This window comes from Mercenaria mercenaria, chromosome 3 (genome assembly GCF_021730395.1).
Source record: "Mercenaria mercenaria strain notata chromosome 3, MADL_Memer_1, whole genome shotgun sequence".
In the NCBI taxonomy this organism is placed as follows: Eukaryota; Metazoa; Mollusca; class Bivalvia; order Venerida; family Veneridae; genus Mercenaria; species Mercenaria mercenaria.
Genome location: NC_069363.1, coordinates 66,069,365 through 66,141,453, shown reverse-complemented (window position 1 = coordinate 66,141,453; position 72,089 = coordinate 66,069,365). Strand labels below are relative to the sequence as shown.

Sequence of the window (72,089 nt, the reverse complement as noted above, 5' to 3'; positions counted from 1 at the left end):
AAAACAGTGTCTTAATATGTTAGAAGGCTACGATATCATGTCAAAGTTAGAGGTTAACTTGCCGAAATAGTGTCTTTTTATGTCAAAAAACTTTGTTAATATGTCAAAGTACAGTGTGGTAATGTCTATAGAGCGTGTTATTATGTTAAAGGTGGATAATCAGATTTTGGCCATGTAACGGATTTGTTTAGCATCTGATCATTTACACTCATTTATGTTCACTTAACACTTAATACAAATTAGATTTTCACTGGAGGTATTATTAAAATTTCATTTTCCTATCCTGGTTGCTCAACCAAGATAGAGTTATTTTATCATAAGTAAATATGTGTGAAACATACTTTGCCTAAGGAAATGTATAAATATTAGACATATTGTAATATATTTGTACAATATTTGCATTAAAAATTATGTATTTAGATGGAATTCATTAGAAACACAAGTTTGAAAAATTATTATTACCTCCCTTTGCCTATCTTGGTTGCGCAACCAAGATAGATTGGAAATAAATGAATTCAGAAGCTACACACAGCTTTAAAACTTGCATTTTGGTTCAGATTGTTCAATAGTTGATATGTCTATCAAATGCAAATGTAAAACTAGACATTTTATCGAAATAAAAAGAAATACCCAGCTTTTTATATACTTTCATATTAAAGGGGAGTAATTACAAAATTTTACAAAAATAATAAAATATACATTTCAAATAGGAATCTAACTCTATGTAATTGGTCTTTTTGTTCCTTAAATAATTATCTACCAGAATATACAAAAAGTAAAAAATGTCATTAAATGTTGATTAAATGTGACTGACCACCTTTAAGCAAGGCAATCGGTAACAAGATGGATGCTCCTGAAGCAAATATCGGAAAAGTGAGGCAATTCAAAAATAGGGTCATATAAAGTTAGGGTTCTTAGTTAGTGCGCTCCCCCTCAGTGTGTTCTATAAGAATTTAAAGTTTGAAGAAAGAATCTCTTATAGTTAAGGAGTGATGCGCTGGACAAAGTGTATAAAACAAAGGGAGGTTATTAAAAAACGAGGCCAGCTAAAGCTGGTTCTTAGTTACTGCACTTTTTCTCCCTGGCCTCTACAGATGTGTCAAGTATTGAGTCAATCACTTATATACTTTTCATGTAATACACCGAAAACGTTTTCATACATAAAGGGAGATAATTCAAAACAGGGTAAGCTAGAGTTGTTGTTCTTTGACAATGTATTCCCTCTCACTGATTTCTATTAATATATAAGGTATTAAGTTAATCCCTCATACAGTTTTCAAGTTATGCTCTGGACAATCTTTTTTATATAAAGGGAGATAATTCAAAAATGGGGTCAGCTTGAGTTATGGTTCTTTGACACTGCAAATTCTCTAACTGACCTCTATCTAGCTTAGGCTCAGGATATGCTTTTTTACATAAAGAGAGATAATTCAAAAAATGGGGTCAGCTAGATGTATATGTCCTAGTTACTGTACTTTCTTTCAATGACCTCTATATTTGTTTGTATCAGGTCATTCCTTCTTATAGGTTTCAAATTAGCTTCGTGACATGATAGGTCACTGTTTTGACAAGTTAACACCACCCTTTGACAAAATAACATAGCTAGTTAACATAATAAGACACCGTATGGACAAGTAAACATCAGACATAATAATATAACGTATTAACATAATAAAACACTGTTTTGACAAGTTAACACCACCCTTTGACAAGATAACAGCTTTTAAACGTAATAACACACTCTGCTAACAAGATCATACTTTGAAATGATTACATAGCTAGTTAACATACTAAGACTCGCTGTTTCGACAAGTTAACACCACGCAGTGACTGGATAACATGGCAAGTTAATATGATCAGACACTGTTTCGACAAATTAACATCACGCTCTAACATGATACCGTGAGGACAGGTGCGGCGTTCCATATATTTTCGTATGCAACCAGGTTAAAATGCTTTGTAGACGAAAATACAGAAATATTCCTCACTTTTGTAGTAGGATACTAGATCAAGGACACTGTCAAATGTTTTTCTAGAAGATATGTAAAATCTGCCATTATCCAAACGCCGTATTTTGTAGTGTTTAACGTCACCCTCGTTTAGTTTGACAGATAACAAAAAACCTGAAATATATACCAACAAAACAATAATTCTCAATAATACTTTGTCGCTTATTTGACCTCTAATGTTGCGGTCAATAGTTTTGACTATTGATCGGCAAGTCATTCAATATTAAAGTGTTTTATTATATGATATCAGAAATTAATTTTTTACAGTCATGTTTCTAATTTCCTAAACAGGTGTTGTATATAGACCAATCATACAGCAAAACTGTGATTATGGACCGGCAATTTGATTAAGCCACGAGTAATGTGATAAATCAATATTGGATGTTTTACCGAGGTTTTGTAGCAATATATTAACCTAACAACCTGTGCCGAGAGTCCATTCTAAAATCTTTTTGACTTAAAGTCAATATCGATAGCTATCACTTTAACTTTTGTTAAACTTAATTTCAAAAATAATGTACAAATAACTTACTGAAGTCCCCTCGGACAATAAATGTACCAACAGGGACATGAGGGCTGCCCAACAGTCTATCCGCTTCCGGTCTCCTTATATTGTAATACCAGCTGAAGAGCATACATAGTATGTACAATAAATGTTAAAGATTACATATAAAGGTTTCAATTTATTTTGGGTTTAACAAAGACTCCAGTGTTTATTACCGAGTTTTAGACAGGTCTCAGAATGCAATCATGCAAATGGTCAGTTTCACTGCTGACATTATTTGTTTGAAAAAGATGAAGGTCTCCGCGGACGAGTGGTTAAGATCGCTGGCTTCAACCCTAGAATCGCATTATACTTTCGGTGACTTACCAATAGTGATATAGCTGATGGTGTTTGATATTTGGGCTTTAAATGGTTTCAATAAATGATTTTGAGAAACGCCTACTTTTGAGAATACTAATTCTAAATTTTAACAAACCTTTACTTTAATACAAGTTTGGAAATTTGGAAACTACAGGCGTTTTTTAATATCATGCTCTAATAACCAACCAGCGTAATTGCCTTTCTCTGAAACAAGGTTTTTGTCATGCAAAAGTTTTTTGGTTTTTTTTAGTTTTTCTTTTGCAATATATTAAAACTCATTATCGTGCATATGGAAAATTAATGAAGGACTATTTTCTATTTTTTATAATGCATAATAAATAAGGGAACTTGCGTCGTAATTTTTCTGTGCTAAGAAACGTGACTATGGCTCATGGAGGTTATATTTGAATTAGTTTTATTTGGATACAACTTTCGAGCACCCGTGTACATCATAACTCCGTTAAAAGAAAAAACTCAATGATAAGGGTTGTTTCCAACTGATCTGATTTCCAATAATAAGGGTTAAGTGGATTTTTAATTTTTTACTTCGCAAAACGCCAACACAGGTGATAATGACGTAATATAAAACGTTCACGTGATGTGAGCCACGTCTCTCCCATTGGGATATAGCCGATGGTATTTGATATTAAGGCTGCTTATAGGCCTATAGGCTGTTTATAATAAAGGTGGCTGCTAAGACATGGTCAACTGTAGGCACATATATATATTTTAGTGTATATATTAATGTTACTATTTCAGTGTTTTAAACATTATAATGTGAGAAGGTCCGACTCGGAACTAGCTAGGCATATCTTACTCTTGCGTGTACGGCGAGTTATCATCCTCTGTGACGTAGTGCCTTGGAACGTATCCTTCTTCGCCCGTGACATGGTGCTTTGCAATACACCACTCAAAACATTGGCTGAAATTTCAAATATAGGCCTATATCTTTCAATATTGGACTGAAATAAAAATTATTCATAATATTGATCGAAAAAGAAAAATAGAATGCTAACTATAATGGCAAATATATATCAATCACTAAAATGACAAATATTTAGAATAATGACAAAATAATAATGTTTTTACGTAACAATCATGTTATGCTGAAATGACACATAAACGTCACTCAGATTACTTGCTGAAAATACAAATTTACTTTATTCCGATAATTTTCTGTAATAAAAATGGTGTCTAAAATGACAAGGATACACTACTCAGACTGTTTGCTGAAAGGAAAAATATGCACCATTCAGAATATTGTCTAAATGGCGAATACCAAGCATGCAACCACGAATGTACGTAAACTGTACACAGTAGTACGATGTGCATGAATTCTAAAAGAAATATACCCAATAATTTCTTTATTCATTTCAAACTTGTCTCCCTTTTCAAAGCTAATATCATCATCGTGCAAGGCTTCATATGAAAACAGAGCTACAACTTGAACAACATCTGTTTCTTCGTGAAACTTCTCTACCGACTTTGCATTTAGAAACTTCGCGAACTCCTGTGATTTCTGCTGATTTTGTTCTGTCTGAAAAAAAAATTGTACAAATAATAGTTGTATGAGTTACAATTTTTACATGACATTAAACATTTAAGCTCGATTAAATACATGGCTTTTGCACGATCACGGTTAACGTTGGAAAGTTTATATTTATTTCATCCAAGCAGTTTTTACTCTTACCTAATAAAACTATAAAACGACAAAGTGTATTGCTGGGATAGAATGTCAGCTTTAGTAATTTATTTTCTTAAGATGAAAGGTATTAAAACACGGACAAAAGTTCAACGAGAAAATCATACACAAAATCTCATCCATCCGTACAGCACTCCCATCAGAGAATCGGGTAGGTGTAAATGTAAATACAAGCACAACGCAATGACTGGCACCAACTTACCATCAGAGAAGCGAGTATGGGTAAATGTACATACAAGCACAACGCAATGATTGGCACAAACTTACCATCAGAGAAGCGAGTAGGGGTAAATGTACATACAAGCACAACGCAATGACTGGCACCAACTTACCATCAGAGAAGCGAGTAGGGGTAATTGTACATACAGGCACAACGCAATGACTGGCACCAACTTACCATCAGAGAAGCGAGTAGGGGTAATTGTACATACAGGCACAACGCAATGACTGGCACAAACTTACCATCAGAGAAGCGGGTAGGGGTAATTGTACATACAGGCACAACGCAATGACTGGCACAAACTTACCATCAGAGAAGCGGGTAGGGGTAAATGTACATACAAGCACAACGCAATGACTGGCACCAACGTACCATCAGAGAAGCGGGTAGGTGTAAATGTACATACAAGCACAACGCAATGACTGGCGCCAACTTACCATCAGAGAAGCGGGTAGGTGTAAATGTACATACAAGCACAACGCAATGACTGGCGCCAACTTACCATCAGAGAAGCGGGTAGGTGTAAATGTACATACAAGCACAACGCAATGACTGGCGCCAACTTACCATCAGAGAAGCGGGTAGGTGTAAATGTACATACAAGCACAACGCAATGACTGGCGCCAACTTACCATCAGAGAAGCGAGTAGGTGTAAATGTACATACAAGCACAACGCAATGACTGGCACCAACTTACCATCAGAGAAGCGGGTAGGTGTAAATGTACATACAAGCACAACGCAATGATTGGCGCCAACTTACCATCAGAGAAGCGGGTAGGTGTAAATGTACATACAAGCACAACGCAATGATTGGCGCCAACTTACACGAAGAAGGAACACAGCAGGTCATCGCACTGGAGCCGCCGGTGGAAATAAAACTACAGCTGGCGAATATTAAGGAAAGGATGTACATGGAAAAAATATATTTGATTTAGTTACCTTTACTGTTGTTTTCATTCTCGTCCTTGGCCCACGTGCCCCATCAGATGTTTTCGTTGGTACCTCTTTCCTATCAAAGAACTTAGATAATCGTTTCAGGAATTTTTCAAACTTCTTGTCTTTGTCTTAAAAATAAATTGAAAGTTTCATCATAGCAATGCAATTATTGCTACATTCACAGAGAGCATCACACTTTTATCGCCCTCCGTACGGTATCGCCCTCACACCCACCACAACATGCTCCGTCCAGTATCACTCTCACATCCCAACACAGCATGCTCCGTACGGTGTCGCCCTCACACCCACCACAACATGCTCCGTACAGTATCACTCTCACATCCAAACACAGCATGCTCTGTACGGTATCGCCCTAACACCCACCACAACATGCTCCGTACTGTATCGCTCTCACATCCCAACACAGCATGCTCCGTACAGTATCGCTCTCACACCCACCTCAGCATGCTCCGTACGGTATCGCCCTCACACCCACCACAACATGCTCCGTACAGTATCGCTCTCACATCCCAACACAGCATGCTCCGTACAGTATCGCTCTCACATCCCAACACAGCATGCTCCGTACAGTATCGCTCTCATATCCCAACACAACATGCTCCGTACAGTATCGCTCTCATATCCCAACACAGCATGCTCCGTACAGTATCGCTCTCACATCCCAACACAGCATGCTCCGTACAGTATCGCTCTCATATCCCAACACAACATGCTCCGTACAGTATCGCTCTCACATCCCAACACAGCATGCTCTGTACGGTATCGCCCTCACACCCACCACAACATGCTCTGTACAGTATCGCTCTCACATCCCAACACGGCATGCTCCGTAAAGTATCGCTCTCATATCCAAAAATACATGCTCCGTACAGTATCGCTTCAACACCCACCACAACATGCTCCGTACAGTATCGCTCTCACACCCACCACGACATAATCCGTACAGTATCGCTCCCACACCCAACACCACATGCTCCGTACAGTATCGCTCTCACACCCACCACAACATGCTCCGTACAGTATCGCTCTCACACCCACCACGACATAATCCGTACAGTATCGCTCCCATACCCATCACCACATGCTCCGTACAGTATCGCTCTCACACCCACCACAACATGCTCCGTACAGTATCGCTCTCACACCCACCACCAAATGCTTCGTACAATATCGCTCTCATACCCACCACAACATGCTCCGTACAGTATCGCTGTCACACTCAAAGGACATGCTCCGTACAGTATCGCTCTCATATCCCAAAAAACATGTTCCGTACAGTATCGCTTCAACACCCACCACAACATGCTCCGCACAGTATCGCTCTCACACCCACCACGACATAATCCGTACAGTATCGTTCCCACACCCAACACCACATGCTCCGTACAGTATCGCTCTCACACCCACCACAACATGCTCCGTACAGTATCGCTCACACACCCACCACAACATGCTCCGTACAGTATCGCTGTCACACCCACCACCACATGCTCCGTACAATATCGCTCTCACACCCACCACAACATGCTCCGTACAGTATCGCTGTCATACTCAAACGACATGCTCCGTACAGTATCGCTCTCACACCCACCACAACATGCTCCGTAAGTATCGCTGTCACACCCACCACGACATGCTCCGTACAGTATCGCTCTCACACCCACCACAACATGCTCCGTAAGTATCGCTCTCACACCCACCACGACATGCTCCGTACAGTATCGCTCTCACACCCACCACGACATGCTCCGTACAGTATCGCTCTCACACCCACCACAACATGCTCCGTAAGTATCGCTCTCACACACACCACAACATGCTCCGTACAGTATCGCTCTCACACCCACCACAACATGCTCCGTACAGTATCGCTCTCACACCCGCTTCAGCCAGCATGCTCCGTATGATATCTGGTAAAAAGCCAAGTGATATTAATTACGTCTAGTGTCATTATCAATCTGAAGAAGTCGCATCAGTTGTAAGAAACAAAAGTTTTCCAAAATATTTGCAAGTTAAAAGCATACGTTCTTTATCTGTTATCGCTTAGTTTATCCAAGTAGTACATAGTCCATGATATAACATGGCTGCTTTATAATGATAAAGGTTACCATCGTAATAAAAGGAAAGCCAGTTTCAATTCAAACTCAAAAAAGCATACTGTTATACTAGAAGCCAGCTGGATGGCTTCTTCACATGAAGAATTCAATGCTCTGAGTGAGGCTCAAACCCACATCAGCGATCTTAACCACTTGGCCACGGGGATCACTACCTTTCATATAAAAATAAGTTTGAAATTTTAGTTTGTTAAGGATTCGATGGATATTTGACGTTTTTAAATTTGAATACCACCAAATCTTTGAAAAAAAAGAGTTGTTTTACATGAAAATTAAACAATATAATTATAAAATAGGTATATTTCTCTAAAAACCATTGTCAACATTAAAAAAAACAACAAAAAAACCTATTACATTTCTTTGTTCTGATGCATTTGCAACAATGTCCAGTGTCCTTTTATGTGGTCCTTCTTCGGGAATTCAAGCATACATCAGTAAACTGACAATCGGTTTTTAGAATAATATACTTATTTTATATGCTGTTCAATTTTAAGGTAAAACAACTTTCTTTGTATGATGTGTTAATGTTCAAGTTTGTAAACTTAAAATATCCTTAAAATCATCTTGACGTACTTTCTTTGCTGAAATAGCATTGTTAGTCCATTCGATATTACAGCTGCTGATATTTCCAAGGGAAAAAAACAACGTTTTAGACTTTTTATATCTTAACACTACTAAAAAGTCATTTTAAAGCATCGACCATTGTTATAATGAACCAAAGTAATAATTGTGATAGCTCGATTTGGAATGTCTTGTAAAGTAATAAAAAACTCATAATCAATACGAATGCCCGAAATGTATGAATAAAATCAACTTAATAATTGGAGATTTTTTGGTTTTGGAAGTCACCCAGTAAATTCTGTTATTTTTTTTGTTTGGTTTAACGTCGCACCGACACAAATATAGGTCATATGGCAACTTTCCAGCTTTTATGGTGGAGGAAGGCCCCTAGTGCATTATTTCATCACGTGGATGAAGGGCAAGTGATGTGAAGTCAGCGACCTTAACCACTCGGCCACAGAGGCCCTCAAAATTCTGTTTATATCTGGTATTTAACAATGAACTTTTACAAAGGTTTATCACTTTTTGTATGATGACTTGACTGTGATATAATTAATCCGTTGGAAGCATAGAAGTTTGTTCGTGAAAGGTAATGAAATGTAGAAACACCTGTCACGATCCCTAGCATCGGCGGACATGCTGTAACAAACGGCGGACATGCTGTAACAAAAGTACAATTAAATGGTCTCCATGTACTTAAAAGACCAGAAAATAAAACTACACTATTTCGGGGAGACTTCTTACAGCCGCCACAAGACACTTGACGACTGTTGCTATGATAGTTAATGAAACCTCTAAGTAAACTATTGACAAATTAGAAATGTTACTGAGTATATGAAAGTCATCTAGTATTAACAGCGTTGTTTCTTTAAACTTGTTTCTGTAATAAGCTAGGGTGGAGTTTTCGAGGCCTTTCAGCAATATATTTTACATTCAATAGATGCTCACGGACAGACGGACAAAAGAACGTACAACAAACATATACTCACCTACTTCATCACTACCATTACAGATTGGATCTACTGTAGAAACCATGTCTGACATACTTTCATAATCCGTTGTTCTCTTTTCATCAATGATTCCTTCACATGCTTCGAAGTCCGATGCGATAGCTCCATGTTCATGACACCACGTGTTTGGTTTCGCATCGTCAGATCCTTGATTTGATATATTCATAGGCAGCTCATTAGATGTTTTATGATAGATGTCTTCTATTTTAGTGACTTCAACAATATTAGCGTCATTCTGTGTAATTTGATACAAATCGCCACCAGCGAATAAGACATTTTCATCTATGAAAACATCCCTTGCGTCTGTCAGAAATGTCAGTCTTTTCAGTTTTCCATTGCACTCCAATAACCAGTGCTTCCCTACTTTCTTTAGGACATACTTCTGGAAGTTCCTATCGTTTTGTTTATCTTGTGACGACATATTCTTTGAGTCGATTTACAGTCTAAAACAAAAGAAATGTACAAATATTCGGTCAGACATTTACCAGAAAGTATGCCCCAACCGTCATGCGACATGTATAATACATACATTATGAAACCGAAATGCATGACATGGATTTAGATCGTTGCTTCTTTCTATGTTCTAATGAGTTGTATTTATACCGTTCCGTTCATACATATTAAGCACAATCATACTGACGGTAGTGGTTTAGTGCCACTGAAGTATTAGGGTCTTACTCATACTGACTCGGTTACGAAGGAGAAATTATCTCAATAAACAATTTTAATCTGCCTTCTGTAAGTCCAAGCCCTTAAGCTTGATTCGACTTAGTAAAACTGATGAATCCAAAATCCGCACCAGAGATGCAAATTATCCTCATATCCTTTGAGGCTATAGACAAGTTGCTAATACGTTAAAATCAAATAAAAATTCCTGGTCCTAATAAAATGTCTTTAAGACTGCTAAAAGAGCTCAGAGTTAGCCCCAGAGTTAGCCCCAGTCATGTTAGTCCCAGTCATGTTAGCCCCAGTCATGACAAAAAATTTCCAGCTGTCTCTTGAAACTTGTAAAGTCACAAAATACTGGAAGAGGGCAGTCTTCAAGAAAAGTCCCAACTCCAAGGTCAGCCACTACAGCCTATATCATCAGCGTTTATTTCCTGTAAATGGATGGAGCATACCCTTGTCTTAGCCGGTACTAATTTTTGTTTTGACAAGGTTGAGAACAAACTGATTCACAACAGGAGTCTACCTATTAGACATTTTCAGCTTATTCGGACTTACTCAGTAAGTTTTTTTTTTCCTCAAAATATTTGAAGGGTATTTAAATGTGCATTCCAGTGGATCAAGTCATTTCTCAACAACCGGCCCCAAATTTTCAACTCAGATGAACTTTCTGTTCTCTCTGGAGTTTACCATGAGTCAGCCATTGGCCCCTGTCATTTATGACATCCCAGTAGTCTATCGAAAGTAAATCGCGAATTTTGCAGACGAAAGCATTTTCTGCTCTTGATTTCAAAACTCTAAAAACAAACATCCTGTCCCAGAAAGCTTGGAAAGAGACTGATCAATCGAGCTCAGTCCAGAGAAATGTGAGTTATTGAGGATAATTCGAACGAAGAAACCAGTGTAAGCTGCAAGGTACCTGGGCGCCTCTTGAAGTAAAGCTCTCGGTTGCTCAAACAACAGAAGCTGCAAGGTACCTGGACGCCTCTTGAAGTAAAGCTCCACATAGATAACAGAACATCAACAAGAGCTGTCAGTGGACAACGCGCTCGACTATTCTCAGTGCTTGATAGTATAATATAAGCTATGAGTAAAACTTTAACATTACAATAAGCATATTCTAAGTCGAAAAGGGGCCATAATTCAGTCAAAATGCTTGATAGAGTTGCCCCTCCTCCTTTTTATAGACTGGGGTCATGATGGTAAACAAGTATGCAAAATATGAAAGCAATATCTCAATGGACTTTGAAAATATTTAGGGTGGTAAGCAAACTTTAACATTTATTCTAAGTCGAAAAGGGGCCATGATTCTGTCAAAATGTTTGATAGAGTTGCCTCCTCCTTTTTACAGACTGGGGTCATGATGGTAAACAAGTATGCAAAATATGAAAGCAATATCTCAATGGACTTTGAAAATCTTGGGGTGGAACGCAAACTTTAACATTTATTCTAAGTCGAAAAGGGGCCATAATTCAGTCATAATGCTTGATAGAGTTGCCTCCTCTTTTTTACAGACTGGGGTCATGATGGTAAACAAGTATGCAAAATATGAAAGAAATATCTCAATGGACTTTGAAAATGTTTGGGGTGGTACGCAAACTTTAACATTTATTCTAAGTCGAAAAGGGGCCATAATTCAGTCAAAATGATTGATAGAGATGCCTCCTACTTTTTACAGACTGGGGTCATGATGGTAAACAAGTATGCAAAATATGAAAGCAATATCTCAATGGACTTTGAAAATATTTAGGGTGGTACGCAAACTTTAACAATTGTGTGACGCTCACGCTAACGCTAACGCCGACGCCGGGGCGAGTGGGATAGCTCCCCTATTCTTCGAATAGTCGAGCTGAAAACAAATAACTCACTTAGATTCATTAAAAGAAATGTCAAAACAAACAACAGGAAAATAAAGAAGCAACATACAACAAAATGGTATCATTTTACTACATGTTTTCTTCTGAAAGACGGTTAATGTAATGTTAATCGTGTTAACATTTTGTTTTCGTTACCATGGCAACCACAGATGCTGACTTAATTAAAATTAGGATGTTTGTAAAAATGCTTTTAGTAATTTTTCATTTCCATAAGATGAGAAAATGAACTAAACTCACTGCAGTTAATACTGCAATTCTATTTCCATCAGAAATAATGGAGAGGGAAAGCATCCGGTACCTTTTCATGGTAACAAATATCCGGATTTGTACAGAAATCAGACATAATGATATTGGGATAAATACTTATTACCAAAATATTATCAAGTACCAGTTGTGAACTATCTACATGTTTTAATGCTATTATCCACATTATTTAATTTCTTGAAAATTAAAAATATGCACATTTTGTTTCCATTAGATTCCCAGAACGTCTTTTTCATATTCTGTAACAACGAGTATTTTCCTTTCATAGACAAAGACTTTTAGTTCCCAAAGTGGCCGCAGGAAATTACAACAGTTAGTTAAAAATTACGCAAAATCAATGTTTTTCATATACAAGGACCACCTCATAATTCTAAGCGTAGGTTTGACAATCACAACTGTTCAATTATATTACCGACTGATCAATTTCTCTTTTAAAATGACGTATTTTAACACAATAATCCCATTTTTACTCTTTTTTTCTATTTGTTCAGTAGAGAATAATCGGTTAGTGCCGTAGATGAGAAAGGTTATCTGGCGAGGTGGAGGAGGTTATCGGGTGAGCCGAAGGCGAACCTGATAACGTCCGGAGCCGAGCCAGATAAACTTTCTCCATCTTAGGCACTAACCTATTATTCTATTTATCTTGTCATTACTTCATTTTCCTATATTTGTTACGTATATGATCACACAAGCAGCGTTATTTAAATGCTATAGGAGAACTTAATTAAGTGGCAATCCCTTTAACACCGCCGCAATTATCTTATTGTTGTAATTAATCAGTAACATCCAAATCATTCGCATTATCATCATTATCATTTATCAACATTGTTATTATTTTAAATATTCATTTGATATTATGATCAACATTCAGTCCTTCATTATTGCCATTTTCATCATCATCATCATCATCATCATCAAAAACAACAATCGTCAGTCACACTGTTGCTATTGATAATGATGATCATTATCATCACCACAATTTCTTGTCTTTGTTATGAGACCAAAGTAAAATCGATAATAAATCTGATACTGACTACTGAGGCATAAAATATTCGTAAAATTGAATATAAAGATGATAATGTCATATAATAAAAACTCTCGTTGAATAATGGATAATATATTCACAGTCTGGAGCGTTTTGCCTGTGATCGAATATCAGATCATGTTTAATGTCTCACTAATTAATAAACATATATTATCGTTAATGATGGAAACTTATAAAAAGTTATATGTGTCAGGTTTCAGTGGTCTATATAAATTAATATATATCTATAACAGCCTACATGATTATGATGCTCCATCGGTCCGATGTTTATTTATTTATGCCATGATCAGTTCGTCTCATTTCTTGTTAATCTACACTAATTTAACAAAATCATCGTAATAACATTGATATAACTGATGGATATTTGAAATACACATATAAAAGATAAATACACACCTTGTGTAGTGTAATCCTCAAGTACGGCTATGTTAAGGGGACGCATATTGCTACATTCACAGTTCATACAGAAATGCGGAAGGGGTGCATATTCAAGAAATCGATGGTGGGAAAATAAAAAACATATTCCTAAACTGATATAATACTGATGGACACCTGTAATATTCAGTATTTTGTGGGTAAGGATGTGGTACTATGAATGTAATAGGAAAACAGAGGTCTTTGTGAAAGTACATTCAGCACAAAATATTAAGCTTTTGTATAAGGAAAAAACAGGTTTTTTACAATAACAGTGTTCCAAATAATGTTGAAGGGATGAGATTTTCTTTCTAACACACCAGGTTTGCTTAAACATGTAAAAATTTAACGCCATGTCATTTCAGCTCGGGATGGACGCCATATTTCTCATTGATAAAAATGTAAACAAAAAATATCAGAGTGGGATTAGCATTGCAAGGGCATAACATGACATTCTACACAATGAATACCTTAGAACAGATATCTAAGATGCTACATAGGTCAGGCGGGTTAAATGCATAATGGCGATCACTTGAAATTCATCTTGAAAAGGTGGTTAATTTTAGTTTATTTACATGGTTTTTAATTTTCCCACGACTTCTCGGCGGTTCACTTCAAATGTATTACTGCGCCGGACGAAAGGTAACTCTTATAAACAACGGGAGACAACTTAGGTGTCAGCACGTGTACGATTTTTAAAAAAACATGCCGATGATTATAATTTCTTATCAAATAATGAATCCTATTCAGATATTCGTCTTTAATATTAGAAAATTATTAATTTCTGTGGACATTTGTCAAAAAATATTACTTACATTGGACTACTTTGCGCATCAAACTGGTTTCCGCTTCAGTTGTGAGGCACTTCCGTTATACTTTTTGACAACAATAACAAAACATAAAATGAATCAATAAAGTCACTTATAAACCGACTGCTACTTAAATCAGTGTAAGTAAAGTTGTTGTTACAACATTATACATGTTCGTTACGGTATGAGATAAAGTTTATCTTGAACTGCATAATCCATTAATTACGTTTAGATGATATTGCATTTACAACTTATTTGACCCCATTTTTTTACGTGAATGACAGCATTCTCGTGCAACTCGTGCAAACAGAATTATGAAAAGTATGGTGGAGAATTCAAGGACAAATTATAAATGACATTAAAGTGAGGATAACTGTATATTCGTCCAGTTTTGATCATTGACATGCCTGCTGTGTATTAGTAACTTTTGTGAACAAGATTAGAATGTTACTTTTGCACATATACACATTGATTGGACCTCTCAACCAAATTTCGTACCTTATTTTAGGGATTTTTAAGACAATACATTTTCAAAAGTTTGTTGAATGTGTTTTGATATTTAAGTGCATTGTAGTTCATGAATACCAAGTTAAAAATTAATAATGGCAACATTTCTAGGCCCTTATTGTAAGCCACTAGACTTCTGTAACGATAAATGTTTAATGTATTAAGGGGAATATACTCTTTTAGTTTTGGAATGTGGCATTCCTTGACCACCGTATCTTTTCTTATGCACTACTTTGTAAACAAACTAAATAATGTGTTTTAGCTTACATATGCGAAATGAAAAGCAAGACAGTGACCATATTTCACATTCTTTCTTTAAATTAGAATCTGTAGGACATTGATAAATGTTTGGACAAGGTGAAGCACTATTATTTTCGCACCAAAAAGTCTTAATTGTTGACTTTGAATGTACACAAGAAGTCTTATGTAATTCAACAATAACTTTCTTGTTTCAGTTTTCTCATTTTTATTTTAGTGAGCAATCCTTTGTGTACTTATAACAGTTGAAACAGTATCCATTTCATGTACCAAAACCTTGTACTTTTTTGGAGGTAAATTTTATCATACCCCACCCACTTTTTTCTAATTTCAAAGTATGCGTCCCCTTAAACACACTCAAATTTACAAATTATTGCTAACTGCCTTTTAGAGTGAATGTCACTGGTTGATTGAGTTTGAGGTAAACAGGACAAAATAAAATAATAAACAACTGGATAGTATATCAAGAAACATTATAATACTGGAGACACTCCCATGAAAATTGAACAGCATGATATAAAACATGTATATTACTCTACAAAACAATTGTCCATTTAGTGCAGGAATGAATGTCATATTTTTTTTACACACTTGTAAAACCCGAAACCGAAGTACAGATGTGTACGATAAGTGTTTCTTTTTATAGTATAAAAATCTATTTTATTCTTACGAATCTAGATTTACAAATTATTTCAAATCTCTGTACTAGAAGTGAAAACATTGGGAACAGCACAAAAGTTATCCGAATAAATTTGTTTTACACACTTGTAAAAAAATTCTGTTAGCCAATCAAATTGAAGGAAACGGTCCAAAAAAGAACAATAATATGTAAATTGATTTCCGGAAAAGGACTGTATAAATGGGATCACACTTTCGGACAGTCCAACGCCTTTAAAATTAACCATTTTTAAAGAATTTTTACATATCTTCGTTTTGATGCATTTACAATAATGCCACATTGCTGAAATTTCACATAACTAGGTGGAACGTACTTTTCAGCAATTGTGTATTTTCATTTCTTTACAAATGGCATTCATTTTTAAAGGGGGTAGGAACTTTTTGAGAATATTTTAAGTATCCAGTCGTAAGGAAAAGTAATGGATAGGAAGATTGTTGGTATTATCAAATACTTCTGTGTTTTGATGATATACTCCTAAACCTAAAAAATCTGAAATATTATTATACTGTACACCAGTATATTTTTGAAATAATTACTATAGTCTACTTATACATTTGAAGAATTGGCGTGAGTTGATATACTTTATCTATCATTAGAACATTCCCAGTTAATTATACGTACAATGCAAAATCAGTATTTAGCTATTTCTAAATGCATGGGTCTTGTTACAGATTCTCGATTTTACAATTGTTTAATTTGTTTAAATGTCAGTCAACGTAATGTAAGTTAAGGGTATATTAATCGGAACTAATTTTAGAAACAAACCATCATTGAAGCGAAAATTAAAGAAACTAGTTAAACATCATGTATGTGTAGCTGTGCTTGTATTATGTTTTTTACAGAGTTTGAGCAATGTTATGCTTATTTAGCCAAGACTGCATTGGTAAGAATATTTGTAAGCTGTTTTGAATGTAGCTAGTGTACCCACTGCCAGCCGCATCATGAAGGATAATCCCTTAATATCATCATCAATTAAATCAATTTTGTCCAGCATCCTGATTCAATAGTTCATTCTAGCCCGAAACTGACGCATCTCCATTTTGAAATAACTTTAGTGGATTTCAAAGAGAGAAACTTTCTTTTCTGATTTCTTTCATTTTAAATCAACTTGTTTTTGGCGACTCTAATGCATTGCAATTGTAAGTTTTCAAAGCAGTGTCAGTTTGTGTAGGTGGAAATATATTTACAAGAGAGATAAACGCGTTTTTCCAAATCAGTTTTCAAGATCTGTGTTTAATTCATAAAAAAACGAAGACAAACATCAAACAAGGAATGCCACGTACCAAAATCGCAAATACTTGTTTAGTGGGCTAGTTGGGAAAGTCACACGTGTATAGATACATTTGTACAAAATGTAAATCAAAACGTTCAGCTAAGCTCAGGTTGTAATGTTATCCCGTCTTGCCAAAATATTATTGACTTGACTTGAATTCATCCTATTTGTTCACTTAATCAACATGGCTGTAATTATATGGATAGGGATTACTGGTAAAAAGATTAATTCTAACACGATCCGATTCATTTTCCTATTAAGCAAAAAAGGCAGAAAACAGTGAATTATTATACAACAAATCACTGTTCTGACGTCACAATTATTACGTCATGGCGTCAAACGGCATAGCGGCGCGCTGGAAAAGAAACCGATTGAAAACGGGCAAATATTTAATGAATGTCATCAGGGATGTACTTAAGAATTCTTAGTAACGTGTTAGAATCGAAATAATATATCTCATTTAGTGATTTGCTCTTGAATAAATCATCATTTGTAGTTCAGATGCGTATTATTATATCACTCGGGCTGCGCCCTCGTGATATAATTCCTTCGCATCTGAACTCCAAACAATGATTTATTCAACGACAAATCACTGGATGAGATATATTATTTCTTAAACAATTTCAAAAATCTACAAAACACGTTGATACTAGTGACAGAAAGTGTTTTTGGTGATTCGCAGGGAAAGGCAGGGCAATGGACGTAAATACATTATAAGTAGCAATTCATCGAGTAACATATTTAGTTAAATGAGTTACATGTTGGTTTCAGAATACTAAATTTTAAGACAAAATGGTATGGTCCGAATGGCCCACGTTTATCAATTACCTAATTAAGTGAATGTTTATTTTTACAGTAAGCAATGATAGTGAAATTAACAGAAAATGCTATTTTCGTCAAATGTAATATTACGATGATTTCGAATATTTTCCATAGGACTGTGTCAAAATCGTTTTATGGCTGTTATGCTGGTGAAAAGTCGGCCTGTAAACTATTGAATATTGCATCTCTTATTTAGCCAACACAACGCATATCTTACGAGTAGTAAATGTTACAATGGGCGTTACTATAATTAGACAACAGAAAACAACACATAATGCACGAGTTTATTTAGTTAGACATACGTAATACACTTAAACAAGAAAAAAAGTTCATTTATTGCATTGACTGCACCTGTTCTATCTTCAGGTAATTAAATATCACAGTAATTTATTGCATCTACTTTACATATATTGGCACAAAGGAACAATCACAAATAATATATATTAAAAGAGGACATGTATATGTGGCACATGATCACATTGGGACAACGAATAAAACAGTTTTGTTTACAAAGAAAGTTATGTTGTGTAAATTTTAGACAAGGGATTTAACAAAACGGAATCAATAAACACATGTCTCTACACAAACATGATGTTCTAAACATAATTAAGCTGGTAGTTAAATAGGCAACAGGAGAATAAGAAAGAAATGAAATAAATAACAAGAGAACCCGGCGATATAAATATACCTACAAAGTCTCTAAACAATAGTTGTTTCAAACTTCAGCGTCTTCGCTCAGAATGCACGCAATGTATCTTCCTATGAAGTTATTATTCGAAAAAGAAATTCCTGAGTTAGCAAGCCTCAATGACACAGTAACGTTAGAAGGAGATGCAGTGCCAGACATAAGTAAGCTTTTAGCTCTAAGTGTAAGTAATCAGCGAATGAAAATGTAGAATAAATAAGATGAGCATGTGTCAGGTGAAAATTACACCAAATATAGCTGTTAAATATAATTCACATCATTTCTAAAACAACTATTGTTTCAATTAAACAGGTCAATTTTTACTCTGCATATATGCGACGGTATTATGCAAAATCAAACGTTATTTCCAATTAATCAACGACAACTGTTTGTGCCAACGTCCCATGTTTTAGCAAAGCGAGAGCTGTTGCCGACCACCTTATTGAAAGAGGTCATTTTGTCATTTGAGGGCTCGTTGTCATAGATACCAAGAAGTCCACCAGTTCTGCCATGATACCAACCACTGAGCTCGATTTTCATGTGATCAACTGTAAGATCGTATTCTACATTGAAGTGATTACCTCCCTTGATGGTAACAATGCCATTATCACTCTGAGTAACTGTGACGTAACCTTCAGTGAAAGGCAAAGTTGCCAGTTCACCGCCGACAAGGACCTGTAAGCACAGTTAAACCATATAACCATGTTAGAATAAAAACAATACAAAAACACGAAGAAACTCATGTTTAAATAGAAAAAAAATGTCAACGGAACCATCTTTATTTTCTAAATGTATAACTTTCGATCTCAAAGATTATTCCGTTATAAAACAAGCAATGCTTTTGTATCACAAAATGTTTGCAGTGATCGAGAAAAGAAAAAAAAACTATCAGATGATAAAGTACATAAATCTACGCATTAAGAAAGTACCATGATACCAAACTCCACTGTTTGGAAATGTGTACAAAGTTTATTCACGTCCAGTTTTAAGAACTAAACGTATTACATGCGTAATGAATATGTGCTCACCTCTCCTTGCATATTGATAGAGATGGGTTTTCCAGATGATAGAACTGTTAGAGTGGTGTAACCATCATTTGATAGAATAAGGCTGAAATTGCCGTCAGTGTAGTCACGAGTGAGAATGTAGGTACAATCGTTATTCAAGTCATACACGTAGCCGTCAAATGTGGTGATCTTATGACCAAGTGTAACAGATGCAACACCTACAAATAAAAGGCCAAGTATATATTGTAGGAGTTACAAAATGTGTTTTAGTTCTGCAATTACAAGTTATGCTTTATGTTTGGTTGAATTCTATGCTTCCAAAGGATCATAACAGCAGTGTTAAAGTGCCTTGTGGTGACTGTAAAACGTTCGCGCGTTCAGTACTATCATATTTTCTAGTCTTTTGGAACCATAGAGTCCGTTCAGTTTTATTAAAAAAATAAAGCTTAAGTCAAGTAAGATAGTGGGCATGAAGGGTATTGTCCAATGAACAGTCTCAGTCAAACAGAGTCTGCTGTTGGTATGTTTGGTTGTGTTATATGCTTCTAAAAGGTTTTAAGAAAGTGTGTACATCTTTGTTACCTCAGTTTGAAGTAAGCATAGACTACATTAAAAATCTATATATAACTGTATTATAACTAGAAGGAAAATGACACTCGTCGTGAGCCAAGTATTTCCGCCCAGCCATACGTTAGTTCAAATAATATCCTCTGCACGGTTATGCCTTTGGCATATAACAAAAGTATTCAAACCTTGCTTCTTTGAAGTTAATGTTTGATGTAAGAAACAACACGAGTATTTTTTTTTACCTGTAAATGGCGGGACCCATTCTGCGGTGATGTCAGGTATGGTCACCTCTGGAACATAGTCTATCAATCTCTCCAAAACTCTTATTTTCTCAATGTGTTTGAGGAAGTTAATCACAGGCATCTTGTCCAGGGACTGTAGCGGGATCAGAGAGTATAGTTCAACCTGAATCTCACCGTGAGCTGGGTCATACACAGTGAATGGAGATTTGATATGACCCATGATTATATCTTCAATGTTTCTCAACTGCTTTTCTGCCTCTTTCTCAACGGCCAGTATTTCATCCCCAATAAAGGATTCCATGGCATCAAGCAATCCGATTGTTGTCAAACCTCTTATCTGTAACAATGGATCAAGTGCATAAGTTTAAAAAAGTGTCTTCATGGACAGACTTAATCATACCGAATCTGCGATTATTTTTGCTTGTTAGCGGTCTATGCTTCCAAAGCTTCTTAACCTTTAGCCTGCTAGTGGCAAGTGATGCTGCCTTTAGCCTGCTAGTGGCAAGTGATGCTGCCTTTAGCCTGCTAGTGGCAAGTGATGCTGCCTTTAGCCTGCTAGTGGCAAGTGATGCTGCCTTTAGCCTGCTGGTGGCAAGTGATGCTGCCTTTAGCCTGCTAGTGGCAAGTGATGCTGCCTTTGCATCCAGTGCAGACCAAGATCCATCCGTACAGGCTGATCATGGTCTGCACTGTGCAATATTCAGTCAGTAATATTTCACAGAACACCCCTTCGAATGATAAATTGTATTGTCCAAATTGAATGATAAACAGTCCATTTTAGAATTTAGCAGGCTAACAGGTTAAAGATTTTATTGTGTAATATTTTGTGTATATAAATATGTGTCGAAGTTATTGTACGTGAATAAATTAAGAGCTAAATTTCAACCTGGTCATTTCGTTAAGCTCTATCACCTATATGCGTATGTAAAAAGATATGTTATGCATTTTTCGGTATTTGCGTTTCTATAATTGATATTTTTTGTTTTGTTTCAAATATGTTTAAAAACGATTTTGAGAACTGACACGGTCATTTAAAATGCAGTATTAAATACAGTACCTGTGACGACACAGCGGCTGGCATCTTGTCTGCAGTGTAATTAAGAGCGTCTGTCATGACGTTTCTTACATAGCCGGGAATATGTTTCGCTGGCAGTTTCATCTGGTCTATAAATAAAAATTTGGTTTACTCCTTAAAATAGCTTGTAGCGGATGCCTGTCAATTTTTGTGCTTTTCAGTTTAGTTAAAACATGATTCATTTCAATAATGCTTAATATATATACATGATTAAGAAGATGAAAAAAATCATAAAGCTTATAAAGGTCTTCTCCTATAATGCAGTACTGTAGTAAATACGTTATGGCAGTTCTTATAATCTTTTCTGAAATAACACATTTGTGCTTTTGAAATAACTTACACCCACAAATAGAATACCATACATTTAACTTTGCACCACTTTACATTCTTAAGGCAGAAACAATGACATTGTTATAACAGATCGAATAAAACATTCCTTGTAGTTGTTTTTATGGTTTTATTGTCAACCCGAAAGACTCATAGATCATATGGCGACATTCCCGCTTTAAATATTCGAGGCAAACCAAGGTGTTTCTCAATCATTATTTCATGCATGGGTGGGCTTCTGAGCAGAACCACCGACATTGCACAGACCAGCTGTAAAATGTCCTTAAATTAAAAACAAGTAACTCAAAAAGAGGCATCGAACCCATCTCGATGAGGGACAAATGATTCAAAACCGTTACCATTCAGCCATGGATGCCTTCGCATAAAATAGTTTATTCATACTCAACTATAATACATGTGCAAAGCTGACTTACCGGAAACCATATTGAAGTTGTCGGAGATCATCTGTTTGAGGGATTCAAGTCGTTCAGTGTCCCATGTTTCCGTCTGCAAATATTGAAAAGAATGTCTCATGACGAATCCGTTCCCAAAACATAAAAACGTTAACAGTTTTAAGAGTGAAATTTTCATAGGTCGCCCAACACGACAAATAATGAAAATGTTGCAGGTTCGGTTTGATTGAAGCTGTTCATGAACGGCAATGGAAATGCATGCTACTGTTCATGCTCTCTAGCCCACGGTTGAGCAGAACTCAACATTTGCACATGTTATAAGTGCCAAAAGCATATTGGAGACATCCGCGAATGAGAGTTTTAAATCACACGCATACTACTTTTCCTACGCTCTATAAAAATATTATAAAAAGACTTACTGCGAGTTCTGTACCTAATGTTCCAACCGGATACTGGGAAATGATATCCTTGCTATTTCTAAAATAAAAAACAAAATGACGTTGTGGTCTGATAACAGTTTGGATATAATAAAAGGCATATGCAAGAACTATGCTTAGTTATATGTTCATTACTCGTGACTAAAAAGTGCCTACACCGCCCGCATAGCTAAATAGGGACCTAGAAGGGATCCACAACTCGCGGGGCCGTGAGTTCGAACCCCGTGCGAGGCGCATGTTCTTCGTGCCGATTTGATAAAAGAAACTGTGTCTGAACCTCCATCTCTGATTCATATTGGGAGGCTGACAGTTATTTGCGGTTCTGGTACAGAATCCAGGAACACTAGTAAGGTTAACTGCCCGCCGTTGCATAACTGATATACTGTTAAAAACGGCGTTAATTCAAAACAAACAAACAAGCAAAACAAAATGAGTGTATGATTAAAAAGAGGCTTTTATACAAAGGAATGTAAACCTGTCAGCTTTAGCCTTTTATACATAAGTTTCAGGAAAACACACCTTGAAAATCCTAAACCATATTGAAATTTGATTCGAGCGACTTTAATGGACAAGAATCATGTGCATTTTCAATTTCATCAGAATAACATATATTGACTCTACCTTGACTTCGACAAAATTTCATTTATTTGTTGCAGAACTGGCTGTGACATAGCAATGGTGGTCTGAAGTCCAAGATCCAGAAATGGTACAACAGCAGCTTCAAACGACGCGATGTTTTCTACCCCAATCTCCTTCTCAACCATATCCCACATCATGCGGAACTTCTCTGTCACTTCTTCAGCAATTTCTGGCTCGATTCTAGAAGCAGTTAGACGGAGACGTCTGTTGTAATCCTGCTTCTTTCTTTCCATGAACGCCTGAAAGTACAATATGTGTATAACCAGGTGGCATGAATGTTAAACTCGAATCTGTATTTGTATTTTATCCTCTCAAATAGATTATCGGGATAAGAAAATAGTTCAATAATGTCACAGATATTACATACTGAACAGCAAAGTGGCATTTTCTGAGACACAGGATGAAAAAGCAAAAATGATCATTTTAAAAACAAAATGTTAGAAAAAATAAAAAGATAAACTGTTAAAAAAAACCTCAAGATCTTTAACCGTCTCAGGTCTCCAGTGAAGTCTACTGTGAAGAAGGTGCGAGCTGTTAAGTCGTGCTGTTATCAGAACATCTGTCACTCTGTCCCTATTTACAATATGATACATTTCTGCTGCTATGGCAGAACTGTTTACATACTTTGCACTCAGATGGAACTCTCTTCTTGGATTGTCTGCAAAACAGAAGGAATCTGTTTGTATACCCTTCAATAAGAACTGGAAATTTGAAAAATTATAAACTCTTACACAGCACGGCATGTCATATAAAAATCCAAATGTGCGTTTACTGATATACTGATAAAGTGAGGTAAAAATTGTTACTGAAGACGATGATAAGTAATTGCTTGATTTATGTTTTAATACTTCAATTTCAATCTAAATTGTTCCTACTTGAGAGCTGGATAATGCATACATATTTAGCAATCAGAAAAAGAAACAGTAGAATTAATGCACATTCTAAAACGTTAGCTTATCACTAGTGTTTCATTTATTTGTTGGTAATTTTGACATCCAGTTTCGTTTACGGATATAAATGTATTGTATAAAGATTAACTCCAAAAGCCAAACAAATATTACATATGGCAAAATGGATAGCTAATAACTGCATCCTTTGAACTTTATCAAGGCAAAGTCACATGGTATAATATAACTCTAGTTAATTAATACATGAGTGACAAAGTCGCATATAATATCAGATCGAGATATATCTCTGGTTTCAGCAGTGGTTACATACCTAAATCGTAATGTGTGACAAAGTCAATGGATCGTGCAGTAGAATCAAAAGTGAACGTTGTGCTCAATGGTTGCCTCTGATCATAGATGTTCAAAAGTGACAAACGGAACTTGTCATCAGTCTGAGCGCTCCCAGATATACTAACTGATTTTATAGGACTTTGAAGCTGTAATAAGAAATCAAGCTCATAGACATCATTTCAAAGTTTCTCAGTTTAGGACTTAGCAACAGCAACAATTATTAGGTTAAGAATTTGCTCGCCTGTTCTTTAATCATATCAACACATTTCAACAGCTTTTTCTGGTAATGTTAGTGCTACTTGAAGAAACTTCCTGTTTGCTGGAGCTCTTAAGCACCATGTCTACGGCGGATACTTTTTATATCCTATCTTTTCCAAATTATGAAGTAGATGCATAATTTTATGATTAAGAATATCAAAATGTATAAGCAAGGTTGAAATTCATTTACCTCGAAACTTATTGTCTTCATCAGTTTGTCAATTCTAGCACCAATCTGGAACTTTTTGGTCTGTCTCTTCACTGTAAGGTACTCTAAACCAACCCCTGCTGAGTATCCTCTTTTGGACTTACCGGCGTGTGTGTTCACTGTTACACCTAACGTAGTATAGGGATGGCTTACTCCAAAACTGAAACTAAAATAACAATAGATGTAAAAGCATATTTCATGACCAAATTCATCATAAAAACTGTTAATACAGTAAATTCAGTTCCAATCTTTTATTTAGAGTTTCTGCGAATATTTTAATTTTTGTTACAAGGTATACAGCATGTATAGAAATGAAACACGATTTAACTACCTGTAGTTTTGACTTCCGCCTGTAGAGATATCTTCAAGTTTTGATGTAAACACGAGATTTTTTCTAGAATCACCAGAGTAAGATAGAACAGTTTTACCATCAAAGATCACTCGGCCTTGATGTACAGAGATTTCAGATCCAACTTTTATATTCTGAAACATTTATTAGAATCATTAAAACTGTTTCTAAACACATTAGATTTATAAGTGGAGGAAATCATTTTTTATAATAACAAACTAGTTTTGTTATGTCATGCATTTCACAGAACAGCTACATTAATGAAGTACATGTAAAGGAAATACATTAATTTTATGGAACTATGAAAGACAGTTGCTGTTCATTAAATATTTTTTTTTGCCTAAATGAAATCAATACATACGTTCTATATATGTCAATTTTGTTATGGAGTGTACGAACAAAGACAGAACGTAAGTTTCATACCTTTCCGAGACTTGGCATCATAATTGTTATGTACGCATTGACAACATCGCTAGCTGACACTGTGCGGGAACTAAACCCAACCTTCCTGGTTTCATCAACGTCAGCGTCCCACATGAATGAACCCTCAGTGATCTGTCCTCTATGGGAACCAGCAAATACAAGACTGCGAGTAGGTAAAATCAGTTTTAAGGTACCATCATAGTCGCCAGTAGTGATTTCATATCCTACTTTGTCCTCTGGTCTCAAACCCCAAGCCAGATCAGCTTTACTGTGTTTACCATTCAACAATGAAGTAAAAGAAAGAATTTTCCCGGGCTGTGCAAACTTAAAGCTAGCAGTTTTCTTCTTGGATCTTACATCATATGCAGCTTCTGTCCTAAGATTACTATTAATGTCTTCTGTATTCCAGTTTGCCTCGAGATCAAAATCGACATAAGGCAAAGTAAATTCACCATCCAATTCAAACTTCATAGATTTTGGAGCACGCGATGTTACAAGAATGTGTTTATGGTCCGAGAACAGACTGTGGTCTACGTCAACATCAATCATACTTTTACTATTGTGGGTTATTTTCAAGCTTTCAAGGTAACCTTTTGCAAGATACTTTTGAGATATCACAACTGATGCTTCTCTTATTGGTGTAAAGGGTGTCATAATTGATATTTCTCCATCAATAGGACCGGCTGTCCCTAATTTTCCCTCAATGATGATTTGGTTGGTTGGATTCCATTTTACCTGCATTCTGTTACTAAACTGATTCTTCTTATTTGACAGGAAATTTCCATTTAAGCCAATTGTTTCATACCCTTTCAATGGTGTTTTTAGGTCCAAGTTCATACTGAGTGGATCCATTGATGCAGCCAGTGTTCCTGTGACCTCTTGTCCCATAATCAAAGAATCCAAGTCGCACTGGAAGCTGTCTGAGTCACCGGAATGCTGGTATGATACCTTGTTTACTTTCATGTTTTTAAATGGGGTCCTAAGTTCAATATTTGTTACCATACGTCTCCAGCCATACTGCATCACGTCAACCTTCCCGCTTATTTTTTTCAATGGTGCAAACTGAACCTCACCTGTTGTTAGAATTCCACTAGAACTTCCACTGTGCGTGAAAGAAGCTTTAATGTCTTTAAATGCTTTGAAGGGTGTTACAAGTTCAATCGATCCTTCTATGACTGGATCAAGCTGAAACGACGTATCTGCACGGTACATGTTGTCTTGAAACTGAAAGAAGGCTTCAGTTTTGAATTTTTCAATATTACCATCATGCTTCAGTTCTATTTTTTGTTCATAAGTTTCCCCACTCATTGTTGCGAAAATTACATTAGAGAATGTAAGGAACTGAATTCCTGTCTTCAGAGATGTCTTTGACATATACTTCAAATCTGTACCCAATACCAATTCGTAAGCACTTGAGAAGTCGGCTATTGTGCCACTATGATTTGCACTAACTACAACTTCGTCAGTGTACGGAGACATAAACCGTGCTTTAGTCTGCTGAGTCATACCGATCCACATATGGTCTACATCTAATTCAATGTCCTCTCCAGTGGCATACGTAAATCTTCCACCAGTCCTGAAGTTTGATAGCTCTCCATCATGGTAAATGCTCAATGCGAGGTTTTCAATTTGTTCATATGGTGTAGTCAAAGTGAATTCGGCTTTTGTAGAATCCGTTCCTGAAATGGTTGCTGAAGCTCCAATCACTTTCTCTGCTATTTTAAGCTCAACAGATGACTTAATACTTGGGAATGAACCTTCATGTTCTATTTTCAATTTTGTTTTTTCCAAACCCTCGAAAGGTGTTGTCACTGAAATAATACCATCTAACCCATTTCTCCATCTCAAGTCCATATCATACTCAACGATGCGAGTTGCATTAAACCTAAACTTTGCATTAGTTTTGCTTCTGTATGTACGTTGGGTGTGGGTAAATGTCCCTCTGATCTTTTCCATCCTCGGTATTTCAAGACTAACTTCAGCATCCATGTCCTTTTGTGCATCAAAACGGGTAAATACTGACCAAGTGTCTTCATTCCGTTTAAATGATGCCTCTATTTTATAGCCTTTTGTATCAGGTTCAATGTGAATGTTTAGAGAATTTTCTAAGTTTTGTGTTTTGACAGAAGTGGTTCCATGAACATATACGGGTTCTTTCTTTATCGTTAAATCTACATTTCCACTTACAAGATTCTGAGATGCATGAATCAACTCCCAATTAATCTTCAGGACCTGATTGGCATTTGTAAAGTACAATTTTGCGGATAGAGGATGAGGTTCCTTAGATTCTAGTGCAAAGTTGATATGATAATTGGTTTTAGTGTCAATGTCTAATTCCAACTCAAATAAATTGCGGAATTCTCTTGTCATTTTAGACTCCAATTTGAATGCACTGTCTCCTGGAATAAAAGTGAATTCTCCACTCAGTTCTTTGCAATTAATTACTGGCAATTCCATTGTGAATGTTGCAGCAGTTTTATCATCAGTGTTAAATGAAACTCTGATGTGACCTTTCTTTTCACCGTCGACAATGAAATCCGAGCTGCCAACGAAGTTTGACCGATTTCCTTCAAAGTCTATGCTTGCCTGTATCTGTGGGAAATATTGAGACATGACTGAGAAACTTCCAAACAGTTTTGGATCATGTGAAAATGTAATCTCCATTTTGTTGCTATTACTATCAGTAAAGACTTCTGAGGAAAATCTAAATCCTGAAGGAGATGCTGAAACATCAACGATTTTGTGTTTTATTCCATTTACAAACAGTTCTATATTTCCTTGATTTATGCCTTTCCTCTTATCATTTAACGAAGCAAAGAATCCATATATCATCTGATTATCTCTATTAAATTCAATGTTAGAAATGTATTTTCCTGAATTAATGACATTATTGATTTTAAAATCAATGGGTAATAAATATGGCGACGAAACGTCGAAACTACCATCTAAATCTGACAAGTCCTCTGTATTCATTCGAAAGTTGAAAGCACTCTCCTCGCCTTCAATGACACATTTTCCAGTACATTTAAAGTTCCTCAGACTACCGCTGTGCTCAAAGGATGCACTTATAGTCCTGTAACCGTCACATGGGGAGGTAATTTTACCGTCAAAAAGAAATTTGTCTTTCAATGAATAACTGAACGCGGCAGTGTACTGATCCAAATTCTTTGACAGTGAGGCACTCATAACTCCCTCTTTCAAAGAACCCTCAACCGAAAACTTCGGCTGATCTATCGAAAGTTTACCACTTACGTTGTCCCTTAGATTCAGAGCTACTAGTGCTTTGTTTTTCTTTCCGGCAATGGTCGTGTCGTACTGTGTTGTGAATTTTTCAAGTGCACCACTGTGATGTAAATTCAAACTGATATCATCCATATAAGCTGACTTGATGTCAAGTGAAGAGGCTACTTCTTGACCAGTATGTTTAAAACTGATATGTCCAGTGTTTTCATTGTTGTCGATATTAATGTTTATATCTGATGAGAAGTCAGCCTGTTTACCTTGCAGGTTGAAACTCCCTACAATGTCTTTACACAGCGAAGACTTAAGGCTAAATGATGAGCCAACAGAAGTGTTTGTTATTTCAAATGCAAAATCAGTATCCATTTGATCTGATCCAAATACGAAGTCAGCGTTTAAATTGAAATTCTTAGGTTCTCCCTCCGATCTAAAATTAGCTGATACATCCGTATAATACGGTGATGTCGTCCTAAAAGTGGCTGAAACAACTCGCTCCGAAAGTAGCATTGTTATTACGTTTGTTGTCTTGTCTTCACCTAGCATAAATTGGCTGTGAGATTTGAAGTTAGTTAGTTCTAAAGTTTGCTCAAAAGATATCTTCAGAGGCTCGAGCTCGGATGAATAAGATGGTTTAAGATTTAACTGACCCTGAATGTTTTTGTTGTTTGAAGTAAAAGACAAATCGCCTTCCCATTTCTCAGCGCTTCTTGTAATTTCAGCATGGCATTTAAAGTCTGTCAGCATGCCTGAGTGCATAAATGCAGCTGTAGATACACCATGAGCTGGGCATTTGTACTGTATATTGATGTCAATGTCATTTTCTACATTAACACTAACGTCGACCTCCCTCTTGTCAAATCCAATGCTATATTCGCCATGACTTTTGAAATTGTTCAGAGTTCCGTCATGCTCAAAACCAATGGACAAGTCTGGTGTTAAATGCGACTTAATGGTCATCAACCCTTCGTGTCTTGACAGACCACTGTAGAAAATATCGATTTCTGACTTTTTGCTACCGATGTTATATTCAGCGTGGCCTCTAAAATTGTTAAATTTACCCTCATGTTCAAAACTAACAGAGCTATCTGGAGTTAGATGTGATTTTATTGACAACTGACCTACGTATTTACCAACTTGGCTATATGTCGCATCCACTTCAGATTTCTTTTCATTGAAAGTGTAGTCAAAATGGAAAGCCTTGCTATCTTCACTCAAATGTTTCATAGACAATGATGTTTCAAAGTTAGTAAAATTTTCCAACGGTGTATTTAATGCTAGTTCAACAGCAAATGGTCTTCTTGCTAATGAAAATGTAAGATCAAAGTCAGCCATGCCTTCAATAGAAAGACGTCCTTTCGAATTTACCGCCCCTTGTTCTCTTTTCGTGTTACTTAAACTTACTGAAACGTCGTGTATGAAAGGGCTTCTAACATTTATATCTAAAGAAGCATCTTGACTTGATTTGTAACTGTAAGACATATCGGCTGCACTGATATCCGAGCCAATTGTAAATTCAGCATGCGATCTAGAATCATGAAGACGTCCACTGATCTGGAAACTGGCAGCGATTGGCTTAATAAGCGGTGACTCTAGAGAAAAGCTTCCTTCTGTAGTCTTACTGTTACTGAAAATAATATCTGTCCTATGTCTGTTTTGGCCAAAATTAAGTTCTCCGTAGGACTTCAGTTGTGAAAGGTCACCATTATGATTTATTTCTGCAGAAATGTCATCCATGCCTGTAACACTTAGACTGATTTTCTGTTGTAGCAGTTTGGTATCAATCTTGGAAGACAAATCTATATCAGCCTTGTTAGTACCATATGCTCCCTCCGACCTGATCACAAAACTTTTAATTTCCCCATCAAATCTGGTCATAAATGCAATATCCTCAAAAAATGGTGTTTTCAATTTCATTTCACCAATTACATTGTCAAGTTTATTCAGACTTGCTTGCATGTTTACAATTTTTCTTCCACCATGAATGATATCAACATTGGTTTCAATATAATGATCTCGCTGGAAAATATTAAAAGATGATTTTATGTTTTTTATTAAAGGGGACTTTATTACAAAGTTCCCTTCCGTATTAGTGATCATGTCGAAATTAACATCCGCTTGTGACTTTCCTAAACTTGTAGTTGAAAATTCTCCATGCGTGCTAAATTTCAAAGGAATACCGTCGTATCTAAAGACTGCTTCATACTCTTCAGTGTCGGAGATAACTTGAGTCCTCAGAGAGCCACTAAGTGACAGTTTAACTTTATCATTTGCTGAAAAGCTCAAATCTGATACAAACGAATTCATCCTGTTATGCTGAACTTCAGCATGTGTATTGAAATCCATAACATCACCTGCGTGAGTAAACAGGATCGTGATATCTCTTCTTCGAGGTAAGGAAATTGTCATTGCACCTTTTGTTTTTGCAACACTGGTAAATCCGACATCTATACCATAGTTGTCCATCTGTGAGTCTTCTAGTGTTAATTTACATGTAAAATCATGCGGATTACCAGCATGCTGCACTGAAACTGTTCCAAATGGCGAAGCTGCTTTAGCCGAAAGTGTTAAAGCTGTATCAATTAGATTATGAGTTAATTCAAGCTGAATAATTTTATCTGGCATATATTCAACCTTTAGATTTATATCTGAAGATGGTGAACTGAAAATACCTTTAACATCAGCTTTGAAGTACGGATATTCAGCGACAGGCAAGTCAATTCTTAGACTGGATATCAATCCGGACTTTGTATTCCAAGATAGCTGAGCTGATGTTTTGTCGAACAAGGGCTGTATTTCTATGAAAGCATCACTTGTGAACGAACCTAAATCACCCAGGAAGCTAAATCCACCTTGCAGCTTTGGCATTGACTTATATGGGGTAGTAAGAACGGCAGAAAACTGCTTTTCAGTTCGCGTGAACGCAAATTTGGACTCCAGTTTTATTTGTTTGTCTTTGCTATATTGCAGTGTAGTGATGGTAGCAAGGTTATCATCTGCTAAAACTTCATACGAGTATTGGACTTGTTCGTATCCAGGGAACGAGGATTTCCACAGCAGCTGTGTGTGGGCCAAAGAGCCAGATTTGAAAACCTTCTGTGTGCCTTCAATACTCATTGTAATTTCAGGAGTTATAGCAGCCTTAATTGAAGCCAGAGCCATTCTGTTCTCTGGATTAGCTGCCTCAGCTTCTACTTTCGTGTCAACATTGAGATCTGGTATTATGACTACGAGACCGGCGGAATATTTATCGTCTGTAGCGGAATATCCAATTTCTGCTGTTCCAAATTTGTTACCATTAACACTTAAATCGAGTTTACTATCCAAACTACCGTCTTCTCTCATGTAGGTAGCTTTGAATGATGTATCTTGTACAGCTTTGAATGGTGATTGAAGTTCAAATGTAGCAGAAAATCCATCGTCAAAATGACTATTAAATCTTCCTGTGATCATTTTGTTTTTATTCTTTCCCCATGAAGATGTCAATAATGTAGCAACGTCTACTGCTGAATGCTTGTGATTCCATGTAGTATCCACATTTCCGTTGGGTGAACTGATGGAGACGGAACCCGTGTTTTCGTATGTATCTTCAGATGGTTGATGGGTAATCTTTGAAACCATTTTGTAGGATTTTCTGTTCCTGATGATGTTGACATCAGTATTAAAGTTTTTACCATTATTATCGTGCGAAATGATAAATTTACCCTTTTTAATATACTGATAAGATGTTTTCAGATCAAGCGAGCCATCAAATCCCACTTTTTTACCTTTTGTTGTGTTCTGTAGCACAGCTGTTGTTTGTATAAACTGTCTGTTCCAACCAAATCGTACTTCGGAGGCCAGAGAATTGCTTAGCTTGTGGTTGACATCCAGACTAACGCTTTTCAAACCATACAGTGCTCTAGAAGATTTTATTGAAAGGGAGCCAACAAGCGTCCTAAAATTGATTGGCTTTTTAAGCTCTGATTTTATAAAAACCTTATTTGAATCTTCCCAAGACACGCTGGCATCTGCATTGTATTGTTCATTGTCGTGGCTAAGTTTTGTCTCGAGCGCAAGTCTTGGCATTCTATTGAAAGGTGTAGTCACTTTAGCGCTTCCAATGATAGTGTCGACGGCTACGTCAAGGACTGTGTCTGCTGACACTTTCATAGCTGGGTCCCATTGGAAATCTACATGGCTCGAGTATTTCAATCCTTCTGTATGATGAGCGTTAAGAATCAACGTCCTGGTAGGATAGCTTATTGTGACTGAGCCATTTATTTTTTCTGGTGTTGGTTTTTCAAACCAGGTTTTCAATGCTACCTTTTCGTTGGTGTTCCACTGTAATTCAGCATCTCCGGAAATAAGGTCATTGTTGGTTTTACCTTTGAGAGACATGACCATGTGTCTGTCCGGATGAAAGATGTCAAGAGTCAACCAGGAGGATTTTCCAATTTCTGTGACAGAAGACAGAGATCCTGCGTACTTCGTTGATTCTTTTTCAAAAGACAGACTAGTGACGAAATGAGTTGGCTCCAGGCCAAACTCTCCTCTCAGATTGGCCGGGCTTTGATCAAAGAATTTGATGTCAGAACTGAATGCTATTTTCCTTGTCTTTGGTGTGATGGTTGTTATGATTACGTTCTGTTGCCCTTTCTTTATTTGGGTTTTCAAAGAACTTATATACCTGTTATCCACTGTCTGCTCCAAAGCATGTTCAAGGTCTAAATTATACCCTGGCATGCTGAGTATATATTCTGCATCAATTTTTATTAATTTGCCAGTGTTATCGTGGATTGTCAGACTTGTTTCAATAGGTTGTCCTTTGCCAAATTTAAAAGTAAAGTTTGAGTTCACATTTTTCTCATCATGGCTGTGTGCTCCTTTCATCATAAGAACAAAATCCTGAAAATTGATTAGATAAATCATTAATCTAAATAGTTCTGCTGCAACAAGAACGGTACATATTAATAGATAGAAAATAGATACTCGTGTCACTGAATGAAATAAAACTGGGTAATGACACGTGAACTCACACTCAGTACCACGGTTTCCTATCCAGTTTTTAAAAACCTTTGTTGGATATTTTTAAGGAGAACTATTCATGATCCGCTACTAGAATATGTTTCAGAAAGCACATCTCATGAGACAGAACTATAAGGACTAAGGATTGCTGTGAACAAGATAGGAAGAAATAATAAATAATAACAGAGCTAACAAAACTAATAAACCAATGATACAAATACAAACAGAGAAGTGTTGTAAAATTATTTAACGACTTACAAGTTCGGGGACCCTAACTCTAGTTTGTATATCTGCCGATGCTGCCATCAAACTCTTCAGGTTTCTGTTCATTTCAAGTCTCATGTCAATATGTTTGTCATCGTTTTTAAAGTCTGCTCCATACCAGATATCCCCATTAATCTCGGTGTGCTTTTTGTTGTGACTTAAATCACTGAGGATTTTCATATTGAACTCTGGATTACGTTTGACTGCAAAGTTTCTGAAATAAAGTAAAAAAGTTTAACTGAATTCTGAAAAAAAAAACAGCTGCATACAACATGATTTTAAATATTTGAGCCTTGCCATGAGAAAACCAACTTTATGCGTTTGCGACCAGCATGGATCAGCGCAGTCTGGTCAGGATCCATGCTGTTTGCTTTAAAAGCCTATTGCAATTAGAGAAACCGTTAGCGGATAGCATGGATCCTGACCAGACTGCGCGGTGCGCAAGCTGGTGTGAATCTATGCTGGTCGCAAACGCACTATGTTGGTGTTCTCATGGCGCGGCTCATTTGTGACTCTGGAAACTATGTGGCAACACTGTACTGATTTGTAGAACAACTCAAGCCACTTCATAAATATTGCTGTATTTACCGAATATTGAGTGAAGGAAATGATATACAGTCGACAATGAACATACGACCACCTATATGAAGCGACCTTTCTTTTGAATGACCTCTGAAAATCTGGCCCTTACGATTTTACTGTATAAATACATTGTAGCAAACGACATTTTATTATGCTACCAGCGACCACATGAAACCGGTACCAGACAGTAAATTTATCTGTAAAAACTATCAGTGTAACGATCTCATAAAAATTCTTGAGGGCATGTCTAATTGTCGGATGTATGTAGTTTTTTTATATATGTAATCAAACTTCCTAACAGTCTACCAGACAAACATTTTCAGCTGTCAATGCACTGGGCGAAATATTTGCTATATGAAAACAAATTTTTAACAATACTTTTAGTTTTCTGCTGATATTTTATCAGTAGTTCATCATTCTGCATTTACTAAAAATTGTGAAGAGATTATGGTGTTAAGAAACCCTTTTCGGCCCCTCGTGTCGTTTCATAATATATTGTTTATTTACTGTAATCCATTGTCAATCGAACAAACCAGGACATGATCAAAATAATGAAAACAAGGGACACTGATAAAACTCACAAATACCAGAATTTTATGACTAAATCCTTTGGTCTTCATAATCCCTTCAACCTGCAATCAGTCATCATGTGATGCAAAGTAGATAAAACAAAACAATTTATATTGACCTTAGAAATTAAAACTTACATGGCTGCTTTAGCCTTGGTGAGAGACTTGCTACTTTGGTTCGTGATTTTAGAAACCAGTTTTATATTGTTTCTTGCAATACGCCTGATCACATAGGTGAAGTCAATGTCGCTCGCTACTGTGCCGGCACTCCTCTTGTCAAACTTGGCTTTCAGTAAGAAGTCTGCTGGACTTGAGCGGAAATCCAGCTTGGTGTTATATATTGACCTACGTCTCTTTACAACCTTATTCAGTTTGCCTACAAAATAAAGTATTTTTGTTGCTATGGAAAAGCAAATATATTTAAAAAATCATTCAAATACGAGTGTTTTAAAAGCTTACTGTACGTAGACATTGTTTGCTGAGCTTAAAGTCGCATCGATACAATTATAGGTCATATGGCGATTTTCCAGCTTTTATGGTGGAGAAAGACCACAGATGGCCCTCATGACGGGCGGGCACCTAGATAGAACCATCGATCTTCCGTAAGACAGCTCGATGGCTTCCTCACATGAAGAATTCAGCGCTCCAAGTTAAGCTCGAAGCACATCGGTGAGAGGCAACTGAAACGAAGTCACCGAGGCCACATAGACATTTTACAAATATGCAAACACCACCTACTGTGCAGCATTTAGTTTCAAGTATAGTTATATAAATATAGCAAGTCTTGAATCTGAAAACATTTTTCAGAATGATTTTAGAAATTTCAAATACTTTACTGAAGTCTTACCTATAAGAGTAATTTTCTTGGAAACAACTTTGTCAAGCACGAGATTTATATCCAGTCCTTTCCCAAAGACATGAGTCACTCCTCCACCGAATGCCACGACTTCCGCGGCTGGTGTTCGAATAGAGAACAGGGGTTTATACAGTATCTTCTTCTTATAAGCCGTTGTTGCAAGGTTTACATCAAATGAGTACTGTTTGTTCTTTGCTATGCCCATGCTTCCCTGAACACCCATCAGTTTATCCTTGTTATGAACAGAGACTGAAATGAGAAGCCGAAATTAACTTCTCATGTTGTCTATGCAAGTACTAACAAAAGTATAAGAATATACTTTCTGACATTGAAGTGGTAGAAGTTATTTAGATATAATTATATAGAAATGAGATGCGCTAAATTCTTTGAAATAACTTTCAATTTATGAACTATTGATCATACGAAAAATAATTCCTGCACAGTATATATAAAAAGTAACAACATGTTTTAGAGATGTCCGTACGTTGTGCGGAGAAAGGCCCTGTGATTGTTCCATCTGAATCTAATTGAACGTCAAGTTGTTTCCAGTTCTTATTTAGGCTTAGCATTCCTTTCATTGATGCAAGTGCCTTTCTGTTGGCTTGAATATCTATCGATGGTTTAAAGATGTATGAATTGCCGCTTATATCCTTGGCCAATTTAGCATCAAAGGAGTAGGGAGATTTTCCGTCAATGTTCATTTTGCCGCTAATACTAGATGCCTGTTTTGTATTTATAATGGTACCTATAAAAGAAATTTGTGCTAATTAGATTGTTCATCTGAAATAAACGACCTGAAGTAAATAATTGTTTACATATTCACTGTGAGAACATAACAAACAATCTAATCGTTTTAAGCTGGGAATTCACCTGTTTAGCGCAGTAGGTCGAGCAAACAGCTACCAGTCCAGAGATCACTAGTTCGATCACCGAGCAAAGGAAAGTTATGTGAGATCAGGTTCCTTATACTAAATCACCTCGTTCACAGACTATCTGTTTAGTTATTTACTATCTTTATCTACTTTTATTATTATTATATAACGATAACGAGAATTGTCACTCCTATTGTGAATGAAGGTAGTTTTTCTGACCTTGAACGTTGGCCTTTTTCCATGGTGATGTTAGTGTAGCATCAAGGGTAAGATCAACTTTGTTCAAGCTGAAGTCAACTTCCACATGTCTGTCAATACGTGAGTCAGGGGTGTTAAATGTGAAATGGACAATGTTTTTGGCCTTGTTCTGCAAATACAAACGTAGATAAAATAAAACATCAGCATTTTGCATCGTGTTTTTCTTAAAAATATTTATATCAAATACGTAACTTCAGCCCAATTCGCACTGGTAACTACATTTGAAGAGGAATGAAGCATGAAAAATAGTTATATTCACCATGAATATGATAAAACTATAACTTAGGGAGTTGATATAAATTATAAATGCCTTCAAGTGCCTGCACTATATCTGCGTGAAATTTGAAAAAAGGTAAAGAAAACACCTTCTCAAATACGACCCACCAGTTAAATTGATACTACGAGATAATATACATACAGCTGTGGTATACGCTTCAGTTATAAGCCAACGTTTAGATAATCTAAATACAGTTTGAGTAACATACATGTATAGATTTTGCCTCCATTCTGTATTTAACATGTGTATCCCTGTTGTAGAGATATACACCAGCACTGACAGGTCCCGTCATTGGGAAGTATGGGGCATCAGCCTTCATACTGGCATTCGGGTATTCAACCTCAGCACAGAGTTCAAGCCCCGTCACAGTTACAACTTTCTCCGGTGAGCAGTATGAGAGTGACTGACGATTCTCCGTGATCATCTTCTGTTCACGTTCTATATCTCGGTGTACGGTGAAAAATGAAGACCTGAAATTACAAGCAAATAGTTTATGAGTACTCAGTAATAATGCTGTTTTAGCCGTAAAACATTTTAGATTAATCACCAAGTAAGTACACAGTAATAACAGTAATAATGATGCTTTATCTGTAAATCATTTGAAATTAATCAACAAATGCAACACAAATGTACACAGTAATAATGATGTTTTATCTGTAAATCATTTGAAATTAATCAACAAATGCAACAAATGTACACAGTAATAATGATGTTTTATCTGTAAATCACTTGAAATTAATTACCAATTTACACAGGAATTAGAATGTTTTATCTGTAAATCATTTGAAATTAATCATCCAAAAACGTTTAAGTGTCATATGATATGACACTCATTTTTGAAGCAGCAAGTCTCCCATGTATCGTAATGACATTAAGAAACTATTTGTAAGTACAACTGCAATGTAATAGTATAATGAAAAGTGCTTTAAGATATATAATGCCGGAATAGACGTTTTATCTATTCTTAAAATGTTATCAGGATGATAAAAGAATTATACAAATTTCATTATGTCAAAAACAGTCTTCGTTAAGGTTCACGTATGGGTAAATGTTAAAGAAATTTAAAATAATAGAATACATTACTGATTGTTGAAATTCAGCGCTTTCATGAAAACAGTATAATAATTATATTTACAAATATGGAAGTGAACTGTTGAAGCATTTCTGTTTAAAGGGTGACATCAAACTTTTGTGCAATTAAACACCGTTTTAAGAAAACAATAACGGCCTGTGTTTTGTGGACACAGAAACAGTACATTTTCATTAAACATGGATATAAGAGCAATCTGTATGCAGATTACAGAAAATAACAAAACTGAACGAAGTGTGAAAAGAAAACATCCTACTTGATGTCAATGATTTCCATCCTTGGTTCTGGCATTTCATATTCAGTTGTAATTGAACCTTTCGAATCAATGCTAAGTTTGCCCTCTAGTGCGGTACTTGTATGGAGAGTTGACACCATTTTGATTCCAGACTTTGTAACGAATGCATCCACACTCATCATTGATGATATATCAACTGCAGCACTGAATTAAACACTTAAATGCTTAAGTATATTCTTAAAATAGCTTAAACGGAACGCAACCAAGAAATCCTTAACAAGTTCATTAACATTTTTAGTATTATAATTACCATTCTATCATTTTTGTTATTATTACTATTATCTTTTTTCATGGATGTTGTTGTTCCTGCTGTCCTTTAATATGAAACTTGCCAGTCTTACAGGTATTTACCGGCATTGAATTTAATATCTAAGTCACACAATAGCCAGATATGTTTGTTTGTTTGTTTTAATGTGGTTTTTAAACAGTATTTCAGTCATGTAACCTAACCAGTGTTCCTGGATTCTGTACCGTACAAACTTGTTCTCCGCAAGTAGCTGCCAACTTCCCCACATGAATCAGAGGAGGAGGACGAATGATCTCAGACACAATGTCTTTTATCAAATCGTCACGGAGAACATACGCCCCGCCCGGGGATCGAACTCACGACCTCGCGATCCGTAGATCGACGCTCTCCCTAATGACTAGCCAAATATGGGCGTCACTAGTGGCTACAGACCCTTTTACTTATTGAACTACACATATGTAATAGATCGCTTATCGATCCTCTAAGTAATGAAGTGCGTTCGCTAAGTACATTCCATTACCACGAAACTTTTATTTCAACTGTATAAATGACCTTTAAATTATATGCTTAAGTAAATTAATTGAAATGAATAACTACAAATTCTTACTACTTTCATATAATTAAGATATCAAGTGCAGGAAGAAACGCCTTACCTTGGTTGAATACGTCCAGCAATATCTAATGTTGGAGGATGTCGCAGGTCCATTTTACCTTTCATTCGCAGATCCACTGTGGCTGTACCGTTCACTGTGAGGTTGAGAGGGAACCCAGAGCACGTCGGAACAATATAACTACTATCTAGAAACATGGCAGAGTGACTGAAATATAGAAATTAAGAGATTCTGGTAAATGCCTAATGCAATTATGTTGTAACTTTAAAACAAGAACAAAGATTAAGTAGGAACAGTCATATTCAAAGAACGCAGAGCACCCCCCACCCACCATAAATAAAACCAATAAAAAAAACAATGAAACTATACAGCTGTTTGTTTGTTTGTTTTGGGTTTAACGCCATTTTTCAAAAATATTTCAGTTGTTACGTAACGGCGGACATTTAACATAACCAGTGTTCCTGGATTCTGTACCAGTACAAACCTGTTCACCGCAAGTAATTGCCAACTTCCCCACATGAATCTGGGGTGGAGGACGAATGATTTCAGTAACAATGTCTTTTAATAAATCGTCACGGAGAACATACGACTCAACCGATGATCGAACTCACTACCGAGCGATCCGTATATCTGCGCTCTCTCTATTGAGCTATGAGGACAGGGTACAGCTATACAGTAGATATATGGATGTATACTCAGTTGATACATGCACGGACGTGTATTGACAAATTAAACAATTGCTTAACAAACAATTTAAGGAACAAATTCAGAACCGCCATGTAAAGATCAACTGAAAGGTTAAAACCAGTTGTTCACAAACTTTCATTCTTAAATCTATCAGCAAAAGCCAAACGGTAACTTTCGACGTTTACTGTACGTGGGTAAGACAGATTCTGGTATCCCATCGGGCAATATTTCTGCTTAGATAGTCACTTAATCTAGATTTTAAAAAAATCTGCGAACACATTTACGCCGAGGTACAAAGATGTTTTCAAAACTAAGGAGATACTAATTAAGGTGATTCAACACAGCAAAGATAATTACGTGTACGTGTAGTCATTATCTTCAGATAGCTGTATAAGCATGTCCAACATGTTGAATTCAGGTCCAGACAGTAACGAATCAATTCCCTTGAAGTTCATGTAACGTAGTTCATTACCAAACACTCTCATGTACAGTGAACCACGAAGATCATCTAGCTGGGCTGTGAACTATTAGTGATAAAACAAAGCAATTAATATATGTTATTAATTGTGCTTTCTCATGAGCAGATGCAAAACTGCAGAGATAAGTCATATTTTCAAAGAGAATTATTTTTTCATCCACATTACACACATCTTAGTACCAGAAAGTCCGGAAGGGATAAACAGATTTACTAAAAACAAATACTTACTCTTTTTTCAATTTTCTTCATCTTGTCCCCTCGAATATTTTTGGGTACAATCTCATTAGAGCTTTTCTCTGCTTCAGGGTTTCCAAAGTAACCGTTTGGCCCAAAGAATGATTCCAGGAAGTATTCAAGCCCTTCAGCCCGTCCTCCGATTTCAAAAAGGTTTACAGAATGTCCGAAGAGGTCAAAAGTGAGGTTCATCATTCCAGAGCGCGGGATAAATGACTTTGATGACCAGATAAGATCTCCTTCAGCTTTGGCACCGGTATTAAGCCTTTCAATGAAAACTGAGCCCTCGTAGTTTCTGGAGAACTTCCTCTTGTCAAGATCAAACTCTTTCTTGAATGTTTCATCTTCAAGGAGAGCACGGATGTCCTGTTTGTGGCGGTCTGAAGTTTCCATCAGATTTGTCAGATGTGTCCAAATGTAGGATCCCACCTATAAAAGTAAAGTTGACGATTGAAATACATGAACTACAACTTACCGACTTTCTCTAGATTTAAACTAACAAAAAAGGTTACAAAAGTGAAATTTGTTTCAAAATTGTGTATGTCTGAAATACTATCTACATTCGGGTACAGTTTCATTCAATTTCGCATGTCACAAATGATACTTACAAAGTGTGTGTAACGGTCATCAGGACAGATCGCAATATTATTGAATGTATTTTTGTAATCAAATCACATAAATACAAATTAACAAATGGAATAGATCTGTAAGACTTTATCAAAGATTCCGCTATTTCTTGAAACTACTTGAATCCTCAGTATTTACAGTAAGACGAATCTGGAAGAAGATTACTCAGAAGCATGGAATGCAACCAAGCAAAATTAACAAGCAAAATTACTCAGCAGTATTTAGCAGTACTATAATATGAAACTTACCTGATTCACTTCTTCTCTTGCCAATGTATTTCTTACCACACCTAAGATCTTGTCTGAGGGGCATTCCATTAGTACTCTATAAGCAGCTATCCTTATTTCAGAGTCCTCATCTGTATCCTGGAGGATAGCCATCAGGGCAACTCTCTGGAAAAAACAATCATGTTCAGGAAAGGAAGCCGAAACATGATTTATTCTCTAAATTAAAAAAAAATCCGTACATTAATTTGTCTGAAAACAAAAAGACACATTTCACTTAAAGTACCTCTCTGGAAAAAATGATCTGAAGGGAACTCTCTGCATCAAAGTCAAAAGCGACGTAATGGTAGCTCTATAAAAACACAATAACTTAAAAAAGTAAATACCCTGAAAACATGAATTAACAGTTCCAAAGTGTTTAGATATCACAATCGAAAACATGACATTACGGCTTTTATCTATAAAACATTTTTGGCAGCATGACTTTCATGAAGTATATTATTAAAGATGGCGAAAACTATCCAGTCCTTATCTGTATTATATATAAAATTATTTTACCTAATTGAAATTTAGATGAATCAAGAGATAATGATTGAAAAAAAAAGCATTGTGAACTTACATCTGAGTCACAAGGCATCCGTCTAAAGGCTTCTATGGCTGACAGTCTGATCTCTACCGGGTTTGATTTCAATTTCATACACACTGTTAGCGTTGGTATGGCACGCTTTGCATACCCAATATTTCCAATACCTCTCAGAGCCAGCAGTGTCTGTAAATTTAAACATGTTTTTAATATTCATTCTTCAGATATATGCCCAAAACTACTTCAATACTGTGCCTTACTATGAAACTAGTTTAGCTTATTGTAAAAGTTTATCAGCGGTCTGTTTATTATGCTACTCTTCAGCATAACCGGTGGATATAACTTATAACTGAACGGCATACGCATTCACTTCAAAGACAAGAAAAATGACACATTTAGGCAGTTATAAAGAAAATACTCTCCTGGTCACATGGGCAAAATTAATACAAAACATAGCAAAGTACATACACTCCGGCCAACAACTTTCGCTTTGGGCTTATTTCTATAGGTTAGCTGATTCCCAGCTTGCCAAATTGCTTACAGCACAGAAAGCTAGGTAGATAAAAGAAACCTCTACGGTACTCGAAACCTTCAGTCTTTTTCAGGTAAGATTTCTAACGTAACTCTAACCCGTCGAGACGGGCCGAAATAACGGTAAGCAAGTATATACACATACGTGCATACAACTAATTAGTCTCATCGCACTAACCTTAGGAAGAATGTAATAAAAATCCGTTCCTAAACTATTAATATCTTACTGCCAATGTTTTGTACAAGTTTCAGACGTTAGAAAAAATGGATTTCTGTGACTGATGAATTTCACATGTCTGTTTACGTCAGTAACTTTGATGCTTTTCTATGCAATACTCACTGTTTTCATGTTGTTGTCTTTAACCTTGCAGCCCTTAGACATCTTGTTTGTAAATGCAGAGACAATAGCTTTGACCATGTCATCATTATCGCAGTTACCATGGTGAAGACAATAACTGTGTACCAAAGTTCCTACTGATAATAAGGCTTTCTCGGAAGTGTCTGGCGCATTGATCAGTGGCTGAAAAACAATTTGCTCATACACAGGTTTATAACAACAAATTTAATACGGAGTTTTAACATATACAAAGAATATAAATTCCTTCATAAGATACATACTATAACCTCGAAGCAAGGCCAACACTGAAACCAGTGTAAATAAAACTGCCCTATACATATCTGAAAACTAAAATTGCGAACCTTGGCTCAAAGCTTCTATAGCTTTGTTAACATAACTTAAAGTCGCGTGATAGTAAGACTGTGATCACTTTCCTTCTTCTTTTTAGAATAAAAAAAATACTAATTATTTTAAATCTAGAATGGAATTTTTCGGTAAGTTATTCCATTTAGCTTTAGCTTTAGCTTCACTTTTGTTGCCTTCTTGCTTACCTTGACCGCTTTGAGCATGTCTATCGTTGGATTCTTGATAAAAGAGAGGGTTGTAAGCCACATGTCTGCCTCAACACCAGTGATAATATTGCTGGTTATGAGCTCAGTTATCATGCGCAGGGAGGCACTCGTACCAGCCATCGGTATAGCATCTAAAAAGTACTTCCTGCAAGGTAACAATTGGTTTCAAGTAATTAAAATTTATCAGGACCCGATCTCTAAAATTCTAAAGGTAAGAGAAATAAAAAGATGTTTTAGAAATTTTAAAAGTGTCTTTATAGAGATCCTGCACCTATATATAAAATCTACAGTAACTCAATTTAACAGTATGTCACTTGTTTTTTCAAAATATATTAAGTCTGTGTTCGGATAAACCTAAAACCCGGTAAATTTAAAACAGGAGCAGATTGTACCTAGTTCTGAACACATTGTCTGGGCACAATGTTCCCTCGGTCAACATTTTGTTAATATCTGTTAGGGTATCAATGTCAGCTGATTTCATCATATAAACAAGGTCAGTGAACAGTTTGGGTGTTTCAGGGCGAACTCCGGACTTTGTCTTCTCGCAGATTTCCATCAGTTTACGTGTAATATCCTTACGACTCCTGCCCTCCCCTTCTAAATCATGTACATGATCAAACTTCAGTGAAACTCTTGTTTTAATTGGTGCTGTAATACAAAAGTATTTAAATCACATTGTATAATTCTTACAATGTATTTATGATTTAGAGTCAAAAGCATTTTCTCCTGAGTCAATGCTGTTAAAACACGAACAGTTTAGTTTTTGATAAAGGTGCCTAAATTTTCTAAAGTAAAATTTTCGTACAGTTATGATTTTTTACGAATAGTTTACCAGAACAGATTTTCACACTAAACAAAAACGCTGCGCACAGATCTATGTACACATACATGTACATACCAAACGCTGCACACACATGCAGGAAAAGATCAATCTCTTTATATTTAATTTTAAAGTGTATGTTGTTCTTTAAATTTCCTGACCACGTTGCTGTATTCTTCAACAAGGTTAAAAGGAAAACGCAACTGTATTAAAAAGAAGTAACAGTTTCCCCTGTTGATTAAAAGAACTTACAATTGCTAATAAACAAATGGAAAATTTTACATGAAAATTAATCGTTTTATTTCCTAAATTGTGATATCCTGACATAGATAGATGGAAGTAACAGAAACGAGAAATTCTGAATGCGAAAATGATATACATAATAATGAAAGATACAAGTGCTAGTTTTCTAAAAGGATTTCCCGGCATGTCTCTTTCATGTTCAATAAATGTTACTTTAAAAGCCAGCACACCTGGTGGCTTTGTTCCAGTGGTTGCACTTAAGTAGGTCAGTGACAGCGAGGTGGTTGTGATTGCCCCACTGCTGGCCTGGGAGAACGGGCGGAACATGTGTTGTTCCGTGCACTTAACGGTCTTCAGGAAGCCAGACTGCTTGTCGACCTCATGTACACAGTTATGATCACTCTTCAACAATGGCAGAGACTGGATATCCTGTGTGATATAAGAAACTGTAAAAATGCTGGGTCTCATGATAAAAATAAAGTTAGTATATGTCAGGCCTCATTTCCCACTTCATTTTGGGTAACTGGCTGAAAAGAAAATGACTGACAGTAGTTGATATTAAACCAGAACAGTATAGATTTTTGTCTGTCAGCATACAGAATAAAACTATTAATAGAAGACATTGTATCCGCTAATAACAGAATACTAGTAGTTCTAATAGTAAGATTCTATATCTTTGAGAACAGTAGAAAGATAAATTTCTTACAGATTCTGCAGTGTACGGCACTCCCTGGATGGCAGTATTGTAGCCATGCCTGTCTGTACAGCCAAGCAAGTTCTTTGACTTTCCTATAGAAGTTGTGTACCAGCCAGACTCCCGCACAAAATACTCTGTTTCACACACTCCAGACACATCCGTCTGAAATGAAAAACAATGCATTGTATTTGTTGCATCATAAAGTTTATAAGCAGGAGTGGGATAAAACAATATCAATTAATACAACAGCAAGATCTAGTTGCCATGAGCTGATTCGATGAATAAACAAGATAGTAACGTTTTTATCACTCTACCAATAGTCTGTTTCAAGATCATCTTTGCACATAGTAAATGCGCATTAAACTTACCATCTTAATGTATCATGTATGAAAACATTAGCACCACTATATGTTTTACATATTTGTTATGATATAGTATATGTGAGCTCTTACACTAGTGCTCATGGTTGCTAACCCATGCTAAATGTTACAAAATTTCGCTGAAATAGCCTTATTTGTACCTCTGAAACAGTATGATTTTTCGCAAAATCATCCATGTTATTCTGGATAAGGGAGACAATTCCACGCTTGGCATTCAACACCCATGTTGGTTCAACACCAGAGAGGCATATTTCCTCTATGCCACCATCCTGGTATGAGATCCTCACTGGGAACTTCTCCAGTCCAGCCTTAAAATCTGACACTACTTCCTTCATTGTGGCGCCAAGCGGATCGTATTCCGTCAATGTGACATCACTCAGCTAAAAGGTCAAAATAAGCGTTGCATATAAGCAATATCTAAAATACAAACGGTTTTAAAATGTCCTAAACTTCAGTTATACTGAAGCATATGCAATAATATCCAAGTACAGTAGAAAATTAAAAAGAACACTCTTGGCCAGAAAATACATCATACTACGTCCGTCAAGATAGCTCAGAACGGAGGCCAGGATAGCTCAGTGGGGAGTCTGCAATCATACGTTCGTTTGAAATAGTTATTTGCAGCCAATCCCTGGTTATCGTAAATTGTTAATTACTGGCAGGAAACAAGAAAAGTCTTGTATGAAAAATAAAAGTATTCATGACGTCATTATATAATTAGAATGCTCTTGACAATACGGTTAAAGCATTATAACGCTTGATTTCTAGTACAGACCTTCATGGATATTTCACATTTGGAAAGGATTTCTAGTTGCACTACGGCTGAGAGATGTAGGGAGGCGTGGTCATCAGATGCTCCCTGAACCTGTGTCTTGATGTCTGACTCATACTTGTAGTTGTATGTCTTCCCAGGTACATAGTTGAACTTGTTACTTCCTGTCGAGAACAGTTAAAATATCACTAAATTTATTTTCTAACTCACGTTCTATGAAAACGTGTTTTCTACATATTTGCATACTAGCAATTTGGATATTTCCTTTCCTTTTCTACAGTCGTTTGTATATTATGAAAATACCTGTGTTAGGTAGAAAACATTTAATTTTTATGTTGCGTTTTGTTGCTGTCATGAGCTTGTCAAAGTGCGCCTTGATGTGTGACAGGCATGTAAATTGCTCGACAAAAACGTATTTTATTTCGTATGAATCAAGTGATTGCAAAAAAATTTAAGAATTTCCAATAACACATTAACTTTCACATTTTTTCTAGCTAATATTTAGAAGGAAATAAATAACAAAAATCTTTAAATGACTGAATAAATTAAATTGGTTGAATACAGTTCATATATAAATTGTAACGAATGTTAACCTGTACATGTTCTTGAACAGCTCCTAGCTTCTCTGTCAGCTGACAATTCTATCGGAACTGAAACAATACAATGATATCATTGTTACAGTATTCTCGCACCTATAACTCATGCTGTTTTATCACAGATTGATGACGTAATTTTTTTTGAAAATGTTCACCATAATTAATGCTAAAAGTAACAAAAGAAAATGAAAGCTGGGTACGTTTTGTTAAATGCACCATGCCTGAAAACAAAATTCATAATGTTGCAAGTATAAACATGTTTGCAAGTATCTTTCGCAAGCTTTATTACAACAGCGCGTCTCCGTTTCCCCCATGACTATGATATTTTGTAACAAGGTGTCGGTAACACACTCTTCTCTGACCATCACCTACACGGTCCTAATAACAGTGTTGCTATTTCGATAAGCATGGTAATTTTTGTTGTACAAAATAAGAATAATATTTTTGCATAGTGTGTGTCTGAAAAAAAAAGGTTGAAATAATGAGATTTCAATTTTTCGGTCAGAAACTTTGAGAATTTGGAACTTTGATTGGATATTTCTGTTACATAGTTTTAATACCGTATGTAACCCAATGCACGTGTTAACAAAGTTCATGCTAATACAAAACTAAATTTTAATCTTATAAAAATAGAATTTCAGCCCTTTTTCAATTTCTTTTTTTTTTTTTTTTTTTACTTTTATTTCAATGTTTTGTAACATGTTAAACACAATAAATCCAGATACAACGCTCAAGTTCACAATGTACAATGTACCTGCAGCTGATGAGTTTAACGTGACACCTTCAACTGAACAGACTCATTACTGTTTTGGGCTAACCCTAACCCTAACCCTAAAACCCTAACCCTAACCCTAACCCTAAACTTAAACCCTAACCCTAAATTCTGACTAACACGTTAGCTTACTGTTCCACTTCTTGACAGAACAGTGACATGTCCCTAAGATTTTCCCGTTATAGAATTTATTTAGTAGGTATTCTGGCTAATGGCAAGGCAATAACTTTGTCTATATGCGAATCTTTCAGAACACACACGCGGTAACTGAAACACATGCCCTTTCTGAACAGAGCATTGTTAGACTGACCCCACCCCTACACATTAATAATGTCAGATAGAAATATGAAAAGTCTTATTCAGACATTGGACCAGACATCTGCGACCTCAGTATCTTATTGAGTGTTGTTTTCTTTCTGACTGATAAAAAAACATCTTAAGATATAGAGAAGATCAAGAGAAAATAAAAGTTTAGAAATCATAACAGTCAAGTATAATCGGAAACAGTGACAGTACTTTAAACATCGTTCCAAAGGGTAAATCCGTACATAGTTTAATATGTTCTACTTAAGCGTTCAGATTAAAGTTGCAACAACATCAGTGCGAATTAAATGAGTCATTGTCCAGAGTGCAATTTGAAAATATCAGTCATGTGTTCGCCGCAACACTTACAATGTGGAGATGTTTGTCGAAATCGTGATATATCACGATGTTCTTCAGATATTTTTGTTAACATAATCATGATATTATCAGATATTATTGTCAATTTAAAAATAAAAGATAACTAAACTGCACTGTAACATAAACATGCACTGACACTTTGGGTCTAGACCCTCACCCCGCTCTACCCCGCCACTGTCATCGGTTAGCCAAGATCTTTTTTTTTCATTTTAAAACGAACTGAGCTTAGGTGGAGATCATAGACCATGTTTTGTTCCAATTTCACCATGTTTAGAAATGTACTTTTTACCATTAATTCTTTTTATATCATATAGATCATTGGTTTTAAGAAGTGATATTTAAAAACATTTTGAAAAACATGTTGAAATTGTAAAAAAAAACACGTTCTATGTTCTCAATCTATTTCGCTTTAGTTGGCAGGGGCGGAGAAGGTTGGGTCCTGAGTACAGGTGCCTTTGTATAAACATATACGTTTTAACAATTTTTAATAACGCATATTTATAATCTCATTAATTGTTTATCAATCTTTTATCATTTACTTTCAGGCCTTTATAATTGATAACCACTTTTCGATGAGTGTTAGTGTGTGTCCCAATTTCAAGGTTCACTCTGAGCTTGATAACCTTATATCATTAACGGCTGATAAACCAGCATATCTAATTGGTTTAAATCAACAACTTCAAATCACATATTTGTTGGATATTTATCAATGATATGATAACCGTTATCATTAATTATCAAAATTATTTTGAAATAAGTCCTCATTGTCCGTGATGTAGATCACTGTGACAAAAGAAGTGCAGTCTCTAAACCTGTTAACTATCACGCAATACCATTTCAAATGTTTTGACCAATACAATGAGTGAAAGAAAAAAATTTGAAGGAAGAAAAATTCTTCATTTCAGATGCCCGAACGTATACGGTAACCGTATCATCTCTTGTTACTGACTATTATTGTCATGAAAGCAACTCTGTATTTTTTATCATTATACTACACAAAAGTGCTAACCTACCGGTCTGAAAGTGTTACCTGTCGGTTGAAAAGTGCTAACATGTCTAATGACTATCAATTGGTACCCTGCCATATTAAATTTTGTTGTTGTTATTAAAAATGTTCAGTCTTCATACGGTCCAAATTTCATTTCCGCTAGGTTTGGGGGGAAATGCGCAAAATAACACGTCCTTATTATTTAATGTAAATATTAGAATGACTGGTCAGCTATTTTGATCAGAAAATAATTATATCACATTATTTATGCTTTCTTATGGCAGCAAGTGAGACCCACAATGAACAAAGAATTACGAATAGACAGCAAATACACGCAAGTAGAGAACAGTTCATTTAACACGAAAACAGAAAAGAAACAAACAAAGAAACAAATAACAAAACAAAAACAACATTGAAACGCATGTGAACATATGTACAACTGTTCGGCCTGTCATAACGCATTTTAAGGCATTGGATTTTCTTATTAAGTGTTAAATTTTTGCAAGAACGTGTTCTTCGGCGGATTTATTAAAACTTGCATATTTAGAATATATTTGTAATATGAAATGCGCTAATTTTACAATCCTGCAAGGTTTTTTTATTCAACATATTCTTTACAATCATTTTCCATTGCTGATTTCCTATGTTAAAAAATAAAACATGCAGAAAGACATTATTTCTTGAGAAAGCGCATGGAATCGGAATATTTACTGTTTTTTTTTTGTCTTGAAATAAAACACAAGGGGGCATAAAACTGATAACAATAAATTTAAAATTAATATCTGTGTTTTTCAGTCAACATGACAAGATTATATAAATTGTGTTAAACTACAACATTTTCTATATGTACATGAAGAAACCAAATGCTACACTCACCTGCGTGCACTGTTACAAGCAGAACGCTCAATAAAACAAAAACCCGCTCCATCCCGGAGCCTTTTTTTCAATGTCCTTTTTTCTCTCCAGTGACCATATAATATCTATACAAATTTGAGCACACTTCGTCAACTGATCGCTCTCACACAATAAGTGAGTAAGGTTTAATGTTCAGCCTTTATATATATCTTGGTTTCATGCGCAATTGTAAAAGTTTCAAAGTCCATTCGACCTAGTTAGTACCGGCTGAATCAGCGAACATATTTCTCTTTCTTTTTCAAAAGTTTCATTATCATTTATGACATTATCATGTGCATAAGACTTATTTATATACACGCCTATATCAAAGTTGAACAATAAAGATTAAAAAACAACTTGTGTATTATACACGGGGTCAGAATGATACATGATATGAATACATGTTGATATCAAAATTGCACCACTTAAACGTAAGTCAAACGGGAATTCAATGATCAAAAATAGTTTTTGTAAAGGACAAACGAGTAGGCTGTCCCACCGCAAGATACAGAGAGCAAAAAGCTTATATAGTTTCAATCTACAAGCCATGTTTTTATAATAGTATAATAGCTACATACTACACGAACATTTCTGGGCAAAACTAAGATTGTACAGCACTGGTGTTTTATATGCTTGCAAGATTAAGATTTAACCCAAATAAATGTCCAAGTCAGGCCTGCACGCACTTCCGTCGGAAATGACTAGGTTTAATGCGTTGCGGAGCTATAAGTTAAAGCGGCAGATATAGCGGATTCAGTCTAGGTGAGAAATAATCTGACCACGTCATGCCAAATTCATATTCCAAGTATGTCATGTCACAAATCTTATTTTAATACTACCGAAATTCTGAATCAGTGTTTATCTAAAGATACCTATACGACAATGTATATCACAGTCTGAATTTTATAACGATGCTTAGTACAAATTAAGTAGGATTCTTGGGGACCGTATTCTTCTGAGACACACTACATATATAATGTTAGTCATTTTAAAGTACGGTAAGTCATTATATTTATGCGACGATGGGGCAGGTTGAATTCTCCGTGAAAAGTAGCTCTAAAATCGCCAAGGGACGGACTGGTTTTTATAATTGTCCCATGTCCTACTACGTCGTGCCCGTTATGATATTTTCTCGTTGCTATGACTTCTGTCAGGTCATAAGGTACGCGCGTTTACAGTTCCGTATGGTTCTGCGCGTTTAGACTCACCTGTGATTGTTTTGCCACTGGCCATCCCAAAACGGTGCCCTGCAATGTTCCCTCAACACGTATGCGCACGTATGCAAATAAACTAAATAAACATATGTTTGTGTTTGTTACTTCTGTGTTTTATAATTGCATTCATTTGTGTTTTTGTATATATGTACTCAATTGGTGTGAACATCTTTACATTTACAGATACCTCTGTTCCCCTGTGGTGTGTTGTATGGATGACTGCGTTCTTTGAATGTAGCTTTTCGTGTTGGACTTGTGTCTTCTTGCTTATGCTTGTGTCGGCTTTTGATTAAGGCCTATGCTATTTTGAAATTATGAATTAGGTGGGTGGGGTACATGATATTATTTCTGAGGAATTTCGAAGTTTCTGTAAAACAAACGTTATTTCAATGTGACAGTACATCAAAACCATGAAGTGCTGAACTCTTACTTTAATTAAAAAAGTAAAGTGGGAAAAGTTATCAGTATGTTCGTGTCACAATTTTCGGGGTAAGTATTTTCTATAACATACATAATAAAGCTAAACTATCCGTGTAAATGAGCTGAGAGCTATTTTTCTATTTCCGTTTATTACTTTTCTAAAAAAGACATTACAATTTACCAGGTGTTGGCAACATTTGTCATTTTTGTGCACATGCCTTTACACATGAAAGAAGTCCGAACTATAGGTATGGTGTGCAAGAAGGGCCTGAGCGCTTACGTAGTGCTCATTTACAGGGATTGTACTGCTCGGATAAATATAACTTTATCATAAGTCCGCAAAGTGCAACAAAAGAAATAGCAGTATTAATTTTGTAATAAGATTATTTATTTACAAGGTATGTCTGACAAATGACATGAAGAATTCTAACTGACCTTTTAGAAAGCTGCATTTTCAAGTACCTGAAATTTTCCACTTTGGTTAAAAAAGATTTTTTTACAATAGATAATGACCGACTACAGAAGGTAATAAGAATACCCTTGACCTAGAGAATGCTACAATCTACTAAACTTCAAAGTTTAAGTTTAAAATTATATTGAACACGTTTGCTTTAATTTAAGGTGAAAAATAAACTAGAACTCTATGATAAAAATCGAATAGATCATTTCGGACATGTTAGACAGCGAGAAAGCAAACATATCGTACGTATTGTTTAGCAAGGATGATTTGCACTGTGAATATATATTTTTTACACTTAACATTTAATTCCACGAGTACTCACACATAATTATACATATATATGTACCTTTACCTTTTATACATTAGGAATATGTTTGTTTTACATGTAAGATTAAAGCATTAACCCCTCGTGAAAATATAATGCATGTGGCGTTAACTGTTGATATATAATTGTAATATTATATTTTGACGTTACATTGAAACAAACAAACCCTTTTTGCATATTCATTTATATAAAAATATAAACAAACAAACAAACAAAAACGGGAACAATGTTTATTTCGTTTGATTGTGAGTAACACCGAAACGACACAATGAATTTTTCCCAGGTTTTGTTGGTGGGGAAAGGCTCCAGGTGCTCCTCCAGACATTTTTTGGGGGCTCAGACTAGTACTTAGAAAAAATGTGAAAGCAGTTACTTTTATGCCTTTGTTTACATTTCAAACATGACGATTCACATATACGTTCAAGAATGTAAGTTTCCGACGTGGTAAGTATCGTGAGAGTATCAGTTATGTTCACGAAATTTAATTGAATATTATGTTATATACTTTCAAAAGAAAAACGTGATGGTCATGGTCGCTGGCTTCGAATTCCTCGCCCATCACAGACGTGGGATCAAAAATTCACTTGAGGTGTAAAACTTTTCACGTAAGGAAGCCATCCAACTGAGGTTAGTGTCTCGATTACAAATGGTTTGCCGAATACACCATACTTTTAATTACAAAAGTTTACACACCATGTGGGTCGGAAAGCACGAAATTTACGTTCTTGAACGTATATGTGAATCGTCATGTTTGAAATGTAAACAAAGGCATAAAAGTAACTGTTTTCTTGTTCGTGGTAAGGATCGACTTGTGATTGTCAATGTTCCCGATACGGAATATATATGAATGTATAAACAAGAGCCGTTTCATCTTACAGGACTTACAAGAACATAGTAAGCGGTTGTTTATTTATTGTATTTATGTTCTAGTAACCTTTGACACTGATTTCGAGGACAGGCCGGGTTTGTGACATATACATGTCTGTTGTTGGGCTGGAAAAAGATAGGTCCAAAATTTAAACTAAAAGCTATGTTGCATACATTTTTCGTTATTTCTGTGCAGACAATTCGGTTGTTTAAAGGTTAGAATATCAGAAAATTACAGGAAATAAAACATATCTTTGAAAAAGTCCCGATCTTTCATCATTTGTTTGGTTGGCGCATGATTACAAATTTAATGTTAGTAGGCCGTGATGTCCATGAAGCCGTGTAAAGTGATAATTTTGATGACACGTTGGTTTTATTTTGTAATTGTGAGTGATCGTTAAGTGATCAGAAAGATCGGACAGTGGGGTGTTATAAAAAAGTGATGCTTTATTTAGATTAGAAAGTCAATCGTACTCTACAATAAGGGAATCTAAGGTAAAATACTCCTTTTATTTCGTTCACTGAAGAAAACATGGCGGACATATTTTTGTAAAACAGCGGTGCAAGTGTGATTCGTGTAACACAGTTTAACGACGTTTTCTTAGAAAACTAACGCTCAGCTCATTTACACTGACATATCCTTGATTGAAGAATATATATATTGTATATATATGAGAGACTTACGGTACTAAACACTTACCCCGAAAATTTCTATGCATTTTCTTCTAATGAACTGTTGGGACATGTTTTTGAGGGTATTTGATACTTTATAATTTATTCGGAGATACATTTTTTTTATTATTATTAGTTTCTTTTTGATCCCCGTGCATTTCCCGCGTTGTTACGACAATCTCAGTTTTACAAAGGAATTTTGCAATGTCAAAATAGCATAGGCCTTAAATATTTCTGTTTAGATAATCTTGAAATAATATTTTCTTTCAAAATCTTCATTGTTTTTATTTTTGGATTGTACATTTAAAGCACTTTTGAACTGTGATACACACAACATGGATGCTGTATTAATGTGTTGTCGTCACCACCACCACCACCACCACCACCAACAACAACAACAACAACAATAATAATAATAATAGTAATGATTATAATAATAATATTGATAATGAAAATTATAGAAAGAATAATGATAATGTCCAAGACATATTCCAGCCAAGTCGTACAAATTCTGACTCCAGTTATGCCATGTCAAATTCATATTACTTAATACAGTAGTCATGTCAAGTCAAGTTCATTCTATATCAATGCCATTAGTCTATCTATACAATGCACAGGGATACTCTAACTTCGCACTCAAAGTGTCATGTCAAAATTACACTCTTTTTCTACAAAGTCAAACTCATTCTGTAGACAAGTCATTTCAGGTTGATACATAAGTCTTGTGGCTTCAAATTCCAACTCTAACCATATCCTGTAATTAAGCTATATCATGCTAAATTCATAGTTAATATATACCAAATTATAATCCAGCCATAACGTGCTAGATTTTTGTTTTGTTTTGTTTTGTTGTATTTAACGTCGCACCCTCACATGATAGGTCATATGGCGACACTCCAGCTGTAATGGTGGAGGAAGACCCCAGGTGTCCCTCCGTGCATTATTTCATCACGAGCGGGCAACTGGGTAGAACCATCGACCTTCTAGATTCATACTTTGGTAATATCATATCATACTCTTTGGCGTCATGTCATGTAAAATCCATACTCTACCCATACCATGCAAAACTTACGCTCTAGTTCTGCCATGTTCATACTCAGACTGGTTACGCAAATTCTTACTCTATTTATATCAAATTCATATGTTATTCGTGTCATCAAAAATAAAATTTCAGCCATCTCATGCCAAAACCAGACGCTAGCCACTTCATGTCTGACATATTAAAGCCATCACATTCTCAGTCGTACCCGTTGAACCTACAATTGCAAGCTGCCTACATCAGTTTTTTTTTCAGTTTCTGGTTACACACTCTGATCTAGGCGTTCTCTATTATCGAAACGTGTTTGATATTCACAGAATTATAATTTGACTTTAACATGACCTGATAATTTGTCACTTTTTTGACATTATTCGCTACTGTTTTATGTTCTTATTTAACGATGAATAAGTACAGTCACAGTATTATCGTATTCATTCTTCTTAACTGAAAGTTAAACCATATGACGGTCAAAGTACAACCTGCTTATAAATGTGACTCTTTCTATTTAACTTTGTTTTTTTTGGTCAGCTTATTTTATAATCCTACTCCTTAATGCATTTGGAAACATAAAATTTTCAACAATAATAGTTCATTAGTTGTTAGGAATTCCAAAAGTTATAGGTTATCTAACAAAATGTTGCAATGACTGGACCTTTTCACTTGATATACCATCTTTTCAGTTAGTCTCAAAATGATTTATTTCGAGTATATTTTGCATGTTACCATAGTTAATTGTTTGAACATTTTCTATCAAAGGTTACTTTAACGTAGTCACAGTTAATAGAAGCTAACGTTTTATTACACAACAATTTATCATTAATTTATCATATTTGATTATTACATAGTGTAACAATTGATAACAAAGTTGAATATACATTATAAAATACTGCAGTACATCAGATTGTGTTAAGATAACATGAATGGTTAAACCATTAAGATGACACGCACTTGTCAAATACCCTAATAACACAGTTAATTTAAGGGAATTGTGTTTCATAAATGTGATACCAAGTCATTGTTTTAATTGCTTAATATACACTGCACTAGGATAAAAGTATCGCATGTAGCGATTCAGTTAGTAAAAATGCCGTACTCTCACACTTCTCTACATAGAATTCTAGCCGTTGATTCAAGAAATTTTGCCAGTCAATTTTCCTTAAATCTGAAGACTTACAAAGATTAGAAGGAAAAACTTTATTTGACAATCTGACCTCTGTCAAGTTATTGAGTACACTGGTTTAGTGATACCTGAGATTGAGCCAATTTAGTATAGGTTAGTGTTAACAGTAAGCATTTATCAAATTAAATTGGTCTGGCGCGGCCAATGTCACTGGACAAAAATAATTTCAAACACTAATATGTTTTATATGTTTTATCTTATCATATAATTCGATCGAGTATCTATCGCTTTATATGTTAGAGACTTTTTTCTCAGCAGAAAATTATTTCATTCACACCAGTTGAAAATAGGACAAGTGTTATGATATAACACATTATATAATATAGAACGGACACCATATAATAAAGTATGGACATAATAAAGTAAAGAATGTATATAATGTTATAAGTTGTCTACATGATGTAAATATGTTTCTACATAATATGACCAAAAATATCATAATATTGCTACAAAAAACACAACATAAAACGATATAATCACATAACATAAGTTTGATAAGTTTTGCACAACATGTAAACATTTCGGTACATAATGTAATAAAAAACAAACAATATAATAGATTTTCATGACTACAAAAGACAGTGCCGGCATTCCATAGTTTATAGTTCATATGCATAGTTACTGTTAGATTAACGAGTCAAAAAAGTTATTTTACGAAAAATATAAAATATTTGGCAACCGTGACAGAACTAAACCAGTGTAATTCAAAACGCCTGATAATTTAATCCCCAATAGTAATTGACAATGCATTCGTTCGTATGACTGTCTTTGACCCCCTTGTGTGACCATGATAATAGATAATAAACAAGAGGGCCATAGTGACCCAAAGTTGCCCACTTGAAATTGACAATTAGGCCTTGAAATAATTTAAGCTAAACAATTTGTAAGAATTTAAGAAAGGATCTTATAATGATGTTGATGAAGATCCATAAAGCAGTTCATGAAAAGAAGTCGTTATAGGTTTTTTTCGATTTTCAGCCCTGGAGGCTCCTCAAAGGGCCCAAGCTAAACCATTTGAATTAACTTGATAAAGATCTACGCCAGGATGCTACTGACCAAGTTTGGTGTAATTCTAACCAGATTATTCGACACTATCAGCTTCCAGTTGTAAATGAACAGAACACCAGATATGCGGTGTGTATTCAAACAGGCGGGTTCACGATCTCGTTCAAGTTAACCCTCCATTCCTCTTTCTATCTCACATAAACTACTGCCCTAACACAGTTAATTAAAAAGCAAACTGTTACTTCATAAACGTATATGAAGTAATTGTTTTATTTAGCTCGATACTTCGCATTCACGTGGTACTGAATACTATAATTCACCTTGATCTAAAGTTAGTCTACTTTTTGAAATCTTAATTTAATTTTTAAAAGTACATGTATACATTTGTCAATGAGAGACCTTCGTGGCTGAGTGGTTAAGGTCGCTGGCATCGAATCACTTGCCCCTTATTGCTCTGATGATGTGAAGTTTAACTGTGTCGGTGCGACGTTAAACATAACAAAAATATAGATCTAACAATTAATGAGACTTGCATGTTATAAAAGGTCTCTTATTCATTTTGTGTCTAGTTCTAAGACACATTCTGCACAAACTCCTCCATTCGGTAGATAACAGTATGTCGTTTGTCAATAGTCAGATAAACAGCAAACCCACTGACCATACCATAGGCAATTCGTTCTGATTACAAATTAGAATACGAAATACAACAAAGTTTGATTGTTTTTGCCATCGTTGTTTATTTTAACAAAATGAACAAATTTTATCTTTCATCTGTTTACACAGTACAAGTAATTATTGTTGACAAACAGGATGTGCAAGGTTCAATAAGTAATGTTACAATTTCATAAATTATTGAAATATTATTCAGACTGAACTAAATATAATAACATTATATAAGTATTTGTAGCATTATTTCTGGTGATCAATGGAATTATACATTATGAAGTTCACGGGTGTGTATTTTAAAAGTGTTTTGCCCTCGCCTTCTTCCACTATTACAGAAATGCACGTATATCTTCTCAATATTCAGCATCATTTCTGGGCATGAACACAGTCTCAGGACAAAATAACATGAAGTAGTATCATTTAAAAAGAATTGCTATTCATTCTGATAGAGTGCTAAAAATGATGTTTGACCTATATGACTTATATACTAACAAGATGAAGGCATGCCAACCCCACTGTGTGGTGCACATAAGTGCACTGACCGGCCAGTAACTGGCAACTGTGGTTGTGTCCTTAACAAAGATGTAAACAATATTTTTTTCTTCGACTTAATAGAAAATATATTGTTCATGTTCTTGTTCCAGTCAGCCTGTCAACTTAGTGTTTGCAAGGATAGGGAGGTTGATATATCAGTTTCTGTATGCGTACGTGACATACATAGAAACAAGTCACTGAAACAAAACCTGGTATAGAGTTACTCACTGTCAAAAGATATATATAGAACTGATATAAAACTAAAAAAACAACACAATCAAAATCTCTGTGAGCGGACGTGTACAGTGCGAACGGTATCTAAGAGAGTTAAACTGTCGTTTATTCAAGGCAAACATATGAAACGGAACTGTTTGTACATTTGGAGGCAGTAAACAGTTTTCTGAGCTTCTCGGCCTAGAGTCGCCTACCTAACTTTCAAAACCTCACACAAAAGTCTGTAACCACACACCTGAAATAAAGATATTGCAACATTAACATCACTGTATGTCTATCGTTACAAACCATCTGCAATACATCTCTAATATCTAGTTTTCTGTTTACAACACCCGAATTTTGTGCTCTCCCGGTCGCGGAAACTGATGACGAAAAAAGCTAAATTTGCCAATTTTTCAGTCGCTGCAGAAAATTCCCTGAAAATGATAGCCCCAATTGCTACACTGTTCCATACTCCAGTAATACTGTAAAATCTGAAAATAAGCTGAAATATATGGGCCATCCGTACCGTTTTTTCACTATTCCACTTTTCCTGAGGCCCCTGCTAAAATGACAACCCCACTTTAAGCTAGCTCAGAGGAAGCATGTATACGCTCCTGCAAGTCATTACGTCATACTATCAAGACCAAGGCTACTCAACTGATTTTCTTTAAATAAGTGAAACTCAATTCTAGCCGCTGAAACTTCAATTCTAGCAATTATTATTATTTAGAAGTTCAAATATGCACTTCATTCCGTAAATTGCCTCTTATCTGTAAATTTCACCACGGCCAATTCGACACTAACAGCTGAAAACTGTTTACTGCCTCCATTTACAGTTTATCCATTGAATCACATCCATCTATAACAACACGTGACATGAAATAAAATTCGTCCTCTACAATCCGCCCATCACTTGGAAGGAAACACTAAAGATTATTCTAACAGAGTTATCAGCAGATGTACCATTTGCCTTATCAGCCAGTTTATTCAATAATATAATGTTTCAGAGCGGTTTCTTCCTAGTTCAAATATGTATTTTTTTCAACCGTCGTTTATATGACTGAAAAATTGTTGAAAAAGACGTTAAACCCGAACACACACACATTTTTTTGAAGGTCTCTCAAAGCATAGGTATAAAATGTGAAAATTAGAAGTCTACCGTTGTTATTTCCTGACGATTATATACATATATATACAGACGGTGTATTGTTCAGTATGGTGATGTTTAAGAATGGAGGTCAAAATACTTAAATGATATGTTAGAAACAGCTCTTTTCCATAGTAAGTACAATATATTATGTCAGCTGTCTACTTTTTCTAATGTTGTATTTTCAGCGATCTGACAAACACGTGATTCGTTTCCAGTTTCAAAATCAGTTACTATGAACTAACAGCTGTCAAAACTAATCATGTGAAGATGTGAGGATGTGATTATTCAATCTTTAATTTGGTATATTGCAAGTATTTTTACCAACCTGTTGTTATATCCAAAGCATCGAATAGTTCTTCGGCTTTTGTGTGGTCTTCAAATATGGCATGTATTTCATTCTTAACTATCGTGCCGTCTTTGTTACTATCGTATACATTGAAATCACACTGATCAGCATGTACACGTACAATATAGTGACGCCCATTCTGAAACAAAACAGAAGGTTTAAACTACTCCACATTGTGTCAGAACTGATATATGTATATTTGCTACGGTCCATTTTTCTTGTGTTAAGAACACGCGTGGAGCGTGTAGAAAAATATTTATGTGACCCTCCATTTGCTTCAACTTTTTGCGTAATCATATATGAGGTATCATCGTTTTACGGGACGCTGACCGTGGAAACGCTACGTTAGAAGTTTATTCTCCCCGCTCCTTCTTCAGTCCCGCCCCAAACACTCACACAAAATCGGCATTTTAAATATTTATAAAATAGAAAAAGTGGAAACTCCACAGGTCGCTCAACACAACAAAAACGAAAATGTTGCAGGCTCGGTTTGATTGAGCCTGTTCATGGACGGTAGTGGAAATGCATGCTTGTCTTGAAAAAGAAATTAAGTGGACAAATATGTTTATATTTAAGGAAACGAAGACGGCAATTTGACTTTACAGAAGTAGTTTTTTATTCAGTTATGATATATACTGGTTGTAATTAAAGTATGCGTAGTGGTCTACGAACACATCAATTGTATTTTTGTAGGTTAATACTAAAATGTAAACGACATGGTCTAACAATAAAAAGCAATAAGACTGTCCTACCTAGTGAATACTTCTCTTGTTAAGTTCTATAGAAACACCAGCCTTTGCTTTCCAGTTTCCATCAGAATCTACTGTTCCTTTTACATCGGCACTCCAGCCGTCCCCTTTGTGACTCACACCGGCAGAAACACTAGGACCGCTATCTTTACTCGCTTCTACACCTACGTCAACTGAAGTGCCTCCCTTCTTCCCTTCCTTTTTTCCATCGCTACTCTTACTTCCTCCGTCATTGCCACCCTTACTTCCTCCACCATTGCCACTCTTACCATTTCCTCCACCGCCACTCTTACTTCCTCCACCACCGCCAAACCAAGCTTCTGTGCACCCAGCCAAGACCAACAACAATACTACAGCAAATGCGACTTTCTGCAAAAAGGGGAAATAACTGAATAACTGAATATATAGACCATTTTTGTAATATTCTTCAGTTCTAATATTCTTGTTAAAATTCGTGAAAATATTGCTGACGGGTAAATCTGATCGAAGCGAAAATTAGGTAGTTCATAGCAAATCTTCACTAGATAACTTATGACAGAATTTTGCAACCTTATAGGATACCTTAAAATGCTAGTGAAAAGAATATCATGGCATTTTGTCAAATATTTGCTTAAGATAAAACGATATATTGATATATTAGATATTAAAATTGTCTAAACATATAATGAAATAAGAAAAGATTACCATGATGTTTCAGGTCAAGCAATTAAGACAATGTGAATGGCCAAGTCGTTTAGCTTTTTAGTTTATATACCATAAGTTGCCACCGCAAATATCCGCTTTGTTTTTCCGTATTCAGAAATGCAATGGGAATCTTTTTGTGAATATTTTTATATTTCTTTTGAAAACCGCAAAGATATGATCACATTTTAAAATGTTGTAGTTTATAATGGGACCTTTTTTTCATTTTGTTTCCATATAAAATACGAGCAGTAGCTGTCTTTTTACTATGTAGGCCAGTGTTAACTGAACGCAATCTTTTAACTTTTGGTCAGAATGGTCAAGTTATGGAATTATTCAAAACTTAAACAACTTACACATATTTGTGTTCACTTTGTACTAAATATATATCAGATTTGCACTAGGAGTAATTATAAAATTTGATTTTCCAGACATTTAAGAATAAAATCTTTGAATGCAATAACTATTGAATTATAGTTTTCAAGGATTTGCACTGACAATGTACTACAATACACCAGGATTGTTCCCGTTGACTATATCTGGGTGGCATGAAACCGCCCATGACAAAATAAGACGAGTTAAAGAAAAACAGGTTTCACCCCAATATATTAGTTTATCACATCTGAAGATTAATTAGATTCAAGCAGTTAATTTTCATTAATTAAAAAGGTTAAACAAACTACAGATATGTAACAAAAAATCGAATAAACACGAGTTGTCGTATAGATAACCCAAACAATTTACAGTAGCAAACATTAGTATACATGTATATTGTTTTAAAATGTCTTAATTATAACGGGATTCCCCTGCTATTTTATTATTGCCTGTTTTATCTATGTTGTAACAGGATGTGAAATAATTAAAATGACAGGTTGGTAAGAATACTTGCCAAATGCTGAATGTGGTGTATTTAATTAAAGATTTATTAACTATGTTTTTACATAATATGAGACCAAATTGATAAATATTCGATTATTACTGACGACGGATACATCAGTATATATAGTACGAGAAGTGTCTGACATTTTTGTAGATTTCTGCCGTCACCTGTTTTCTTGAATATTTATTCAAAAATTAAGTAATATTATTACAACATTATAACATCTCTGTGTCAGATCTAAATCTAAACTATATATTTTTCATTAAACGCAGTCACGAAACGTCACTATATCAACAACTTGGCCATTCAAATATTGACCTGAAGAATCATGGTAACGTTTTCTTATTTCATTATATGTACAGACTACAAGAATTGTTCACTGGTTGAAGGTGCGGGTGGAAATATTTGGCTCGAGGCTCTGCCGAGTTACCGCTAAGATAATTAAAAGCGTTTTGACAAGCCATAAGAATTCTTCCGATCGTACCAGAGGGAAGGTGAATATTTGTCATGAGTTTATGACAATATGACCTGGAATATTAGGGAGAATGTTCTAACTATAAAGCACTAACGATAACTCCACTAAAGAAAACTAAAGAAAACAAGTACAAATCAGGCGGCAGCATTATGTTTATGTTCTCTATGGTTATACATTTTGTATAAGGCATCATCCTTCAGTACAAACCCTGTTGGGCAGACCTTAAATGCCTGATTCTATTTGAAGTTATTTCTTCTTTGCAATCATTTTAAATAGTTTCCTTTAGATCTGCATAAGTAATATGAACATTTTATTTGTCAAAACAATTTATTGCATATTTACTGTAACTTTTAACCATTATTAAAGACTGCATTTTATGCCGCGTTCAGGGTTTACGTAGTTATCTTATTCAAACACTGCGCAAATAGCGTCCACAAGTACTGCTAGTATTCCACCAAGATGTCAACGCTTGTACTTCTTGAGGTCTGTTTAGGTTTGGAACTCTACCCCATCCACCGTACTCACCTGTTTTAGCGTAGGTGGACTTTACGGTGGTTTCTGAACAGGAAAAAGAGCTCACAGGAATCAAATAATATAAAATAGTTCGTGAGTTGATAGTGACTATATAATACAAACCTACAACAAATGTGTTAAGGGCACTTAGAAATGTGTTAGACTTAATGGTGGTAAAATTCAACAACAACACGTGAATATTTATCTTTTATCAACGTTACGGCGCTTACGCCTTCAGGCCTAACTAAACTAAAGGAACCAGCGTGGGAGCCATCTGGTCTAGTCGCGTAATGGCTGCCAGGTATTTGAACACTAATTTTTCACTTGGCATGGCAACAGAGATCTAAATTGAGGCTAGTTTTTGTTTAAATTTCATTGTGGATGTATTGTTGACATTTTGGCAGGAAAAATGGGAGAGCAGGTTGTATTTGGTGAAGTCAAGCTCCATTTTAGTATGAGTAGTACTTTCAGGTCACAGCAGTGTGATTTTGATGTCAGTTTACAGTAAGTAAATGTGACCAGAGAAATCTTTCTTAGAAGATACATGACCCCTACTTTTCTCTTCATTTTATATCAGTTTTATCATAACTCTTTAAAATGAGGTAAGGATTTGTTCTCTGAAATGGGTCTAGCTATGTTTGGTAGCTCTTTGAAAAAGGTCAGTTTTATATAGAATATATAGGGGAAACTATTTAGGCTATTGTGACCTATAAGAAAATGTGGGCAAAAAATGAGATTTGTCCAGATATTGATATAAATGAACTAGTTTGGTCAGATTTTGGTAAAAAATGAGCATTTCATTGGAATTTTGCTGCAAAAATTGGTAAAAACCCAAAAAATCACATTTTCACTGTCTTGGGGGTATTTTTTTTTTAAAAATGCAAATTTGCTCTCTAAATTATGCCCATCTATACCTTTCAGAGGGGACATTTGGTATATTTCAAAGTGTTAATGTGTAATTTGCTTGCAAATTATGGTGAAAGTTTATGAAATAGGGCAAAAACCAGCTCTGGCTACAAGAACTGGTTAAAAATTATGTCGCGACATCAGTTTTGAAGGAAAATTGGCGCAGGGACACGCGTTACTGAAAATGCCATCAAACCTGGAAAACTGATTTAATCAAGCTGAAACTTGGTATTTTTCATGCAGATGTGTTACTGGTACTATACAAATGAAATTGAGACTGTTACAGAAAAACAGTTTTTCTTATAGGCCTAACTAAACTAAAGGAACCAGCGTGGGAGCCATCTGGTCTAGTCGCGTAATGGCTGCCAGGTATTTGAACACTAATTTTTCACTTGGCATGGCAACAGAGATCTAAATTGAGTCTAGTTTTTGTTTAAATTTCATTGTGGATGTATTGTTGACATTTTGGCAGGAAAAATGGGAGAGCAGGTTGTATTTGGTGAAGTCAAGCTCCATTTTAGTATGAGTAGTACTTTCAGGTCACAGCAGTGTGATTTTGATGTCAGTTTACAGTAAGTAAATGTGACCAGAGAAATCTTTCTTAGAAGATACATGACCCCTACTTTTCTCTTCATTTTATATCAGTTTTATCATAACTCTTTAAAATGAGGTAAGGATTTGTTCTCTGAAATGGGTCTAGCTATGTTTAGTAGCTCTTTGAAAAAGGTCAGTTTTATATAGAATATATAGGGGAAACTATTTAGGCTATTGTGACCTTCATCAGGATAAATACATAATAAAACAACGGACGTGACGTCATGAAGTAAACGTTACGTTGAATGGCGGAAAAACGTATACTGTTTTTTTAAAATATTACATAAATTAATGTGAATAACAGATAGCAAGTTTAGTACATTACGGATATAAGAATACAGGATTTCCTATAGCAGTATATATAACAAGAGCACCGCCTTGCGGGTGCTGACGCTCATCTGATTTTTTTTTGTGTAATAGCAGAGCTACGGGCGCCGCGAAGCGGCGCCGACAGCATCGCATTACGGTTAGACGTATGAAAAAGAAAATGAACAGAGATATCTAACTGTGTAAACTATCGAGCTGAAAATTCGTGGTACTTTTTGGAATCGGTGTTGTTCGGATTTTTTCAAGTACACTATGCACATAGTAATTAATCAGTAAAGACGTCAGTAGACGCTTACTGTTTACAGTTGACAAAAGCGTCTCGCTTACTGCTTTGAATATTGAATAAAAATGCAAATGAGCGTTTGATAATAAGAAATAAGTGCTAAATACATTTTCTACGAACAAAAAAAGAAATAAAACACAATATTTTCATTTCAAAATGACTTTCGTCACGCTGCCATTACTGAACTTTATTATATATACTTATGTTTGTCTAATTACGTCATAACTCCACAATGGTATAGTAGTTAGCGAGTTCGCGTTGTAATCCAGAGGTCGTGAGATCGAACCTCGCCTGGACTAGGATTATTTTTTTAATTTTTATTTCATTTTTTTGTATTATTGTGAGTTTTGAAAATATTGTATGACTAAAGTCATTCATGTGAAATTCAACATGTGTTAGTTTTGATGTCAGGTTCCACTGTAGTACCTGTGTAGCAGGCAGTAGACATAACTTAAAAAAAGAAAAGCTTTAGGATCAAAATATACAGGCATTAAACTGTGAAAAGCAAATAATGCTCTTCTCCTCGTTCGCATATATTTCATCCATTAGCTTTAAAATCACTGACCAGAGTTTATCAAAAAAAAAAAAAAAAAAAAAAAAAAAATTGGCGATGAATTATGAACAAACATCAAAAAGGTTCTTACTACCATCCCTATTCTATAGTGCTAAAAGATTAACCACTTTTGGGTTTAAAGCAAGCTTTGTACAGTCATGGAAATGATTGTAATTTTCTGATACCAGGCGTCTGTTATAGCAGTATTTTTGACTGAAAGTTGGACACATTCTTCCTTCCAAAAAGAACCAAAATTTGACAATAATGACATTTAAAAGAATTACAATAGTCATTTCCAGGATTACGTAAATTCTAATTTCTATTAACTTTGGAATTGGAACATTAACTTTTTACATTAAGTCCTCATTGCCTAACATTCACACGCAAAGACACAGAATTCCTTTGGCTATTGGCCTAATGAGATTCTGTTAGGTTTGAAATTTTCAAAGTTCAAGCTTTTCAATTTGAAGCAGTTATCATTTTGTGACTGATTTCCAGTATGATAATAAGTTATGTAAAATTGTTGATGCAGTACGTTGTAATAAGAATAACAGAAATTATTCAAATATGTTTTTTTCTTTATCTTGGTGCTGATGTTAATCTATACCGAACTTTCTTTTGATTATGTACAGAATATTTGTGGAGTTTTCACATGTCAAGAATTAATCTTGATGCAGTCTAAAACATGCATTCAGAATTCATGAATTATTATTAATAATTTTAATAGATCTAAAGAACATAAACTTCCTAAACGAATCCATAATTCCTGATAATTCCAGCACCACTCCTTTAATTTTTAACGGTCACTGATGATTTTTCATGGGAGTTCTGCTTTTTAGGTAGCACCTAATTTCATATTAGAAATATTGTCCTACCCATGATTTTCTAAGTCTAAAAAGGGCCATCATTCTTGCAAAAAGCAGGATAGAGTTATGTTTCTTGATGTTCAGTGTCCACTTATGATGGTGAAAAACTGTTGCAAGTTTCAAAGCAATAGCTTTGATAGTTTATGAGAAAAGTTGACTTAAACATAATACTCAACCAAGAAAATGATTTTCTAAGTCCAAAAGGGGCAATAATTCTTGCAAAAAGCAGGATGGGGTTATGTTGCTTGCTGTACAGGGTAAGCTTATGATGGTAAACAAGTGTTGCAAGTTTCAAAGCAATAGCTTTGATAGTTTAAGAGAAAAAGTTGATCTAAACATAAAACTTAACCAAGAAATCTGATATTTTCTAAGTCCAAAAGGGGCCATAAATCTTGCAAAAAGCAGGATGGAGTTATGTCTCTTGCTGTACAGGGTCAACTTATGATGGTGAACAAGTATTCCAAGTTTCAAAGCAATAGCTTTGATAGTTTAGGATAAAAGCTGACCTAAACATAAAACTTAACCAAGAAAATGATTTTCTAAATCCAAAAGGGGCAATAAATCTTGCAAAAAGCAAGATGGAGTTATGTTTCTTGATGTACAGGGTCTGCTTATGATGGTGAACAAGAATTCCAAGTTTCAAAGCAATAGCTTTGATAGTTTAGGAGAAAAGTTGACCTAAACATTAAACTTAACCAAGAAATCTGATATTTTCTAAGTACAAAAGGGGCCATAAATCTTGCAAAAAGCAAGATGGAGTTATGTTTCTTGCTATACAGGGTCAGCTTATGATGGTGAACAAGTATTCCAAGTTTCAAAGCAATAGTTTTGATAGTTTAGGAGAAAAGCTGACCTAAACATAAAACTTAACCAAGCAACGCCGACGCAGACGCCGACGCCGACAACCGCTCAAGTGATGACAATAACTCATCTTTTTTTTTTCAAAAAATCAGATGAGCTAAAAACCATAAGTAGGAAAAAACGCAATAGTACTAAACAAACACATATACATGTAAAATTCATTACACATTAAACAATGTTTTTGAATTAAGTCCATCAGGATTGAGTGTTTTTAACTTATGAATCCAGAATGTTTCCTTGCATAACCGGTTAATTTGATTATTTACCACATCAATAGGCATAAATGTGAAGTCATCAATACTATTGTCATCTTGATTAAAATGACCAGCAACCAACGTGGAATATGCAGGATCTGTAAAATTAGATATGTCAAATTTATGGCTATTCATACGCCGTGAAACCTGTTGCATAGTCTGCCCAACATATTGCATATTGCATCTTTTACACGTTATTAAGTATACAACATCTTTAGATTGACAGTTTGTATCATATTGTAAAGAAAATGTTTCTCCTGTAACTGTACTGCTAAATGAGGATCCAGAGTTGATTCGTAGACAGTAGGAACATCGTTTCCTGTTACATTTCTGCGTGATGTATGTTTCAGTGTTCAATTTGAAGTCGGAACTTACTAAGTAGTCGCTTAAATTTCTTGTACGTCTGTACGCCACTATAGGTTTGTATTCGTCACGAACAAATTTAACATTTGTATTCTTTGCAATGTTCAGAAGATCCCAATACTTGTGAATTGTTCCATCTATATTTGGTAATGATGGATTATATTCTACGGTGAATGGAATAACACTTGTTTTATTTTTATCTGAAGGCGTCAGGGCTTCGTTTTGTGACGACCTCGACACCTTATTGAATGCACTGTCTATCACAGAATCCGGAAAATTTCTATCTTTGAAGTAGCTCCGTAAATCATTAAGAGATGAGTTGAATTTTTCGTCATTAGAAATAATTCTCCTGTACCGCTTTGCCTGACTGTATGGGATTCCATCTTTGCATTGTTTCGGATGACAAGAGGTGTAATCTAGGTATTGATGGGTATTTGTTTCTTTCACGTAAATATCAGTGTCAATTCCTAGCGATTTGTTTTTGGATATTTGTACATCTAAGAACGAAACAGTACTTTATAATATTGTAGTAGTAAATTTGATATTTGGATGAAATTTGTTAAGATCGTCGATAAAGGACTCTAACTCTTCTAACGAGTGGTTCCAAATCATAAAAATGTCATCTAGGAACCGTAACCACAGAGATGGCTTAACTCCCCTTGAGTGAAGGAAATCCTGTTCAAGTTTTCCCATGAAGAGAGATGCATATGATGGTGCCATGGAACTCCCCATTGCTGTACCCATCTTTTGTAAATAAAACTATTCACAGAATTTGAAGGAGTTATTTTCAAGTACAAGTCTTATTAAGGGGACGCATATTGCTACATTCACAGTTCATACAGAAATGCGGAAGGGGTGCATATTCAAGAAATCGATGGTGGGAAAATAAAAAACATATTCCTAAACTGATATAATACTGATGGACACCTGTAATATTCAGTATTTTGTGGATAAGGATGTGGTACTATGAATGTAATAGGAAAACAGAGGTCTTTGTGAAAGTACATTCAACACAAAATATTAAGCTTTTGTATACGGAAAAAACAGGTTTTTTACAATAACAGTGTTCCAAATAATGTTGAAGGGATGAGATTTTCTTTCTAACACACCAGGTTTGCTTAAACATGTAAATTTTAACGCCACGTCATTTCAGTTCGGGATGGACGCCATATTTCTCATTGATAAAAATGTTAACCAAAAAAAAAAATCAGAGTGGGATTAGAATTGCAAGGGCATAACATGACATTCTACACAATGAATACCTTAGAACAGATATCTAAGATGCTACACAGGTCAGGCAGATTAAATGCATAATGGCGATCACTTGAAATTCATCTTGAAAAAGTGGTTAAGGACTTCGGACACTTTCTATATGAATTTGCCTACTCCAAGAGTGATAAATAAAGCACTAAGAAATAAGTATTTAATTACATATACCATCAAAATACATATTTGAAATTATTTCTTAAAGTCAAATTTTCAGTATTTGTTTCATAGAACAGTGATTTTTGTTCTAAATAGAATTACGTACCCTGTTATATAGATATAAAAAGTGTTTTGCTTTATACAACATTGTTCCCACCCGTGCATCAAAACCATATTTGGCCAGCATATGTAGATATTAACTATACACATTTTCTGTGACTATTGTGTTGATGCAAGGGATGGAACAGTACTTTTAAACAAAAAATATAATTACAGGGTGTTCCCAAATGTAAAGCAACCAATACTTTTTATATTCATTTTTTAATAAATTGATAGTCACATATTTTTACATCTGTTTGTAACTCATATACTATGCAAATGTTTGTAAAGGTACACATAGGCATGTTATACATGTAAAGTAGTGAAAAAAGCAAATACTGTGAATTCTTTATTATTCGTTGGGGTAAATTTTTATTGGCTTATCCTGGTTGTTTGTTGCAGTATTTGTTGACAAATATGTGCTTTAACATACTTGCAACACACCAGGTAATCTTTTGCATGCCCCCGCACCCCCCACCCCCACCCCCTCCCCCTCGCGACGCGCACGCCACTAGCGATGAGGATGTAATTTGTTTTCCATTTTGTTTTTATTATTTTTTTGTATTTCTTATATATTTTTCATTTCTTTATTTTTTCATCTTCTTCTGTGCGTTTATATTTATTTTTTTAGACACATACTAAATGTCACGAGCATTCATCACTTCATGTTCTTCCTTTTGTGAAAACTGAATTGAAGACTGTTCTTTGGGGCGGACTAGGCCTAAACACCATAAACAAGAAATATCTTTAAAAATGATGGTCGGCGAATTGTAATAAGGAAAGAAGTTTATGAATTTTTCATCTAACATTCATCTTTCATCTAACATTTTTCAAATTGCAAAACTAAACACCGCACTTTAACAATTTAAATGATTATCTTTTAATTTTTCGCAAAGGTTTCGTAGGGTTGCAATTTTGTTTCGTTTATCCTTAGACGAATAATTATAGCAGTAGTTTGATGAA

The 72,089-nt window shown here is 35.4% G+C and overlaps 2 protein-coding genes and 1 long non-coding RNA gene across 3 annotated transcripts in view; all 3 read right to left on the bottom strand.

Moving 5' to 3' along the window:
* Positions 1-13,918, bottom strand: part of LOC123524510 (tyrosine-protein kinase SRK2-like) — an 18,763-nt gene extending 4,845 nt beyond the window's left edge. The window contains exons 1-7 of the mRNA XM_045302756.2: positions 13,689-13,918; positions 9,420-9,883; positions 5,738-5,862; positions 4,227-4,411; positions 3,692-3,796; positions 2,542-2,633; positions 1,989-2,123 (exon numbers count right to left, since the gene is read on the bottom strand). Of these exons, the coding sequence (XP_045158691.2) occupies positions 1,989-2,123; positions 2,542-2,633; positions 3,692-3,796; positions 4,227-4,411; positions 5,738-5,862; positions 9,420-9,861 (1,084 nt within the window). The 5' untranslated portion in view covers positions 9,862-9,883; positions 13,689-13,918. The remainder of the gene's footprint in view (positions 1-1,988; positions 2,124-2,541; positions 2,634-3,691; positions 3,797-4,226; positions 4,412-5,737; positions 5,863-9,419; positions 9,884-13,688) is intronic.
* Positions 13,919-18,324: 4,406 nt separating this feature from the next.
* LOC123524511 (uncharacterized) lies at positions 18,325-51,342 on the bottom strand. The gene is made up of 33 exons (XM_045302758.2): positions 51,186-51,342; positions 47,866-47,922; positions 47,276-47,436; positions 46,641-46,880; positions 46,130-46,282; positions 45,654-45,852; positions 44,753-45,008; positions 44,340-44,505; positions 43,792-43,971; positions 42,957-43,106; positions 42,362-42,505; positions 41,481-41,915; positions 41,132-41,298; positions 40,130-40,294; positions 39,191-39,373; positions 38,053-38,314; positions 37,529-37,676; positions 36,922-37,182; positions 36,429-36,686; positions 35,720-35,957; positions 34,425-34,644; positions 25,923-34,046; positions 25,482-25,633; positions 25,133-25,316; positions 24,665-24,830; positions 23,920-24,104; positions 23,429-23,685; positions 22,790-22,847; positions 22,392-22,464; positions 21,613-21,719; positions 20,556-20,892; positions 19,768-19,964; positions 18,325-19,414 (listed from the first exon to the last, which is right to left on the bottom strand). Exons 1-33 carry the CDS (start codon positions 51,235-51,237, stop codon positions 19,115-19,117), a joined length of 14,235 nt encoding a protein of 4,744 aa, XP_045158693.2. The 5' UTR covers positions 51,238-51,342; the 3' UTR covers positions 18,325-19,114.
* A 7,766-nt stretch (positions 51,343-59,108) lies between these two features.
* On the bottom strand, positions 59,109-67,441 carry LOC123523446 (uncharacterized). Its single transcript, XR_008370260.1, has 3 exons — positions 62,050-67,441; positions 61,277-61,436; positions 59,109-60,054 (listed from the first exon to the last, which is right to left on the bottom strand). It is a non-coding gene; the product is annotated as an uncharacterized LOC123523446 (long non-coding RNA).
* Between the last annotated feature and the right edge of the window lie 4,648 nt (positions 67,442-72,089).

Bases quoted from the DNA above. Each gene is read 5' to 3' on its own strand.
- LOC123524511 (XM_045302758.2), bottom strand. From the start codon at position 51,237: ATGGAGCGGGTTTTTGTTTTATTGAGCGTTCTGCTTGTAACAGTGCAC. The intron at 34,645-35,719 runs GTAAGTTTTAAT...ACTTTATTTCAG, and splicing joins ACCAAGGCTAAAGCAGCCAT to AAACTTTGCAGTCAAACGTA. The intron at 22,848-23,428 runs GTAGAGTCAATA...TTTTTATTTTAG, and splicing joins GAAATTTTGTCGAAGTCAAG to AAATAGCAAGGATATCATTT.